We start from the raw sequence: 72,089 nt of genomic DNA on the forward strand, positions 1-72,089 counted from the left end.
AACTGAGAAACGAAGGGAGCTGTTGTGTTATGATGCTGAAAAAAATAACACTGGTCAACACACTTTTTCTGGCATAAGGTATTCCAACGGGTTTAAGGTAATTTTGGGGTGCTGATTCCAAATCTGGCATCAGTTTTTGTCTATCACATCAGGTTTTTGTGATATCAAATATTGCATTTTCAATAAAAACAGCAGAAGAAAAATATTAAATAAATGTGGATATCTACATAAAATTATATTATAAACACACTATCCTAAAAATACAGCACTATTTTAATACTAAAGCAGTCACTGACTCGCAACAACTTGCAATCATAAGTGACAGAGTTAATTTCGGGTAAAATCAATGAAAATGGGGGGGTATGCCGATAGCATAAAATGAGATATGTGATAGAGCAAATCTGAGATCAGATTTGGAATCGGCACCTTAAATGTAGTCTAAAACAGCTGCAAAAGTCCAGGCCAGAAAAAAATGTTTTTTTTGTTGACCAGTGTAATAATAGGTTTTTGCCTTGGCAAAAGGTGTGAAGATGTTCAGACGCCAAATAGATACCTTTTGCAGGGCATCAAGTCTGCATTAATCACACACACTTGTGGATAAAACATGCAAACAGACATGCTCTGATGATATATGCATTGTCTTTGAAACTATAAAAGACATACTCTTAGGTTTTTTTCGGTAAAGGCACGTAGGGATGAATAAATAATAAAATAGCTAGTATAAATAATTCTAGAAATAAAATAAATCTTAAAGTAAATATTATTATTTTATTTCTATTATCATATTTCTATTATCATAAGTATTTGTCTTGTTATTTTATTGTTTTTTACCTACGTGACTTTACCGAAAAAACCTAAGAGTATGAATCCTTGCAGTCACGAAAGCTTCAAATCTATAAAAGACATGTTTGTTTGCATAATTTCCCACGTGTGGTTAATCCATACTTTTGATGCATAGCAAAGCTTTCTGTTTGGTGTTTGAACATCTTAACACCTGCTGTTTGATTTCCAGAAAGGGTAGAGAACTTATTCTTGTTTTTCATAATTTTGGATAGTGTCAAAAAAGGTCCCATAGGTATGTGTTGTAATGGTTCGCACACGGCCTGGTGGTTGAAATGATGGTGCAAGTTTCTCTAATCTTCCAGCCACTCTCCACTCAGCAGTGTACAGGAAGTCCACTACTTACGATGGAGATGCGTTACGATGACCCCATCGTAAATTTCGATTTGAAGCTTTCGTGACTGCAGGGATTCATCTTCTTGGTTCTTTCGGTGAAGTCACGTAGAAGGGAAATAATAAAATAATATAAATATTAAACAATAAAAATTCTCACGACGGTTTCGACTGCAACACAAGCAATTATCATCAGGTGTGAAATCCACACCTTTTATTATTTCCCTTCTACGTGACTTTACCGAAAGAACCAAGAAGATGAATCCCTGCAGTCACGAAAGCTTTAAATCGAAATTTTATTATGTTTTATTTGTATTATTTTATTATGTTTTAGTTTTATTATTTTATTATTTCCCTTCTACGTGACTACCGAAAGAACTAAGAATATGAATCCCTGCAGTCACGAAAGCTTTAAATCAAAATAAAACAATATACTGTATGTATTTATTAATTACAATACTATATTGCACAGTCAAATGTAAAGTAAAAAAAACAAGGTAAATTCTTAGCCTACCGATATGAACTGCAATTTAATAGAAAGTTTTTTCAGGAAACAATCCTATCTGCTATTAAAACTTTTAACATTCATTGAACGTATTGTATCGTGGTAACCCTAAAATGAAATGGCTAAAGCTACGTATCATACATGCATTGAACGTATCGTTCGCTGCTGCGTTTGCCTGCCGCGCAAAATTCAAAATATGTTACAATTTTACACCATTGGAACCTCATTTGCCAGTAAAAAATGTGATAATTGTTTTTTTACCCTTCTATCTGGCAACAAAACTGACACCTTTTTTACAAGGAGTCATGTTTGCATAGACCACAATACCTGCAGTCATAATGCAAACAAAAAACATAACTGATAATGTGCGCCTTTTGGCGTCATCTGGTCCAACCCATGTGAGACTAGGCTCTAAGGAAAGCTGTCTCGGGTGTGGACCAATCAACTTCAAGAACAGTGCACATTATCAGAGTTATGTTTTTTGTTATGACTGCAGGTATTGTGGTCTATGCAAACATGACTCCTTGTAAAAAAGGTGTCAGTTTTGTTGCCAGATAGAAGGGTAAAAAAACAATTATCACGTTACAATTTTGTCGTATCGCCATCGTAAGATCGAAATACGTAAGTCGGACCATCGTAACTCGGGGACTATCTGTAAATGTGTGCACCACAGTTTAATGAGTTAATCGGCAGGGTCATGTGTGTGGTACACCCGCCTCTTCGAAGACCTCTGGCCAGCGTGAAAGAGTAGACCAAATACCCACGAGAGCTCCCTTCTAGTGAAGGATCTGAATTGTGTAAGCAAGCTAAAGTAAATTAAACTTTTTTTTATTTCACCAGGTAAGGCCAACTGAGCTACCTAGCTCTCTTTCAGAAGCGACCTGGCCACAAATTATAGCCCAACGAAGTGGTCTGTCATGTGGAAATTTGTAGCAACCAAATAATCTAAAGTGCATGTTTCTGAATGTGGAGGGAAAAACCCGGAGAAAAATCCACGCGATCACGGGGAGAGAGACTTGCAAGGTTGCACCTTTACGTTTGAACAGAAATGAGGACAAACGTATTTAGGCCACCGTGCAGTTTGTATGCTCACCTGCGCCCAATGGGTGCGCGCGTGACTGACTTTCCACGGAAACGTTGACCAGTTCCTGGCTTGCGCAACCGATAATAAAAATGCCAATCGGTTTATCGGTTGTCGTTATAAACGTGAAGTTTTTTTAATGACGTCACACCGTGCCCCCCCTTCAACCTGCCCTACCCATCAGACGCAGCAAAGCCTGTCGGTCGACACTGCTCTCAACAACAGCAGCAGCCGCCGCCGCCGCAGCAGAACCAACAGCAGCAGCAGCTGAACCAACAGCAGCAGCAGCAGCAGCAGGGCGTACTTGCAGCAGCCAGCCCTTCGCTTGCCGCGTGCGCAGCTCGATTCCAGCTGAGAGAAGTTCCCCCTCGATTCCGCCAACAGGAGCCCAAGAAGCTGCCCAAGTCTGGACAGGTAGGGGGGCACATCTAACGGCGGTGTCGCGAGACGGTGAGCCAGCGCCACTGAGGGGCCCGGGCTCAGGTTCAGGCCTTGGGGTCTGGGTATCTCATGGGTTCATAATGGCAGTGCCGTGAGTTTGTATGTTTTTATCCCCCCGTATCTACATGGGTTTCCTCCGAAAGCTTAAACAAAGCACGTGATGTAACTGATACTGACCAAACATCGAGATGCTGAAAAATATACCAAAAAATGACATAAGCAACATTGTGCGGTGAGGCTTTCCTCGGTTAAATGAGCTTAGTAGTAAAGTAAAAAAATTGTTACCGCTAATAACTTTGTGGCTTGCAGGCCGGGGCTACCATTGGTACGCACAGTGGGCCGACGTCAAACTCCCCGAAGGCTTCGACCCAAGACTCGTCTTCCAGCGCCACAGGAGGTGTGAACCCGTGGCGTCAAAACTGACTTGGCACACGCACACACGCGCACACACACGCACACACACGCACACACACGACGGCTAAGATCCCCCACGTAGCCTTTAAAAGAATTTGGACAAGCGCCGAGAGCGAGCGGCTGCGAAGGCCGGCACGGAACGCAAGGGGGGGGGGGGGGGCGGTGTGGTCAGGCACTCGCCTGCCCGTCTTTGTCTCCCCAGCGGTTACACACCCCGTGGCCAGGTGCTCGCTTTCAGTTGATCAAGGGGAATCCCAGGGACCGGTTCAGATATTCGTCAGCCCATGCAAACGCTGTCCTTAGCAACATTCCTACCCATAGCACCCAGAATGACGCCAACACAAACCATAAACATAACCATAACACTAACCCTCGTGAATATTCATGGTAACACGAGCCCGGTTATGAAGCCGAACACTTATCCCTCTGACTCTACCTTTCCGGTTGCTCCATGTGCTCTGAAGAAGGGCCAATGCCCAAAACGTTGCCTTAAATGTAACTTTTGTTTTTAACGCAGTGCCATGAACGAATGCGTTGAGCTTTTTGTGATCATGCACCGCTGCCAATGCAGCGTCACCAAGTTTATTTATCTCACATTGTCCCTGACACTGGTCTCATTACCAGCACTGGCCATGACCCTGACACAGATGCTGTCCCTGCCACACGCTACTACTAACACTAATATAAATACAAATACTACCTCTATCCCTGAGAATATTCCTAACACCGGCTGTGTAGCATTTTACCTAATACCAATCCTAATGCTCGCCTGTATAGTCGGTAGCCTCTCAAACACTTGCCACAACAAAAAGCCACAACGGTAATCCACCAACTATAAAACTCCTTTACACTATGAGACCTCCTTTACCAGTGGCAAAATATAGTAGTAGGTTTTTACCCTTTAAACTGGTACAAAACTGACACCTTTATACAAGGGATCATGTTTGCAATAACCGCAACACAAGCAGTCAAAATGCAAACAAAAAGAAACAACTCTGATAATGGTAATGATATGCACTGTCCTTGAAGTTGATTGGTCCTTTTGGCGTCATCTGGTCCAACACCAATGGAGACTAGGCTCTAAGGAAAGCTGTCTCGGGTGTGGACCAATCAACTTCAAGGACAGTGCATATCATTACCATTATCAGAGTTGTTTTCTTTTGTTTGCATTTTGACTGCTTGTGTTGCGGTTATTGCAAACATGATGCCTTGTATAAAGGTGTCAGTTTTGTACCAGTTTAAAGGGTTAAAACCTATTACTATATAAAACTCCTTCTGATGACCATAACCCCCCCCCGTTCCACTTTACTAGTCACGCCATTATTAACCTCGCCATTGAAACTCAAAAATAGAGCTGGGGAAGATTAAGTCAACAACGAAAATAAATATTTGATCGACCACTTTTTTTAGCGGCCGATAACAAGTTCACCTTGAGAAGTGGCGGCCACCCCCATCTCCTGCCTCCTGAAGGCGGGAAACCCCCTAAAGAGTTCCCGTCCCCTCACCGCCCGTCCAGCGGCACACTTACGATTAGTGGGGGTGAGGCTTTTGACCCCCCCCCCCCCCCAGAACTGTTTTTTGTGTAATCTGATTGGTCGAGTAACCCATGATTGTCATGGATAACTGGAAGCTGGATGTAAGCACACCTTGTAATAAACGATTCTGATATAAGCAACACATTACTTTGCACTGGTAGGGAATGCAAAGGGCAACTTCTGATACACACTACTATGAATCTAAACACGGCTGCACTTGCTACCAAGGGGTGTGCCTAGACACAGCTTCTGCTCAACTTAAATAATCCAATAGCCCAGCTCTAGACCAAAGCGCATCCCTCTCCCCCTCCCCTCCCATAACCCACAGCTCCTCCAGACTCTGCCATGAACTCGGGTCCAGCATTTGAGGACAATAGCAGCAGCAGCAGCACCACCAACAGCTGGCCCTGCCGTGCACCCGGCGCAAACAGCAGCAGCAGCAACAACAACAACAGCACTGGCGGCAGCAGCAGCAACGCCTCCATTCCGCCTTCACTGCCGGGCCCCAACGTACATTGGCACAATGGCTGGGGTGGAAAGACGGCAACTTCCATATCTGCTCGACATACCGGGAAACAGCAACAACAAGCACAAGCCAGCGGCGTGGATCCGCAGTCTGGTTCTGCGGAACCCGAAGGTGCCGGCGCTACTACCGCTGCAGCAGCAGCGGCGGCGGCGACAGGATGGGGTGATGCAGCAGACTCGGGCGTTCCTGATCGAGGCTGGGGTAATGATTGCAAGCACCGTAGCAGCAGCAGCAGTGGTAACAACCTAAGTTCAGCCGGCGCCGCTGCGGTCGGCGGTGGCGGCGGCAGCAGCAGCAATAAAATGTCAGGCGCAACCGGTGTTACGGTGGGCAATGGCAGTAGCAGCGATAATACAGCGGGTGCCACAGTAAAAAGCAGCAGTAGCAATAATGCGGCAGGCACAGCCAGTGCTACGAGTGGAGTTAGCAGCAATAACAGCAGCAGCAGCAGCAGCGTGTCGGCCGCAGCTGGCATGACAGTAAGCGGCAGTTGCAGCAGCAGCATCGTAGGGTTAGCGGGTGTGACCGTAGTGAGCAACGGTAACAGCAGTGGAGCTCGAAGCAGCAGCAGCGGCGCAAGCAGCACCGGCGGCACCGGCGGCACCGGCGGCACCGGCAGCAGGAACGGACCCCCCAATCCGTGCATCAAGACGCCGGCGGGAGAAGCGCCCGCCTCCCAAAACCGGCGCGAAATCGACCCCCGCGTGCTCTCCAACGCCGGCTGGGGCCAAACGCCGGTGAAGCAGAACACGCCGTGGCCTATCGCGTCGCCGCCAAGGCCCCAGCCTCCACCTCCGCCGCCGCCACCCACGCAGCAGCAGCAGCAGGCGGCTCGTAGGGAGGGAACCAATGTGAGGCAGTGGACGTCACCGTCATCGTGCGGCTGGGACGATGGCTTCACGGTGGGCTACTGGGAGGACATTGCTCCCGCTATCGCGGCCGCTGCCGCAGCCGCTGCTGCTAGTACTGGTACTGCATCGTCTTCATCGTCGTCCTCAACAAAGTCAAAGTTTGGACTGCAGCCCCATTCGAGCTGGGCTGAACAGCAACAACAACAGCAACAGCAGCAGCAGCAGCAGCAACAACAACAACAGCAACAGCAGCAGCAGCAGAAGAATCATGGAGCAGGGCAATGGCAGACCGGACGGGCCGCTGAGCAAACTTGGGATAGCGCTGGCGGTTGGAATGACTCCCGCTCGCAAAGGGGGTGGCGGCGGTGGCGGTGGCGGCGGCAGCGGCGGCGGTGGCGATAGTGGTGGCGCAAACAGAGGTTGGGGGGGCGCTTCGACTGAGCGCTGGGGAACGTGGGAAGAGCAGGCGGCATCTGCCAAAGCTGCGGCAATGGCACAAACACCGGCGATGCCGCCACCGCCGCCGGCAATGCCGTCTTCATCTTCAAGCGCGATGCAGAGAGGCTGGGATGATTCTAGGCCTCCCTCCGCCTACCAGCAGCACCAACAGCAGCATCAGCAGCAGCAGCAGCAACAGCAGCAGAGGATGGGGTTGGAGGGTGGGTGGGGAGGTGGCGGCCGGAACAGCGACACGATGGGGATGTGGGATGTAGACTGGGAGGAAGAGGGAAGGTATGGGCAGATTGGGAGCGGCGGCAGGAGGAGAGGGATGTCTGCATCGAGCGAGCAGCAGCAGGACCGCGGGCGTCCCATACAAGGAGGAGCAGCGCCCATGAGGAAATTGTCTCCTACTGGTGAGAGAGACGCTCTGTGTTGTGAATGATACTCGTATTGAAACCCGGACCCCTGGAGCCGAGTCTCGAGATCCTGAGACCCGGTCTCCTGGAGCCGAGTCTCAAGACCCTGAGACCCGGTCTCCTGGAGCCGAGTCTCAAGACCCTGAGACCCGGTCTCCTGGAGCCGAGTCTCGAGACCCTGAGACCCGGTCTCCTGGAGCCGAGTCTCGAGACCCTGAGACCCGGTCTCCTGGAGCCGAGTCTCGAGACCCTGAGACCCGGTCTCCTGGAGCCGAGTCTCGAGACTCTGAGACCCGGTCTCCTGGAGCCGAGTCTCGAGACCCTGAGACCCGGTCTCCTGGAGCCGAGTCTCAAGACGCTGAGACCCGGTCTCCTGGAGCCGAGTCTCAAGACGCTGAGACCCGGTCTCCTGGAGCCGAGTCTCAAGACCCTGAGACCCGGTCTCCTGCAGCCGAGTCTCAAGACCCTGAGACCCGGTCTCCTGGAGCCGAGTCTCAAGACGCTGAGACCCGGTCTCCTGGAGCCGAGTCTCAAGACGCTGAGACCCGGTCTCCTGGAGCCGAGTCTCAAGACGCTGAGACCCGGTCTCCTGGAGCCGAGTCTCAAGACCCTGAGACCCGGTCTCCTGGAGCCGAGTCTCAAGACCCTGAGACCCGGTCTCCTGGAGCCGAGTCTCAAGACCCTGAGACCCGGTCTCCTGGAGCCGAGTCTCAAGGCCCTGAGACCCGGTCTCCTGGAGCCGAGTCTCAAGGCCCTGAGACCCGGTCTCCTGGAGCCGAGTCTCAAGGCCCTGAGACCCGGTCTCCTGGAGCCGAGTCTCAAGGCCCTGAGACCCGGTCTCCTGGAGCCGAGTCTCAAGGCCCTGAGACCCGGTCTCCTAGAGCCGAGTCTCAAGGCCCTGAGACCCGGTCTCCTGGAGCCGAGTCTCAAGGCCCTGAGACCCGGTCTCCTGGAGCCGAGTCTCAAGGCCCTGAGACCCGGTCTCCTGGAGCCGAGTCTCGAGGCCCTGAGACCCGGTCTCCTGGAGCCGAGTCTCGAGGCCCTGAGACCCGGTCTCCTGGAGCCGAGTCTCGAGGCCCTGAGACCCGGTCCCCTGGAGCCGAGTCTCGAGGCCCTGAGACCCGGTCCCCTGGAGCCGAGTCTCGAGGCCCTGAGACCCGGTCTCCTGGAGCCGAGTCTCGAGGACCTGAGACCCGGTCTCCTGGAGCCGAGTCTCGAGGCCCTGAGACCCGGTCTCCTGGAGCCGAGTCTCGAGACCCTGAGACCCGGTCTCCTTGAGCCGAGTTTCGAGATCCTGAGACCCGGTCTCCTGGAGCCGAGTCCCAAGACACCTGGTCCTCAGTCTCTCTTCCCTTCTCTCTCTCAGGCTGGTACGATCGTTCGCGGCCTTCCGAAGGCTTCTCCCGCGGCGATGACGGCACATCGCTGTGGGGTCGAGGCGGAGAGGGAGCAGCCCCGGGGTGGGCGGCGTCGCATCCCCCGCCCGCCCCCGACCCCCCCGGGGTTCTTCCAACCAACGCCGGGCGACCTGTGTCCGGCTGGGCCAACACTCCGGCCGCTGAGCGCTTCTCCAGCAGAACTGGTGAGTTCGGCATCCGAATCGGAATCTTTATTTGCACCGAAGGAGGAATTCGATGAGCCTCCGATGCTCTTTTTCTCGCACAAGTCCCCGGTATGGGCAAGGGGGTCGGCAGGTTACCACGGCCAACAATACGCACACATCTTCTTGGTTATTTCGGTAAGTCACGTAGAATGGAAATAGTAAAATAATAAAAATAAAACATAATAAATTAATAAAAGCTAAAAAAATTTTACTATGTTTTTTTTCATTATTTTATTTCTTCCATTCTACGTGACTTTACCGAAAGAACCAAGAAGATGAATCCCTGCAGTCACGAAAGCTTTAAATCGAAATTTAATACGCACACAAATAAACGATAGCGGTACAAAGATAGAGAAAATGGTAAGCAAGTCGCTGAAAATGAATAATGCCAGACCACACCAAGATAACACAGCAGTAGTCCCTCAATAAGATGGCACCGTTAGCCGAACTATTGATACGCAGGCGAGGAGAAATTTAACAAATCACATTTGCAAATGTGACTGCTGTATGCAGCACTCGTCTTCTGCTTCGTGATATGTTTTGAAGGAATACTTACGATGTTAGGGGGGGGGACACAAGGTTTTTGCAAAACGTTACAGCAACGGCCTTGTTGTCACCTCTGTGAATCCATGTTCTAGAGATATTTAAAAGATAATTAGATGGAGGCCTTAGGTGTCGTGGATTTGACAGTGGGCTCCTTAAGGACGTACTCTCCGGCACAGCCAGCGTAGCCCCCCCTCCCCCCGCGGTCGCGGTGGTTTTCCATTGGCCACGAACCGCGATGCGTTGGCCTCGCAGTGTCTGAAGATGGCTCGGGGCCACGCAGTGCTTGGTGTAGGTCGTGTGGCGTCAAGTCGGGCACGTGCACGGTGAAGACACGCTGCCGTGCACGTCATCGCATGCGTCGATGGCGACTTGATCGTTCCGTGAGAGGTCAAGAGTTCAGTGTCCAACCCACTGTGTTCCCGACCCGGCTGTCGTGAACCTCTCCCCCCCCCCCCCCCATCCCAAGCCCACATGCTTGCCCGCGCGCTGTCACGGTTCGCACACTGGACTTGCAACCCGAAGGTCGCCGGTTAGTTTCATTCTCCCGTGGCGCAGCAGTTCGAACGACGGTGCAAGTTTCTTAAATCTACCGCCCCCCCCCCTCCCCGCCACCTCTGTCCACCAGAGGTCGCAACCGGGTACCCGATACCCGTACCCTACCCGATACCCGGCTACCCGTACCCGGCCGGGCACGGGTAGCCGTTTGTGACCCTGGTGCGGCCGAGTACGGGTAGGCCGTGAGTCACTGGTGAGTCACCGTTTGTCACTCATTTCCCAACGTCTTGTCTCTTCTCACAATACAAGTTCCTAGAATCAACCCACCCGCGCCTGCAACATGGCTTCATCCCAGAGGTCGCAATCGGGTACCCGATACCCGTACCCTACGCGTACCCGGCCGGGTACGGGTAGCCGGGTATCGGGTAGGGTACGGGTACCCATTTGCGACCCTGGTGCGGCCGGGTACGGGTAAGGAATCAAAACCTGTTTGCGACCTCTGCTGTCCACTCAGAATGTAAATGAATTCGCCACAGTTAGTTGATCGGCACGTTGCGTGCGGTGGTACCAAGTGGCGGAGCTCCCACATTTTCTCAAGACGTCTTGGCCAACGTGTGCAAGTGTAGAGTCGAGCTGCCTCTCGTACGCACGTATGTACGTTGAACTTCTTTCGCACCGTCCGTAGCCAAATGTGCTCATAATCGGAGGTGCGGGGGAAGGACAAAAAATTAAACTCAAAAAGTAGTGCTAAAGAAATTCGTTTTCAATCTAGGTGATGTAAAAGTGCGATAGCTCTCGTAGGCATGCCCCTCCGCCAGCAGTGTCGCGAGAAACCAGTTGCAGGGTTGCGCTTTTACCTCCGAGGGTCTCAGTGGGTTCGTGTTGTGTCGACCGTCGCTGCGTGCAGACAGGAGCAAAATGGACGGCTGGAGTGGGGGGCTACCCGCTGCAGATGGGTTCTCTCCCGACTGGACCACACTCGGGGGGCCCCCCGCTGACGACCTCGCTTCGGAAAGCCTGTGGAATGGGGGGCCCCTCTCGACGCATAGTCCTGGGGGACATCCGTGGAGGAAACCACTGCAGCAACAGCAGCATCAGCAACAGCAGCAACAGCAGCAGCAACAGCAGCAACAGCCCAAGGTGTGTGTGGTGGTGGAAGCACCTGGGTCTGTCCCGTGGTCTCCTGTCGGCGAGCGTTCGACACTTGACGTGGCCTCAAAGTGCACCTGGCCTCGGATAAACGCCGTGGTAACGTCACCGTCACTTAGTGACTAATGGCGGGTATATTGGTATTGGTGTAAGCGGCAGTGTGGGGGGGGGGGTCTGTGTGTTTATGGTTTGTGTGCGTTGCCCTCCAAACAATAACAGATGGAGGAGTTTATGCTCGCAGCAAGGAGCGGGGCACAGTGCATCCCAGTTGAGCCACAACACCCCCTGGTCTCTATCTCGTGACCTGCCAAGCAAGAGCCTTACACATTTCCTGTGAAATTTGAGGGCGTCTGTGAATATCGGTGCGAGCGCGTTGTAGGCGTTTGTGTGTGTGTGGTTGTAGTTGTATGTGTAAGGGGGTCTGTGGTTGTGTGTGTGGGGGTGTGCACGCCTGTTTGTGCATGTGGAGGCTTACGTGGTGTGTGCCCCCCGAGTGGCTTGTTTGTACATTGGTGTCTGCCTGAGAAGAGTTGTAGGGGTTGTGTATTTTCCCGTAAATATGAGCGGCGTGCTCATGCTTTAATTACACGCCTGTTTTGTTTAAGTCTACATATGCAGAAAGGGGGTTGCTGTGGTAACGCTTCGCTGGTGCTGATTGTGGTTGCGCCAATGAGAATGGTGATGATCCTAATGCTGTCGGTGGTGATGATGTCTACAGGGTTATGAGCTGATGTTGGCGCGTCTCCTGAAGCAGCTCACTGACCTAGGCTTGTCGGTGAGTGACTCCCATTTTACACGGCTCACCAGGTGTGGCTTCCAGTGATCCATTTCACACGTGAAACAACTGAAGACTAGCTTACGTATCCAGACCAGGTAGTGACGAGCAAATCCAATAGTCTTCTTGGTCCTTTCGGTAAAGTCACGTAGAAGGGAAATAATAAAATAATAAAAATAAAACATAATAAAATAATTATCACGACGTTTCGGCCACAACGCAAGCGTCGTGAGAAGAAACGTCGTGAGAATTATTTTATTATATTGTATTATTATTTTATTATTTCCCTTCTACGTGACATTTCCGAAAGAACCAAGAAGATGAATCCCTGCAGTCACGAAAGCTTGAAATCGAAAAAAAATCCAATGGTTCCAAGTGTAGCCGAAAGAGATGTTCTTGCTAACAGCACTATTCAGGCTGGCACGGCACACGAGGGGGCTGGGTGGCCAACACCATGCCTGGCCGCCTCCATCTCACCATTGCTGATGTTAACACACCGTACCTGTTACTCATTTAAGGCTGAGTTGATCTAGGGGGAGGCCCAGGGGCGATTCAAATATTTGCCACTGTTATTGGTCATGAGTGGGAATCGAACTCGCGTTCAACGCGCAGTGGTCTAACCTCTACACTACCGCCACCCACGAGAGACACGCGTGTGCGATAAGCAGAGGTCGCAAACGGGTTTTGATTCCTTACCCGTACCCGGCCGCACCAGGGTCGCAAACGGGTACGGGTACCCGTACCCGGCCGTACCCGTACACTACCCGTAGCCGGCCGGGTACGGGTAGGGTACGGGTATCGGGTACCCGATTGCGACCTCTGGGATGAAGCCACGTTGCAGGCGCGGGTGGGTTGATTCTAGGAACTTGAATTGTGAGAAGAGACAAGACGTTGGGAAATGAGTGACAAACGGTGACTCGCCAGTGACTCACGGCCTACCTTTACCCGCACCAGGGTCGCAAACGGGTACGGCTACCCGTACCCTGCCGGGTATCGGGTAGGGTACGGGTATCGGGCGACCTCTGGTGATAAGCCCTCGTTTAACGTGGTGGATGCATTCCTGTAAAGTTCCTCGTTGAACGAAAAACACATTTGGCAAAAACAATTTTCCCGTAAATTACGTGGTGATAAAGTTTGGCGAGCTACGATGTACAACTCGCACAGTCAGATGGCGGGATAAATAACTGTGGGTACTCCGCCGCGTGCTGTATCACTCCGCTCACCCGCGCAGCTCACGAAAGTAGTGCGTCATCGACCGCTCAAAAGGCGCGTTATAACGGTGCGCGGAAAGTGTTCCCTCACGGAAGATTGGCGTGTTGTCTTGTTTTCGCCCATGGCTAACAAAAAAAAGCGTTGGCCAAAACATCCCAATACTGAAAATTCACCTCGCTTAAATTACTCAATTGGAATTGCACATGGCGGAAACGGCAGTAGCAACCATGCCCCTCCCCCCGACTGTGTAAACTGGGCAGGACCCTCCTGAAAAAGAGGTCTTGAGACTCTGTGAGACTTTTCTTGGGCAAACAAGTGAAACAACTATAACAATAAGCCGATTTTTGTGGTGGTTTTTTTTGGTCTGTCGTCTCAGAGGGAACAAGCAGAAGAGATGCTTCTTTCAAACAACCTCAACTCGGACTTGGCACTGGGTGAGTTGTCAGCGTGAGAATGTTGTAGATCAGGGGCAATAATTTCTTATTTAATCTTGACATAACTTTCGTGACTGCAGGAATTCGTATTCTTTGAGTCTTTCGGTAAAGTCGCTTAGGTAGGTTCAAAGAAAATAACAAAAAACTTCGACGTTTCGATCGCAACACAAGCGTTTGATGATGTTCGGATCGGCTGTGTTGCGATCGAAACATCGTAGTAGTTTTTTTTCTTTGAACCCATCTACGTGACTTTACCGAAAGACCCAAAGAATGTCTTCTTAACTCATTTAATTTCGCCATTGGTGTTCGTGTTGAATATCCTTTGTTACAAAATTTGGATGCGATTCAGCTCGCCCGGTTGATGTGACACGAACGCTGAGAACAACGCCGCCTTTTGAGGACCCGGCTGATCGCCTGCCCTCAACTCGTATTTAAAGAGCGCAGCGTCGTTTGCAGCTGCTGACACTGCCGTCGCGAACCTTCATTGCCCTTGTGAGCCTACTCTTTTCACGCAAACTGCGGGCATCCCAGCAGCAGCAGTGGCCTTTGGCTGGCCATGGAACCAGGACGGGTCACGGCATCGCGCGCTTTCAGACCCGCTTCTGCGGCCGTCTGGAACCGCGCTGTTCCGATATTAGGAAGCTCCCGGCGCGTCGAGAATGGTCCTGAAGAAGCTCGCCGGCACGTGGAGCGAAACGTCGGACGTCGTGTCAAACGGCACACGGCGGCACAACCCAAAACGTTCGTCGAGGTGTTTGATAGCGCGACCGCAAAAACCCACGCAGAACTTAGCCACACGAGCCCCCCGAAAGGTGTATCTGGTTTGGCACGGGTCACCGGAAACGTGGCAATGTGTGTGATCCTGTCGTTGTTGTGGTGTCGTCGTCGTGGTGTTCTTAGGAGCCCTGCTGAAGGCTAATGTCGACAAAGCCAACCCGGACTATGGCGGCGGTTTGACCCGAAGCCCCAACGCTGGCCTGAGAGAGCCCTCGCTGGAACGCGCTCATCTCTACGAGCAGGTGAGCGTGCGGTCGACCATCGTAGCGGAGGTGAAGGACGCAAGGCGGCAGGTGCTCCGCTGGGTTCCCTTCCGCACCGAACCGAAACACTCGACGCGGCACGTTCGTTGGATGCTTGCGCGCGTGATGGTTTAATTTGTTTGGCCGCCAAATAATTACATGACCCAACCCCAAGTGCCGAATATGAAATCGTTACGTTGGCTGCAAACCTTAATTTTACCAAACCGTTGTCCAGTACTGTGAATGAGCCTTCTATTAACCCTTGCCCGTTCAGAGACGTCTGCAAGTTTCCGGAATGTGCAAGCGGTTGGTGTTCATTTTATTTAGACGGGCGTGGCGCCGTTACTTTTAAATACTATGTGCTGCCCGTGGATAATTTTCGCGACACGACCGCACTCTGTTAGCTATTCTTAGGTTTTTTCGGTAAAGTCACGTAGGTGAAAAATTGATAAAAGTAAAATAAAATAAAAATCACGACGTTTCGGAGGCAACACAAGCCTCCGTCTTCAGGTGGAACCGTCACAGCACGACAGCTGTATCAAGTGAGACAAATTCTAAGAAAACCGTATTTGTATATATACTGGTTGAGGGTGGGAGGAGCCAAGGTAGGCCCTGAATATTATGTTTGTGAGGTTCGGTGCGGCTGAAGCACGCTGCTAGGAATGAGCCTTTGTTGTGTAAACTAGGTGCAGATGATGTAAAGGTGCGTGTAAAAGGGACTGAGCCTTTTGTAATGTAGAGGTGATGCGGCTGAAATCGCTGCCAGGAAATGAGTCTTTGTTGTGTAGAATGGTTGACTGAGACTTTGTTATGTAGAGGTGGTGCGGTAAAGTCACCTACGAAAAAACCTAAGAATATGAATCCTTGCAGTCACGGAAGCTTCAAATCTAGAACTCCGTTAGCTGGCGCCAAAATCTGCCACACGCCCTCCCGCATGGCCTTGTGGGAGCCTCGGGCACGGCCTCCGACCTGAAGGCTTAACAATAAAGTGTAAACATTTAAAAAAACATTTTCGCCGATTCCGTTGGGATGTCGTACACGTACGTGCACATACATCATCAGAATAGGAAAGGGTTAAAGGTCACTCGAGTGTCTTGTGACACGGCCATGGTTGAACCCATCGAGTCCTAGATGCTCACTCAGCCTCCATTGTGCCTGGCGTTGGTTGTTCACTCTTTTCAGAATGGAGGACACAGGAGAGGGTACAACCACCCTTCGCCGGGACAAATGTTCTCCAATCCCGGAGCCAGTGCTCGCTCACAGATTCCAGCCCCATTTCTATCCAATCAGGTGAGGGCAGGAAGACTCGGATCCAGGAGACTGGGTTTCCAGAGTCTTGAGACTCGGCTCCAGGAGACCGGGTCTCGGGGTCTTGAGTCTCGGCTCCAGGAGACCGGGTCTCAGCGTCTTGAGTCTCGGCTCCAGGAGACCGGGTCTCAGGGTCTTGAGTCTCGGCTCCAGGAGACCGGGTCTCAGGGTCTTGAGTCTCGGCTCCAGGAGACCGGGTCTCAGGGTTTTGAGACTCGGCTCCAGGAGACCGGGTCTCAGGGTCTTGTAACTCGGCTCCAGGAGACCGGGTCTCAGCATCTTCAGACTCGGCTCCAGGAGACCGGGTCTCAGGGTTTTGAGACTCGGCTCCAGGAGACCGGGTCTCGGGGTCTTGAGACTCGGCTCCAGAAGACCGGGTCTCGGGGTCTTGAGACTCGGCTCCAGGAGACCGGGTCTCAGGGTTTTGAGACTCGGCTCCAGGAGACCTGGTCTCAGGGTCTTGAGTCTCGGCTCCAGGAGACCGGGTCTCAGGGTCTTGAGTCTCGGCTCCAGGAGACCGGGTCTCAGGGTCTTGAGACTCGGCTCCAGGAGACCGGGTCTCAGGGTCTTGAGTCTCAGCTCCAGGAGACCTGGTCTCAGGGTCTTGAGTCTCGGCTCCAGGAGACCGGGTCTCAGGGTCTTGAAACTCGGCTCCAGGAGACCGGGTCTCAGGGTTTTGAGACTCGGTGCCAGGAGACCGGGTCTCAGGGTCTTGAGACTCGGCTCCAGGAGACCGGGTCTCAGGGTCTTGAGACTCGGCTCGAGGAGGTTTATATAAATGCATGTCTCTCTTTTCATCTTGTATGCCTTGTCTTTATATCTGTTACTCTACATTGCTCTTAAATATTTTACCATTGTAAATGGTTAAGACGACACGTGTGTATGTTGAACTTCTTTTGGACCGTGCGTAGCCAACTGTGTTAATCGGACACGGTCTACCAGACATGGTTCGTCTGGTAGACAGTCCTCAACGCGTGGTGGAGTGACATTCACGTGCAAAGTGAGCGTAGAGCTAGACCTACAAGAGTGAACGGAAGGCGAGTGACCGCCGGTTTCGCGAGCGACCCCGGAGCCAGTCGGTGGATCATCAAATCACACACCACCTGCTGATTTACTCTGAATTCTCTGTCGAGCACAGTGAGGTAGCGACTGGGTGCCCTACCCTAGATACGACAGCAGGATTATGACAATGTCTATACATGCGGTAGAAACCCCTCTTAACGAACACGCCCGTTAACACCTCATTGCTTCACAACAGGCCTCCACGGAGCTTACCGACCAACGAGCTCGCAACCGCCAATTTCGGCCAATCGGCGAGCCCCAGAGTGGCCTGACCGGGCCTCGGCCAATCGGCGACGTCCGTTCGTGAGCGTTGGGTGGCACGTCGTTTACATCCGGTGTCTGTCGAGGCTTCGACGTGGAAACGTCTCTTTTCGAATTCTTGGTGTTACCGAATCTCCTTATACCTGCTTAACGACCAAACCACTTGACTACCGGTTTCGTGGAACCCAATTGCCGGCGTTAAGAGGGGTTCTACTGTGCATATCTATCTTCATACCCCCCCGTGTGTGTTTGTGTGCCCAGTTGTCCCCTGCCCAGCTGTTGCAATGTGCTGCCAGGGCCAATAATATTAGCCCAGCCCAGCTCATGCAGGGAAACCTGGGGCCTCAACAGTTCGCAGTGCTCAACCAGCTGGCTCAGGCTCAGATACAGCTGGTCAGTTCACGCGCGCACACGCCACTCGCAAAGCCTTGATTTTTCTCCCCTACGGAAGCTTTGCGCCAGCCTAGATGTCAATCGCCATCGGCCATGGTCAAAACGCCGCTGCTGGGTTAAGGCCTTCCCCCGCTGCCGCCGCCGCCGCCACGCACGGTGCTGTGATGCAGCAGCGATCTACCCGGCACCTGTGCTGCACCAGAGCTGATTGCATTGCTCCCATGGGTGGGGGGGGGGCGGGGTGTGGTGGCGATTCCATTCCTTGGCTGCCACGCTCCCTTGTTATTCTCTACCATCAGCCATCGCCTTCCCTTGCGGAGTGTCCCTCCCGGCACAAGCGCCCCGCTGACTTTCCCTAACCGTTTGAGTGGTGTCATTAACCTACTTGTGTTCTCCTATCGCTTCGATCGACGCGCGCCCTCTTTCTTTGCTTCAGCGTAATTCCAAGCACGCTGCTTTCTCTCTATGCTCCTCCTTTGCGCACTTTGAATGGTTTTGTTCGACGGTTTTTTTTCCCCGTCAACGATCACGGTTTTCGAGACGTTGAGCCGAGTTCTCGGTTATAGCTTGTTGATGAGCTCGGGCCGCTGGCTACAAATGGCCGTGCGCGCGTTTTACGAGCCACGTCGCATCACGTAGTGCGCACTGATGAAAGAAACGTTCCCTTTTCGGCACATGGGGATGTTACCTTTCATCAGGCACGGAGCACTCCGAGCTATGATTTGGCAATACAATATGGCCTTCTTGATTCTTTCGGTAAAGTCACGTAGAAGGGAAATAATAAAATAATAAAAATAAAACATAATAAAATACAATTCTCACGACGTTTCATCAGCCATTTCGGACGCTGCCTTTCCGACAGACCGGTTCTTCACCTGAGGACGGCTGCTTGCGGTGTGGCCGAAACGTCGTGAGAATTGTATTTTATTATGTTTTAACTTTATTTTTACCCTTCTACGTGACTTTACCGAAAGAACCAAGAAGATGAATCCCTGCAGTCACGAAAGAAGCTTTAAATCGAAATGCAACATGGCGTTTGGAGACGTTGATAATCCACCGTCCGACTATTTTTTACGCTCGTGATTCGTGCAGCTGCGAGCGGCATTTATCTGCCGGAGGGGCCTAGAAAGCAACTCAGGTATCGTCCCAGCCAACATGCCGTGTGTAGGCTGCGTCTCGCCATCCTTGGAGACTTGATTGTTCCGTGCTGCCCCCCTCCGCGCCCCCCCCCCCCCCACAGGCGCAGCAGAGACTGCTGCTGCAGCAGGGATCGCGCAATGCATCGGCGGCGCTGAGGCAGCAGCAGGAGGCGCAGGTACGATTGAACGTGAACCACGTTCTCTATAATAGACTTGTTAATGGGTTGGATCGCGTAAATATAAATGTGCCGCTAAACCCGCCACCACCCGACGCAGCCAATTAGGAAGGGGTTTGTCACGTAAACAAAACGTGCCAATTCGTTACTAGTATAGTGTAGTGTATAGTGTGTAGTGTATAATGTGTAGTGTATAGTGTGTAGTTTATAGTGTAGTGTACTAGTTCAGTACACGCCGGTTGTGTGTTGGAGAGTAAACCCACTACAACATTTACAATTCGAGGTAGCCGGTGACGTTTCACCGGTAATTACAAGCAGCCTCGTCAGGCGACGGCCAGAGTTGTGGAGCCATCCTCCCGTTTCGGTCTTAGGGGGATAAATGCGGTGTCGTCACTTGTGAACCAATCGTATTCTCTGGATTATAAGATGTTCCGAAAAGTGTGACGTCAACCCCACCGATTGAAAGCTTTCGTGACTGCAGGGATTCATCTTCTTGGTTCTTTCGGTAAAGTCACGTAGAAGGGAAGTAATAAAATAATAAAAATTAAACATAATTAAATAATTCTCACGACGTTTCGGCCACAACGCAAGCAGCCGTCCTCAGGTGAAGACCAGGTCTGTCGTTCAGACGCTGTCTCCCCGACAGACCTGGTCTTCACCTGAGGACGGCTGCTTGCATTGTGGCCGAAACGTCGTGAGAATTATTTTATTATGTTTTATTTTTATTATTTTATTACTTCCCTTCTACGTGACTTTACCGAAAGAACCAAGAAGAAGGTCAACCCCACCGTTTGGTGTCGTTTATAAAAACATTTCTCCGGGAATGCGACAACCCTGGGAAAAGTCGAAACGAGTGTGTGAAATATAATAAAGTTACAGTGGTACCTCGGTATACGTCGTTAACTCGTTCCAGAAGGGGTAGTAGGACTTATTCCGAAAATGACGTAGACACCAAACGCATTTTTCCCATAAGAAATAAAGGTAAAGGAAATAATCCGTTCCAGAGTATAAGAAATTTTATTTTATATGGCATCATTGGAATTTCCTTTGCCAGTAGCAAAATATGATAATTGTTTTTTTTATCCTTTTATTTGTCAGTTTTGTTGCCAGATAAAAGGGTAAAAAAAACAATTACATTTTGCTAATGGCAAATGAGGTTCCAATGGTGTAAATGCTTACCCCGAGCTCTCATACTCTGATGGCACATTGTCTTTGAGTAGTGCGCCTTTTGGCGTCATCTGGTCCAAAACCATGTGAGACTAAGCTCTAAGGAAAGCTGTCTCGGGTGTGGACCAATCAACTTAAAGGACAGTGCACATGTTCAGAGTTATGTTTTTTGTTTGCATTATGACTGCAGGTATTGTGGTCAATGCAAACATGACTCCTTGTAAAAAAGGTGTCAGTTTTGTTGCCAGATAAAAGGGTAAAAAAGCCAATTATTTTATATGGCATGTTATACATTAATGGGGTTGTATAAAATAATTTAGACACTACTTATTACTGAAATGCATCTTGAACGAATTAGCAAAAAAATCACGTTAAAATGACAAAAAACACGTCAAAATTCACGGAGTTCTAGCAAGGGTTGTGCACTGAATGAGATCTACAGGCAGAATGAGGAGCGGCGCTTTGTTTCAACGGGGTCTACGCGGGTACGCGGTGACTCATCCCGACCTATACAAGTCCTAGCAAGCGCGTCGTATCCCAAGCAAGACGTCGTATCCCAAGACATTTTTTTTTTCCGTCAAAACACAACGTAGACCAAATTCTTTGACGTATTCCAAAGCGGTCGTATACCCAGGTGTGACTGTACAAAATATAGAATGGAAGCTGGTGAACTTCAGTGTGTCTTACAATCTGGAGAAGATGGCTAATGGTTGGGAAGTGGCTGCGTGTAGTGGCATTGCAGCGTTAGTTTTTATATACGTGTGGCGTCGATGATGCAAATGGAAACTCACAGTCGCTGACGAACCACAGACAAGCAAGCCCAGGGGGGGTGGCCGGCGCTACCGACAATTGTCCAAGATCTGCGGTCCTCTATACACAGGGTGCTTCAAAAAATGTGTAACACTTATATGATACAGTGGTACCCCAGAGATCGAACTTAATTGGTTCCAGAAGGCCATTCGAATACCCGATTTGTTCGAACACCGAATTAATTTTCCCCATAAGAATGAATGTAAATGACATTAATTGGTTCCAGACACAAGAAATCTCTCATTATAAAGCATTTTTACACGAAGTTTACAGTAATTACATGCATAAAAGCATACAAAAAACAGGAAACAACAAATAAATGGAATAAATAAATAAATCTATGGAGTAAATGAACATTGAACTTCACTTTACCTGTAGTAAGGGGAGTTGTTGGCTTGAGTGGAAGGTGGTGAGCAGGTGGTGGTGTTTTTGTTTGGAAGGGAAGTCCCCTTCCATAGTAACGTCGGGTAAACTGCCCTTCTGGGGTTCTTTCTCTTTTGTGCCTCTTTTCTGCCACCGACTGTGAGTCACTTGAGCTCTTTCTGACTAAAAGCTTATCTAAAGAGGTTTGTTTCTGCCACCGTTTTAGGATGTTTCGAAAATGACACGTTGCATTATCATTAAAAAGATTGCCCAACTCGGTTGGCTACTGCCTTATCTGGGTGATATTTTTAACTGAGCCTCTCACGATAAAACCTTTGTCTGGGCAAGTGTCATGCACGCTGGCCATAGGTGTATCAGCCGTACAGGTTCTTTCAACTATGAGACCTCCTTTACCAGCGGCAAAATATAGTAATAGGTTTTTACCCTTTCAACTGGTACAAAAACTGACACCTTCATACAAGGGATCATGTTTGCAATAACCACAACACAAGCAGTCAAAATGCAAACAAAAAGAAACAACTCTGATGATGATAATGATATGCACTGTCCTTGAAGTTGATTGGTCCACACCCGAGACAGCTTTTCTTAGAGCCTAGTCTCCATTGGTGTTGGACCAGATGACGCCAAAAGGCGTACAACTCAAAAATAGCGCACTATCAGAGTATTGAGAGCTCGGGGTAAGCATTTACACTGAGACCTCCTTTACCAGTGGCAAAATATATTAATAGGTTTTTACCCTTTCAACTGGTACAAACATGATGCCTTGTATAAAGGTGTCAGTTTTGTACCAGTTGAAAGGGTAAAAACCTATTACTATACTAGGTTCTTTCAAGTTGTGATTGCCCGTTCGACCTCCGAATTTCGTTCGGTTTCCGGGGCAAAAAATGTTGGGAAATATCGTTCGAACACTGATTTTGTTCGAGTTCTGGTGCGTTCAATCTCCGAGGTTCGACTGTACTATCTTTTTTAATGGAAAAAGAACGGATAATGCACTGTAACATGATAACAAATAGCTTCGAAACGTCAGTCTCTCACTTGTTCGCCATCGTTGTCAACGCGTGCCTGGAATCTTCTCCAGGTGGTCTCCAGAGCACGGAGGCAGATTTCTCGTGGTATTGTTGCAAATTATCGGAAGTGTTAGTTTTTTTTTTAAGCACCCTGTATATTAAGATCTCTTTGGCCAATTAATGAGTGTTTACAAATGCGGGAAGGGGGGAACCGGGGAAAATTCCATTCGTTTGAGGGGACAACGCTATGCCACACGGAAGGGACAGATATTATTCGCGCTTTTGCTGTATCCTGCTTTCTCCTGGCGAGCCCGGGTAGTGGCACATCCTTGTGTGTATGTGTCTTTGTGTACGATCCAAGCAAGCCAGACTGCTGATGAGACCCCCCCCCCCCCCGATTAGTACATCCGATTAGAACGCTTGGCCATGTACCGTGTGAAAGATGTTCAACATACGTACGTACATACGAGACACTTGGTCAATACCGGTCAGAGATTTTCTCCTCTTGAAACAATACTGCGGAAATGTATGCACTCCGGTAAAGCAGCGCTGCCGATGGGTTGTGTAAGAATTGCTTTCAAATTCGGTTTTGGTCGATTTCTCAGGAATTCTAAATTCTGTTGTGTCGAAGTTGGGGGAGAGGGGTGGGTTTGTAGCAACTTCTTCCCTTCTTTGATGTCCATTCTGTCGTTTGTGCAGGTGGCTCGTACACTCAGCACGATTCTACAGCAGCAGCAGCAACAGCAGCAGCAGCAGCTGCACCAGAGAGGGGCGTCGTCTCACCGTGGAAACGCGCACGGACCCCCGCCGCCCCACGCGGACGTGCAGAGCAGGGAGCGGCTCGGTACCAACTCTTTCCTCCTGGGTACGGACGGAGAGCCTGCCTCGTATGTGGGGGGGTGGTGGTGGTGGTGGTGGCCACGACGATGAAGAAGGTGGTGGTAGTAGTCGTGAAGGGTGGTGGTGGTGATTGGTGATGATGTTGGTGGAGGTGGGGTGATAGTTGTAGTCGTGGTGGTGGTATTACTGATAGTGGTGGTAGTGATGGTTATGACCTTGTCGGCGGCATTGAATAGACGGCAGTGGTGTTCTTGAAGGCGGTGACTAATTATGGTAACATGTTCTTGGTTCTTTCGGTAAAGTCACGTAGAATGGAAACAATAAAAATAATAAAATAAAACATAATAAAATAATTCTGAATCATTCGGACGCTGTCTCCCCGACAAACCTGGTCTTCACCTGAGGACGGCTGCTTGCGTTGTGGCCGAAACGTCGTGAGAATCATTTTATTATGTTTTATTTTTATTATTTTATTATTTCCCTTCTACGTGACTTTACCGAAAGAACCAAGAAGATGAATCCCTGCAGTCACGAAAGCTTTAAATCGAAATTTATGGTAACATGATTTGTGACTATAATCGCGGTGGCGGCGATGGTTGTTGATGACGGCTATCGCGACGTCGACGATATTTTTCTGGTGGTGATTGTGCTGCTTTTTCGGTGAACCCAATGGTGACGGCAGGCAAGATAGGCGATGTTTTGTTTTTTTCTCACCTTCCGGATTCATGCAGTCGCCACCATGACGATAAACATTCCTCTACTTCCACCTTTTTTACAAGGAGTCCTCTTTAAGAAAAGCCGTCTCGGGTGTGGACCAATCAATTTCAAGGACAGTGCATATCATTATCAGAGTTGTGGTTTTTGTTTGCATTCCGACCGCAGGTATTGTGGTCAATGCAAACATGACTCCTTGTAAAAAAGGTGTCAGTTTTGTTGCCAGATAAAAGGGTAAAAAAACAATTATATTTTTTACTGGCAAATGAGGTTCCAATGGTGTAAATGCTTACCCCGAGCTCTCATACTCTGATGGTGCATTGTCTTTGAGTTGTGCGCCTTTTGGCGTCATCTGGTCCAACACCATGTGAGACTAGGCTCTAGGAAAATCTGTCTCGGGTGTGGACCAATCAACTTCAAGGACAGTGCATACATTATCAGAGTTGTGTTGTTTGTTTGCATTCTGACCGCAGGTATTGTGGTCGGAATGCAAACATGACTCCTTGTAAAAAAAGGTGTCGGTTTTGTTGCCAGATAAAAGGGTAAAAAACAATTATCGTTTCTCTACTCGTTGAAACGCCCCCCCCCCCCCCGGTGTGTGTATACTAACATCGGCGTTCTCCGTTTTCTGTCGCTTTTGCCTTCTCAGCGCCGGGAGCGGAGGCCGCCTCCTTGGACCCCGTGTCGGCGATCGGTTCTCGGTTCAGGGAGTGGTCGCTCAGTCCCGGGGGCAGTGTGACCTCCGACAAACACGGTGAGACACAGGGACCCCCCTCCCTCCCTCAGCCCCCTCCCCCTTCCCTTCCTCTATGGTCAACGTCAAATCGCGTTTGATTAAGCAATTCAACTTCGTTTTCTTGGTTCTTTCGGTAAAGTCACGTAGAATGGAAATAATAAAATAATAAAAATAAAACATAATAAAATAATTCTCACGACGTTTCGGCCACAACGCAAGCAGCCGTCCTCAGGTGGAGAGCAGGTCTGTCGAGTAGACATTCAGACTTTTATTATTTTATTACTTCCCTTCTACGTGACTTTACCGAAAGAACCAAGAAGATGAATCCCTGCAGTCACGAAAGAAGCTTTAAATCGAAATTCAACTTCGTTTCTTAGACGATCGCAAACAGGCTCACGGTCGGCACCTAGGGCGGTTGTCCAAACGGTGCAGTTGACTAATGAAGTGCAACTCGGCAATGCCGGTTGCCAGATCTCGGTACAAATCGATTCCTGCCAACCAAACGCAGACACCGGGCCGGCCGCACAGCTGAGATCACCATAGCGGGGTGGGGGGGGGAGTGTGTAGTGCACTCATTGGGTTGGTGAGTGAGTGACTTGCTGGCAAATTAAGGATTGAATAAATAAGTGAGTGAGTGAACGAGTGGTTGGTTCATACTCTTAGAATTTTTCGGTAAAGTCACGTAAGTAAAAAATAAAATTAATAGAATAATAGAAATAAAATAATAAATCACGACGTTTCGGAGGCAACACAAGTCTCCGTCATCAGGTGGGACCGTCACCGTTAAATTTACTGAGACAAGCCCTTAAATACAATTTGTTTTGCCTCACTTGATACAGTAAATCTAGCTGTGACGGTCCCACCTGATGACGGAGACTTGTGTTGCCTCCGAAACGTCGTGATTTACTATTTTATTTCTATTATTACTTCTATTAATTTTTATTATATTTTTTTACCTACGTGACTTTACCGAAAAAAAACCTAAGAGTATGAATCCTTGCAGTCACGAAAGCTTCAAATCTAGAAGGAGTGGTTGGTTTTCACCACATTTTCCGCAGACCAAATACAGACCTTGAATCTCAGCCTGGGGATGTGGGAACCACGCAGTTTACCGTCGCGGAGTTCAACGCAGTTCCACCAGATATCGATCCAAAAGTCAATCCCCGCCGCGCAAACACAGATGCCAATTCCTGTAGTTGTGAACCCCAGGGGGAACGGGTGGTGGCAGGCCAAGTTTTTTCAGGTTGTTTTACTGCACCGTTGTTGAGCATCGTCCGACGTTTCGCTCCACGTGCCTGTAGCGTCCTTTTCAGGAGTGTTGTGATGGCTGTTTGAAGAAGCCGAAATAAACTTTTCAGTTGCTCCGGAACTTTCCCTGCATGTGGAGCAAAACGTCGGACATCGTGCCAAGAGAATCAAAACATGTATACAGTAGAAACCCCTCTTCACGACCACCCCTCTTGAAGACTAATCGCCTCACGACCAGCCTTCATAGAGCCCAATGTGTCGTGTGTAGTAGTGTAGTGTGTAGTAGTGTATAGTAGTGTAGTGTATACTAGTGTAGTGTAGTGTGTAGTAGTGTAGTGTATAGTAGTGCAGTGTATAGTAGTGTATAGTAGTGCAGTGTATAGTAGTGCGTTGTAGTGTGTAGTGTATAGTAGTGTAGTGTATAGTAGTGTAGTGTACAGTAGTGTAGTAGTGTACTAGTGTAGTGTAGTGTATGGTAGTGTAGTGTATAGTCGTGTAGTGTATTGTAGTGTAGTGTATAGTAGTGTAGTGTGTAGTGTATGGTAGTGTAGTGTATGGTAGTGTAGTGTATAGTCGTGTAGTGTATAGTAGTGTAGTGTATAGTAGTGTAGAGTGTAGTGTATAGTAGTGTAGTGTATGGTAGTGTAGTGTATGGTAGTGTAGTGTATAGTCGTGTAGTGTATAGTAGTGTAGTGTATAGTAGTGTAGAGTGTAGTGTGTAGTGTATAGTAGTGTAGTGTATGGTAGTGTAGTGTATAGTAGTGTAGAGTGTAGTGTATAGTGTATAGTAGTGTAGTGTATGGTAGTGTAGTGCCTCCATAGAGCCCAATGTGTTCGCTTACCGACCATTCCCCTGTTAACGACGGGCTGTTGTAGGTACAGTAAATATTAATTAATGCACGGATGAACCGTTTTTCTTTTAATATCATGTGTTTATAATGTTGTTAGTATCTTTGTGTGTCAATATCCATTGTTTAAACATATAGTAAAAAATAAATTGGATCAAAAAGATAACTTTCGATGCTATCGTTACGAATTAAGCCTTTAACGTGCACATCTTATACTCGCCTAACGACCATATCACTTAGCAACCAGTTTCGTGGAACCAATTACCGTCGTTAAGAGAGGTTCTACTGTATCGGAGGAATCTGATGAGCTGTGAAGCTCTTTGTTTTACTGATGTCTGGTTAGGGCAGATCACAACGTCACAACATCATCTTGGTTCTTTCGGTAAAGTCACGTAGAATGGAAATAATAAAATAATAAAAATAAAACATAATAAAATAATTCTCACGACGTTTCGGCCACAACGGAAGCAGCCGTCCTCAGGTGAAGAACAGGTCTGTCGTGAGAATTATTTTATTATGTTTTATATTTATTATTTTATTATTTCCCTTCTACGTGACTTTACCGAAAGAACCAAGAAGATGAATCCCTGCAGTCCACGAAAGCTTTAAATCGACATTTAACGTTACAACAATTAACAATACAGAAATCTACGACAGTTGTGCAAAGTATAGGAAGGGTGTAAACAAATAACTTGAAAAAAATATATATTTACAAATCAAACTAAACTATGTTTTATCTTTTTTTATCTTACCAAGTAAAGCCCACTTTAAAGCTTTCGTGACTGCAGGGATTCATATTCTTGGTTCTTTCGGTGAAGTCACGTAGAAGGGAAATAATAAAATAGTACAAATATAAAACAATAAAATTCTCACGACGTTTCGATTGCAACACAAGCAATCATCATCGTCAGCTGTGAAAACCACAGCAAGAAAATTTGAAAACCGCCACTTTTTTCACATTTTCTTGCTGTGATTTTCTCAGCTGATGATGATCGCTTGTGTTGCAATCGAAACGTCGTGATAATTTTATTGTTTTATATTTTTACTAATTGATTATTTCCCTTCTACGTGACTTTACCGAAAGAACCAAGAAAATAAGTAAAGCCCACTTAGCTATATTAGCTTATTTCTCAGAAGCTACCTGGCCACAAATGATAGCTCAATAAAGCGACTCATTAACACGATGTGAAAAACATCATGGATCTGTACATCACAAACGTGAATTATATATATACAGTTAAAGAGGCTCTGCTATTATGATACTTTGTATTTTGCACTTGGTATGTTCAACTTCTTTCGCACCTTACGTAGCCAACCGTACTCATCGGAGGTGCAGAGGAAGGGGACCACTCAACACAAAATAACAGCTATAAAGAAATGCATTTTCAATTTAGTGCAGTGGTGTAGGATACGGTCGTGTAGCATGTAGTGTATGTGTGAACTTTGCCACTGTACGTAGCCAACCGTACTAATTTGAGGTGCGGGGAAAGGACAACCAACGAAACACAAAAAGCAGTTCTAAAGAAATTTACTTTTAATTTAGTTTAGCGGTATAGTGTAGTGGAGAGTGGTGAGGTGTGTAGTTTGTAGTGTATGTATCGTCAACTTTGGCACCTAACGTAGTGTAGTGTATCGTAGTTGTAGTATGCCGTGTATATATGTTGAACTTCTTTTGCACCATACGTGGCCAACCGTGCTAATCGGAGGTGCGGTGGAAGGACAACAAACTAAACAGCTCTGAAGTTTGCCTTTATCCTCAATCCTGCCCCGATTGTACTCTTGATGTCACGATGGATGTGGTGTCAGCCACACCATCACCTTGCTGCACCTGCTTATCATTATCAGCAAACAGCACTTGCCAGAACAGGCTATAAAGGCTACACGGGTGGTGGTGGGATCTTTGTCTTTGTACGTATATGTCGTTGTGTATGGGGTGTGTGTGTGTATCTTTGTGTACGTCGACTTGTCTTTGTATTTATTTTAGATGTCGGTGTGTATTTTCGCACTGGATTTGGGGGGATGATTGAGATCAGTTCTTGTGCAGAAGTGAGGTGAATTGTGGCATCGCAGGACCGTGAGTAACGGTAAAAGCGTAGGGCAACCTTCACCCAGCAGCGGATAGACCATATCTCTCGATTATTATGATGACGGTAACACTAACGCTCTCTCTCTCTCTCTCTCGGTCTCTCTAGGCTCCCAGTCTTTGGCCTCCTCAAACGCAGCCCAGCTTCTCTCAGACCCCTGGTCCCAGCCTCCCAATGCCACCACCATCACATCTACATCATCGGGAGCGTCATCGTCATCATCATCATCGTTATCGGCAGCCACAGTTGGGGCGGCCAGTGGGGCCTTGCACAGGGAGAAGCCTGGGGCCGCGCCTGTTCTCCTCTCTCCCTCGCCGCCACCACCCGGCGGAGGAAAAGTGTCCAACGGCACGGAAGGAATTGGTTGGCCTCCTGGTACGAGTTGACCTTTGGGTTCATTGACAGTTCGTTTGAGTGCAGTGTTGGTCTCTGGGCTCCGGTGTTAAGACTTGGACAAATTCATAACAAAGGTTTTTGGGTGAGATCGTGCGAGTATGAATGTGTCATCACCCAACACAGCCAGTAAGGATTGTCACGTAAACACAACGTGCCATCTTCTTGGTTCTTTCGGTAAAGTCACGTAGAAGGGAAATAAAGTAATAAGAATAAAATAGAATTTATTTTATTTATTTTATTATTTCCCTTCTACGTGACTTTACCGAAAGAACCAAGAAGATGAATCCCTGCAGTCACGAAAGCTTTAAATCGAAACACAACGTGCCAGTTGGTTACTGCTTCAGCCCACTGGTGTGTTGGAGAATGAATCCACAACATTTATAATTTGAGTAGTAGACGTTTTGGGCGATTTACCTGTGGATTGAAGCACCTTTGTTTACTTGCCAAACCTTACTGGCTGTGTCGGGTGGAGAGGAGGGTTACGACACATTTATACTTAAGCGATCTAACCCAACAACCTTTATTATGAATATCGGTCGCGTTAGCCTACTACGTGTTAAGCTGTTTGGGAACGAGGTTGGTCTATGGGTCCAGTGTTGCTTTAGGTAACCAGTGTTGGTCTGTGTGCCTTGGTCTGTGTCTATTATTTTATAGGACCAAAGTTATTTTATGTGGGTGCAGTGTTAAGACGATTGGGCCAGTGTTTGTCTATGAAACCAGTGTAAGTCTCGTGTTGTTCTATAGGATTAGTGTTGTCTAGGAAACAGACTAGTCTATGGGACCACTGTAATTTTATATGATCACTGATGGGCTATAGAACCGGTGTTATTCAATGGGTCCAGTGTTAGTCTATGCGGACCAACTATTAGTCTATGGGACGATTGCTGATCTATGATTTATTTGTGAGTGTGTGTATATGTATTTGTATGTACTGCGTACGTGTGTGTACGCGTGGTTAGAGTCGTGGTTAACACACTGCGCCGTGAACCCAGCGACCCGAGTTTGATTCTCGGCTAACATCCCCCTTAACAAACCACTACCGGCCAGCGTGGTGAAGTATGGTCTGATGACCCCAATAGCTGTCAGGACATTGGGAGGAGCATCTGGTGCGACGTTTAAGAGTTAGCGCTGGGGAGACATGGTACTGGCCACAACATCCCCCTCCACTGCAGGATCCCGGCCTTAACAGATGCTCGCTTATAACAGCACTTGCTCAACACCCGTGAAGGCTATAATGTAGATATTTGTTTACATGTGTACGTGTGTAAGTATTTGTATATATGTGTGTGCGTGTGTACTCTGGTTATGTTAGCCATAATTAGGCTTGGGGGAGTGGGCCTTGATGTACCAGTGAATGGACGGTGGCTGATGACGATCATGTTGTATATCTTGCCTGTGCTTTAAGAATTCCGTCCAGGGGAGCCTTGGAAGGGTATGCAGTATCTTGACTCGGACTCTGATGCTGACTCGGCTATTCAAAGTGAGTCCAGAACACACACACACTAATCCCCCTTTGTAGCGTTAACAGACCGTAGCGGCAAGCGCTGTTAGCTTGCGCACAAGCGTCAGCCGTTGCCTCGAGTGGCGATGTTCAAACTTGGCACAAGGTGCTCATTTGAGGCTAAGTCTACCGAAGGGAGGCCCAGGATTGGTTCAGATAAGTGTCCACTGGTGGTTGGCCGTGGGCAGGAATGGAACTAGGGTCGCTGGGATCTGTGCGCATTACGCTAACCACCACTACACTACCGCTCCCCATGATTCACACACGTACACACACACGGACACAGGGTGTTGACGCAGTGGCGGCACTGGCTTCCATTCTCGACTCGGGTGCCTTTTTGTTCGGAATGAAACGTCTTGAGACTCTGTGAGGCTTTCCCGGGTACACAAACCTCGTAATAATGACAACGATAGCATTTGAAGTTCGCCATTAAGTCGCAGTGACATCATCACAGTGCTGGTGCCAGGATGGGTGCACTTTGACGCCACGTGAATGTATGCATATCAAACTTCTCTCACAGCGTACGTAGCCGCCCGCGTAATTGGAGGTGCAGAAATTAGTTTTCAACGTAGATGATTTAAAAGTGCCCATCTCCAGTGGCTTCCTCATATCGGAAGGAAAGAGCGTTCCAGATGGCCGCAGAAGCGCATCTGAAAGCGCCGCGCGATGCGGTGACAGCCTTTGTTTCCATGATTGGTCAAAAGCCGCCACTGCTGCTGCTGCTGCTGCGATGAGCGGAATCCGCGTGATGAAGGTTTATGCCCCTCGACGAGATAAGCCGCGAGGTGTTTGTGCTTCACTTGTGGCAAGCGCTTTGTGTGTGACGAGCGCAATTGTCGTAGAATCTTCAGGATTTATACGGGAACTGCTTTGTGGAAATGAGCCTCATGGCGGTATCCAGGGGGGGGGTACCATAGTACCCCGGCTCTCGCGCGCGATGTCCGTGATGCAGTCATTGTTAGTCTGTCGATGGTCGGCGATGCGGCGATCGACTCGTCTCGACGAGCTGTACACGACGCACCACTACGGTGCGTACGAGCGTTCAGGGTTTCGGCGCAGTCTTCCTCGCTGAGTTTCGACATCGCAGAGTAGCACCGATTTCGGATTGATTGGTAACCCAGTCGCGGAGTTAAGTAACACCCCTGGAAAAAATAGCGTCCCAGAGATAAAATATTAATTGCCTAGGCCATTTTGTATTATTGTGTGCCCCAGGGTACCGTCATGATGATCAAATAACGTCGCGGACCGCGTCTCTCTGTGCCCCGTTCATCTCTCCTACAGATTCGGTGTCGCCGGCTTGGAGCTATCCCCTGAACTCCAACGGTTTCCAAAACGGGTTCGACTCCTGCTACGGAAGCGCATCCTGTGAGAACCCGTGTTAACGTATTTTAGTCTGTGACCAGCGTTAAACTGTGGGTTGAGTGTTATTGTATGGGTCCAGTGTTAATCTACGGGTTAAGTGTTGTTGTGTGGGTCCAGTGTTAATCTGTGGGTTGAGTGTTATTGTATGGGTCCAGTGTTAATCTGTGGGTTGAGTGTTTTTGTGTGGGTCCAGTGTTAATCTGTGGGTTGAGTGTTATTGTATGGGTCCAGTGTTAATCTATGGGTTGAGTGTTTTTGTGTGGGTCCAGTGTTAATCTGTGGGTTGAGTTATTGTATGGGTCCAGTGTTAATCTATGGGTTGAGTGTTTTTGTATGGGTCCAGTGTTAATCTATGGGTTGAGTGTTTTTGTGTGGGTCCAGTGTTAATCTGTGGGTTGAGTGTTATTGTATGGGTCCAGTGTTAATCTATGGGTTGAGTGTTTTTGTGTGGGTCCAGTGTTAATCTGTGGGTTGAGTGTTATTGTATGGGTCCAGTGTTAATCTATGGGTTGAGTGTTTTTGTGTGGGTCCAGTGTTAATCTGTGGGTTGAGTGTTATTGTATGGGTCCAGTGTTAATCTATGGGTTGAGTGTTTTTGTGTGGGTCCAGTGTTAATCTACGGGTCCAGTGTTAGTCTATGGGTTGAGTGTTATTGTATGGGTCCAGTGTTAATCTGTGGGTTGAGTGTTTTTGTGTGGGTCCAGTGTTAATCTACGGGTCCAGTGTTAGTCTATGGGTTGAGTGTTATTGTATGGGTCCAGTGTTAATCTGTGGGTTGAGTGTTTTTGTGTGGGTCCAGTGTTAATCTACGGGTCCAGTGTTAGTCTATGGGTTGAGTGTTATTGTATCGCTCCAGTGTTAATCTGTGGGTTGAGTGTTTTTGTGTGGGTCCAGTGTTAATCTACGGGTCCAGTGTTAGTCTATGGGTTGAGTGTTATTGTATCGCTCCAGTGTTAATCTGTGGGTTGAGTGTTTTTGTGTGGGTCCAGTGTTAATCTACGGGTCCAGTGTTAGTCTATGGGTTGAGTGTTATTGTATCGCTCCAGTGTTAATCTGTGGGTTGAGTGTTTTTGTGTGGGTCCAGTGTTAATCTACGGGTCCAGTGTTAGTCTATGAGTCCTGCTTTAGTCTATGGCAGGGGTCGGCAACCTACGGCTCCGGAGCCGCATGCGGCTCTTTACGGGCTGCTTCTTGACGATATGTACGTATGTACATAGATGCATTGCGGCTCTTGAAATACTGAATTTTGTACCGAATTGGAAAGAAATGGCTCTTCTTGTTATTTTGGTTGCCGACCCCTGGTCTATGGGGTCCAGCAGTTGCTCTATGGGCCAAGCATTAATTTTGTCGCTCGATCTTTAAACGACGGATCCAGCGTTTGTATGTTCAGCGTTCGTCTTATAGGATCCAGTGACAGTCCATGGTTTCTGTGCGTTCGTCTATTGGGGGGGGACGACCCCCATTGCTTAACTGATACCGATGCGTGTTGTGTGTTGCGCAGCCAAGTCCCCTGAAGACATTCGCCAGCCATGGTCCACTGCCGCCTCTCCAGCCCTCGACTTGTGGAAGCCCTCGTCGTCGCCATCCACCGCCAACCCATCCTCCTCCGCCTCCGGCGGGGGAGCAGGGGGCGCTGCCAAGGCCCCGGTTCAACCCCCGTACCGGCCCAGGCATCCTCCGGGAATGGGTGGGCTGGGTGGGCCCAAGCCCATCTCTCAGGACGCGTCCAAGTGGCCGCCCTCGTCGTCATCGTCGTCGTCTTCCCAGCAGTGGGAAGGTGAACGCGGCGGCTTTAATTAGTTGAGCGTCTTGATTTGCGACCGCGTTTGGGGACGCTGGCGCAATAAATGTAATTGTGTGTGTGCCTGTCTGTGTGTGTGTGTGTGTAAGTTTAACTGTGTGTGTGTCTGCCTGTATGTGTGTACGTTTAACTGTGTGTGTTGTTCTTGTGTGTGTGCCTGCCTGCCTGCGTGTGTGTAAGTTTAACTGTGTGTGTGTGTGTGCCTGCCTGTATGTGTATAGGTTTAACTGTGTGTGTTCTTGTGTGCCTGCCTGTATGTGTATAAGTTTAACCGTGTGTGTTATTCTTGTGTGTGTGCCTGCCTGCGTGTGTAAGTTTAACTGTGTGTGTGGCTGTCTGTGTGTGCCTGCATGTGTGTGTAAGTTTAACTCTGTGTGTGTGTGTGCCTGCATGTGTGTGTGTAAGTTTAAGTGTGTGTGTGCGCCTGCATGTGTGTGTGTAAGTTTAACTGTGTGTGCCTGCATGTGTGTGTGTAAGTTTAACTGTGTGTGTGTGCTTGCGTGTGTGTGTGTGTGCCTGCATGTGTGTGTGTGCCTGCCTGTATGTGTAAGTTTAACTGTGTGTGTGTGCTTGCGTGTGTGTGCCTGCATGTGTGTGTGTGCCTGCCTGTATGTGTAAGTTTAACTGTGTGTGTGTGCTTGCGTGTGTGTGCGTTTGCGTCTCTCTGTGCGTGCGTTTCTATCATTTGTCTGCAGCTCAAAGCTGGAGCAATGACTGTGGTACTTCAACTCGGCTGAGCACGTGGCTGATTTTGAGGAACCTCACACCACAGGTGCGGTTTCTTCTCTCTTCCAATTCCGGGAGTCTCTCTTGTTTAGAATATATTTTTGTACCTTTGTCTATGTGCCCTTGGGTGTGTGGATGTACGTACAGTGCCGTGGGCAGCGGTAGTAGAGCAGTTAGCGCACTGAGCTACACGGCCGACACCAGTAACGATTATCTGAACCGGTCCTAGGCCTCCCCTATGAGGCCCAGCCTCTCGAATGAGTACCTGGCGTGGGGTGTAGAAAACATCGCCACTGGGGAGACAAAGGCGGCTGGGGTGGTGCTGGCCACCCATGCCCCCTCGTGTGCCATGCCGGCCTTCATAGGCGCGACTGCTCCCCTAACAGCACTTTCCCCAGCAGTCTGTTGAGGCTACTCGGGGGACCTTTGTCTTTGTGTGCGTGCGTGTCACCGGGCTGCATGTAGGTGGCCGGCACCATCTGCCCTTGCCCCCCAACAGTCTGTTGAGGCTACTCGGGGGACCTTTGTGTGCGTTAGTGTCACCGGGCTGCGCGTAGGTGGCCAGCACCATCTGCCCTTGCCCCCCAACAGTCTGTTGAGGCTACTCGGGGGACCTTTGTCTTTGTGTGCGTTAGTGTCACCGGGCTGCGCGTAGGTGGCCAGCACCATCTGCCCTTGCCCCCCAACAGTCTGTTGAGGCTACTCGGGGGACCTTTGTCTTTGTGTGCGTTAGTGTCACCGGGCTGCGCGTAGGTGGCCAGCACCATCTGCCCTTGCCCCCCTACAGTCTGTTGAGGCTACTCGGGGGACCTTTGTCTATGTGCGTGTCACCGGGCTGCGTGTAGGTGGACGGCGCCACCCTGCGCACGCTGTGCATGCAGCACGGCCCTCTGGTCACCTTCCACCTGAGCCTGGCACACAGCAACGCCCTGGTGTGCTACGGCTCCGAGCTGGAGGCTCAGCGGGCGCAGAAGGCGCTGCACATGTGAGTCGGTCTCCCCCCCCCCACCACCCCAACAGCACCACCACCAGCAGCACCACCACCACCCCAACAGCAGCACCAACAGCAGCACCAGCAGCACCACCACCAGCAGCACCACCACCACCACCACCCCAACAGCAGCAGCACCACCACCAGCACCACCACCAGCAGCACCACCACCAGCAGCAGCAGCACCACCACCACCAGCACCACCACCAGCAGCACCAGCAGCACCACCACCAGCAGCAGCACCACCAGCAGCACCACCACCAGCACCACCAGCACCACCAGCAGCACCACCACCACCAGCACCACCACCAGCAGCACCACCACCAGCAGCACCACCACCAGCAGCACCACCAGCACCACCACCACCAGCACCACCACCACCAGCACCACCACCAGCAGCACCAGCACCACCACCAGCACCACCACCAGCAGCAGCACCACCACCAGCAGCAGCACCACCACCAGCACCACCACCAGCACCACCACCACCAGCAGCACCACCACCAGCACCACCACCACCAGCAGCACCACCACCAGCAGCACCACCACCAGCAGCACCACCACCACCAGCACCACCACCAGCAGCACCACCAGCAGCACCAGCACCACCACCACCAGCAGCACCACCACCACCAGCACCACCACCAGCAGCACCACCACCACCAGCACCACCACCACCACCAGCAGCACCACCACCAGCACCACCACCACCACCAGCAGCACCACCAGCAGCACCACCACCAGCAGCACCACCACCAGCACCACCACCAGCACCACCACCAGCAGCACCACCACCAGCACCAGCACCACCACCAGCAGCACCACCACCAGCACCAGCAGCAGCACCACCAGCAGCAGCACCACCACCAGCAGCACCACCACCAGCAGCACCACCACCAGCAGCAGCACCACCAGCACCACCAGCACCACCACCAGCAGCACCACCACCACCAGCAGCACCACCACCAGCAGCACACCACCAGCACCACCAGCACCACCACCAGCAGCACCACCACCAGCAGCACACCACCAGCACCACCAGCACCACCACCAGCAGCACCACCACCACCAGCACCACCACCACCAGCACCACCACCAGCAGCACCACCACCAGCACCACCACCAGCAGCACCACCAGCAGCACCACCAGCAGCAGCACCACCACCAGCACCAGCAGCACCACCACCAGCACCACCACCAGCACCACCACCAGCAGCACCACCACCAGCACCAGCAGCAGCAGCACCACCAGCAGCACCACCACCAGCAGCACCACCACCAGCAGCACCACCACCAGCAGCACCAGCACCACCACCAGCACCACCACCAGCACCACCACCAGCACCAGCAGCAGCAGCACCACCAGCAGCACCACCAGCAGCAGCACCACCAGCAGCAGCACCACCAGCAGCACCACCGGCACCACCACCAGCAGCAGCAGCCGTGGAACGCAGGTCGAGGGGTTTGACCCTGGACTCTGGCGATGCGTGCTGTGTATTTGGAGTTTGCGCGACCTTTCTTACCACCCACCCACCCGTGGTGGTCGCGTGGATTGTTCTCCGGGTTCCACCATCACCACCTGCCTGTGTACGGTGTCCGTTCTCCTGTCACGCGGTGCTAGTTGCGTTCCTCAAGAACACCGCGTCATGGAAACATCGCCTTATAATAGAGAGGGGTTAAACCCAGTCTACGATGACACGGGAGATGCGTACGCAGGCCGAACAAAGACTGAGGCGCGTGGGTAGCATCTAGAAGCGTCCAGCAGCAATCCCACTGCCCTGTGTGATGTTGATGCTCCGCCGAGGCAGCTTGTACAATCCCTTGTCCTCTTCGTGCGATGTAGTTCTGCTCACTCAATCGCATTCTATCAAAGGTCGCAATCGGGTACCCGATACCCGTACCCTACCCGATACCCGGCTACCCGTACCCGGCCGGGTACGGATACCCGTTTGCGACCCTGGTGCGGCCGGCTACGGGTACAGGTAGGCCGTGAGTCACTGGGGAGTAACTGTTTGTCACTCATTTCCCAACGTCTTGTCTCTTCTCACAATTCTAGTTCCTAGAATCAACCCACCCGCGCTTGCAACATGGCTTGATCACAGAGGTCGCAATCGGGTACCCGGCCGTACCCGTACCCGGCCGGGTATCGGGTAGGGTACGGGTACGGCTGGGTACGGGTACCCGTTTGCGACCGTGGTGCGGCCGGGTACGGGTAAGGAATCAAAACCCGTTTGCGACCTCTGCATTATATCCAATTCGCATCCGCTTTATATAAAAGTGTTCTCTGATACATTAATCGCGTTATATCCAAGTCTCGTTTGACAACAACATCCTTTTAGGAGAACAGACTTTGTATGTTGAACTTCTTAAGGCACCGCCTTAAGAAGGTGTGGGATTAGAATCGCGTTGGCATTGCACTGTGCTCGTATATACGTACTGTCTGATGTATGTATGTTGTATCGACATCATCAGCACTATTGGCATTATCAGTGTAAGCATCAGCACCATTATCAGCAGGACCATTAGCAGCAGCCTCAATCTCATCAGCCCCATTAGCAGCAGTATCAGTATAAGCATCATCAGCACCATTAGCATGAGTACCAACATTGGCAGCAGCATCGGCAGGATCGGCACTAACATCTCCCCATTCATCCCAGGTGCATCCTCAGCAACACCACCATCATCGCAGCATCGGCATCAGTAGGATCGGCACTAACATCTCCCCATTCATTCACTGTTGTACCCCCCCCCCCGCACCGCCTCCTCCCAGGTGCATCCTCAGCAACACCACCATCATCGCAGCATCGGCATCAGAAGGATCGGCACTAACATCTCCCCATTCATTCACTGTTGTACCCCCCCCCCGCACCGCCTCCTCCCAGGTGCATCCTCAGCAACACCACCATCATCGCAGCATCGGCATCAGTAGGATCGGCACTAACATCTCCCCATTCATTCACTGTTGTACCCCCCCCCGCACCGCCTCCTCCCAGGTGCATCCTCAGCAACACCACCATCATCGCAGGGTTTGCCGACGACGACGAGATCAGCCAGTTCTTCGCCCAGCCTGGCGTCATCACCTCCCAGCTGCCGCCGCCCACGTCTCTGCCGCCCTCTTCGTCGTCTTCGTCGTCTTGGGGGCCCAGCCCGCGCGGCGGGGGCGGCGGTGGGGGGGGCGGCTGGAGCAGCGACGCCGGCCTCTGGGGGTCCGGTCCGGGCGGCTCGATGTCGCTGTGGGGCGGGGGGGCCCCCCCCCCCCCAGAGGGACGCATCGAGGGGCGGGGTCGGCGGTGGTCTCTCCTCCAACGGGGTCTCTGCGTCGCTCAACGCCTTCCTGCCCGGTGACCTGCTGGGCACCGACGGCCTGTGATGAAAGAAGGTGGCCGGTGGTGGTGAATGTGGTGGTTGTGGTGATGGTGGTGGTGTCGGTGTTGGTGGTGAGTGTGGTTGTGGTAATGGTGTTGGTAATGAGTGTGGTGGTGGTAAAGATCTTGCACTTGAGGATGGTATAGTGTTGGCGGCTGTGATGATGGTGATGGTAATGACGGCAGTGATTGTGCAATGAATGTGCACTTGGGAGGTGGGAGTGGTGGTGTTGGGGTTGATCATATTGAGTGATGGGTTGCGGTGGTTATATTGGTGCGATGGCTGTGAAAATAGTAGTGGTGGTGATAGCAGTAGTGGTGGGTTTTTGTAGTTGTCGTGTTGAAGGCGTTTGTGATGGGAGTGGTGAGGGTGTTCATTGTGGTGGTGGTGGTGATAATTGGGTTAATGATTGTAATCGCAGTCATGGGTGATGATCGTAATGTGAAGTTGATTGTGTTAAAGAATGATGGAGGTGGGGCAGGTTTATGTGAGTGGTGAGGGATATCCTGATGATAATGATGATGCTATTAATAATGGTCATCACTACGCCGAATGAAAGCGGCAACATTTCTTAATTTGATACAGAGGATGGTTGATTGATACTGAAGGCGGCGGTGGTGGCGGTGTTAGTGAGGATGAAGACACAGATGCCTGGTGGTCCAGATGGTGAATCTGGCTGGAGCTCGAAACAAACACGTGCCATTTGTGTTTGACGCCGATGCAGTTGAATACGACGACGACGATGACGACGATGAAGATGCAGTTGAAGATTACGATGCAGTTGTGAAGACAAAAGGTGGCAAATGATGATGATGATGACGATGGCAATAATTTCGAAGTCAACATTTTTACGGGAGACTTCGCCAACAACTCTGACTTTGACTACGAGGAGGGTTGAAAGTCTACGGCAGCTTGGTATGCACGCAAACGACGGCACGGATGGTGACGACGTCAGCTTCTCCGCCTTCAACGCGGAGAAGTTGAAACGCCGAGGTCACCACCAAAACCGTAGCTGGAAATACGAAGGTTGAAGAACCACACGTGAAAAACTCGACGGTCAATCAATCCAAATTCTTGACGGTTTGTCAAGGCATGGTAGTGTGCGTGTCGCTGTATCTACAGCCTTGAGCCAGCGGTGGCGATTCCACATTCCTATGGCAAGTGGGCTGCGTGAGGGGGTGGGGAGGGGGAGTGAATCGTTCTTTCCTTCTTTAGCAGTCACTGCAGACCTGCTGTGAAGTGGCGGTCGGGTACTATTAGTTGACGAGCGGTCGTAGCCGTTAAGCCGGGGTCAACTCCCGAGCGCTCGCTTGTGCAACGTGTGGTGCTTTGCGTGCAACGGAATTCGCTTGTGGGCGGACGTGTGTCGGCAACCGGGTTTGCGAGGAGTTGCGCGTCCAGTTGCCGACGACCGCGGCGAGGATTTGCAGCGACGTCTTCCGTCGCCCTCCCGCGCTGCCGCGCTTTGCGTCGTCGTCGTCGTCCCCCCCCCCCCCCGGGGATTTCGGCCGTTAACGATCGCGGACGCGCAATCTCATTTCTTCGTCGCGCAAACCACAGCTCGCGCGTGTGCGGACCCTGCCTCAAGGCCTCAAGGCTGCTGGTCAGTGTAAAAGTTTACACGCACGCACGAGGACGTTGCACTTTACAATGTGTGGTGCCTTGGGGGGAGGGAGGGAGGGGGGGGTGGTTTGCGAAGTTTATGTGTAATAATGCGAAATAATATTTAACAATGTTGTCACACGTGACGACGTTGGAGGCACCGGGGGAAGTGATGGCGAGAGAAGGAGGTGGTGCTGCCGTGTCTCCCCCGGCCAGCGCGATGCTGTGGATTCGTAGTGGGGGGAGGGGGGGGTGGGGGGGAGTGGGGGGGGCAGAATCCCAACAGAGCAAATGATCAGCAACGTTTTTCAAAATTGGGACCCCACGTTGCTGGCCGCTCGCGGTCGACCCACGGCAGCCGATGCTGAATTGTACGCACGGGACGGTGTCTCAATTTGCCGAGTAGCGAAACAATTCTACTAGGCAGTTACAAAATATATACGGCGGGGGGAGGGGGGTGGGGGGGAAAGTAAGAAATTTTAGGAATGCGTAAAAAGATACACCGGTTATAAGGTTTAGTTTATAATGCTCAGGATAATGGCGTCGGTTGATGGCGCAAGTTTATTTACAGCTGATTCTAGACATGATCGTGTGGGGTAAAATGTGTGGGTACTACCACCACCACCTCGCAAGACGTCTGGAGTCGGCGAAATACGTCCTCTGTGGTGAGGCCAGCAGTGGCATGAGCGAGCAATTGCAGGGCTGCAGCTTTACCTTTCATATGCAAATTAAACGCTACCGTTTACATTTCGGCTGACGACGCGAACAAAGTGGCTCAAGCCACCTTGAATCGTGACAATTCTTCTAATTGCCGGTAGTGTGGGGTGGGTGGGGGGGGCACGTCGGGTTATGTGTTACATCATGGGTATATAAACAAAAATGCACACGTCTCTGTGTTGACGCGTTAGTGCCGTGTGACGAAGCGCGTAGAGTTTTGAGCGCGCGGCGTTTAAATGTTGAGGGGGGGGAGGAGGTGGGGCCCCATCGCGCTGATCCGTACCAACTAGCGGAGCCGTCCCTAGCTAGTGTAGATGGCGAATCGGGGGGGGGGGGGGGCGGCTACCCTGGCCCCCCGCGCTTTGGGGGAGGGGGGCTCTGCGCTTCGGTGCGGCGCCACGGACAGCCTTGCCGAGTAGCGCAACGGTCGGAGCACCGCACTCGTCGCGAGCTCCGATCCCCCCAACCCCCCCGACCGCTGGTCGACTCCGCCGATGGTTGAACGGTTGTCCCCATCGAGTGGCCGTCTCCTGCCACGATCGATGTGGATTTTCCGCCGTTGGTCGCCGCTTCAACCGAGCGGTCCCTACTTTTTTGCGGGAGAGCGAGAGAGTGCTACGCGGGGAGAGAAACTCGCCCCCCAACCACGCAGATGTTCAATCTTCACCGCTGTCGCCCGCTAACTTGAGTTTGATCCCGCTCTGCGGGAAGTCATCGCGAGCGATCGTCCTCCATGCAGAAACCGGTCCCGTCCCCCCCCCCCACCCCCCCACCACGGTAATGTGGAATTTCCACCGCTATCGCTGCTAAAACGAGTGGTACCACTTTGTGGGGAAGTCGACGCAAGCGATCAACCGGCATTCCCCCTTCACCGCCATGGGAATGCGGGAATTTCCACCGCTGCCTTGGGACCCACCAGCGGAGACGGAACGCCACCACGCATGGAACGGGGGGGGGGGAGACTTTGACCCTGGTGCTGTGTGTGTGTGTGACCCCTTGCGCGCGCTGGGTGCTTCCTGATTGGGGAGTCACGCCCCAGGAAGAGGGCAACGATGGGTGTGGGGGTCATGTCCGAACGCTCTACGCTGCGATGAGAACTCCTTAACAGACACGACGCCGACGAGATGTTCACCAGCAGACGTTCCCCGGGGGTCTGCTTTTGTTGATCAGATCTCGACGCATTTGAATATGGCGTTGAAAACTATCGTGCCGTTGTTTGGCGAGGAACAGGGGTGGAGGAGCGGTTTTGAGTTACTCAAGAAACTGTTACAACAACAACAACGCCGCCACCCACCGCCCGCTGCCTGCATCCCGAATCGCCGCGGGGACCCCGGCACGTTCTCGACCGACGTGACCAAGTTTCTTCCCGGCTGGCGAGAAAGGAAAACGTGCGGTCCGGTTGGAGTAAAAAGTTAAGCACGTAAATAAAAAACACAACACAAAAACGATAGGACCCGTTTGCTCTTCCCCGTCCCCCCGAGAGAGAAGCGGTTTTATTCAACACTTTGATCAACCGCCGAGGACTCGAATATGCAATCCAGTGCTGGGGGAGGGTGGCCGTGGCGATTGCGGGGGGGAGGGGGAAGCCCCCCCTCCGAATTTCTGTCGGCGGCCGACACCGCACGCGCGCGGCGGGGGAGGAAGTGGCTCGTTCAAGAAACGTCTCCCGGTGGGGTCGGTAGACGGAGGATAGTAAGATGACGGACGTCGGCTGGAAGATTTTTTGGGATATTAAGTCCAGTAATGTGCCTTCAACGAACTCTATAACGTTTTTAGTGGTGTGAACATATTTTCGACGGGTTTGTTTTAGGGTTTTTTTGTTGCGTTTTGATGCTGTGAATCTTCCCATGTGAAATTATTTTTAGGGGTTTGAACGCGAGCGGTGGGTGGGTGGTGGGGGGGGGGCGAGGGATAGGGGAGCCACGGGGCGGGGGTGGGTAACGACGAACGGAAAGCAACGCGGATGGTTTAACCTTCGGATGTATCTCCGAATTCCAAAAAGAAAGCAAGTTTTCCTTGCGCCGTAGGGAAATAGTTGGTTCAAATAATTTCTTTGCCTGAGAAATCCTTCACTGTGGCGGTGTTTGGGGGGTTGAGGCGGCGGTGGCGGCGGTGGTGGTGGTGGTGTATTGACGCTGTGTGGCTGTGGGTTTTCAAGGAGTTGGTATTTTTTTTTGACGCCCACCAATTTGCAGGAATCTTTCAAGGAGAGAAACGACACCGACTTTTGAGAAATATAGCGAACTTTCCATACTGTCCAAAGCAATGTTTTTTCTTACTCTAGTTTCAACACTGGTTACGATAATAAGTGACAATTTACAACAAAAAAACGCGTGTGGACCTAACGATTTAATTTAAACGAACGTTTTCTTTAAGTTGTGTTTAACCGTTTATTATTTTTTATTTTCCCTGGCGCAAAAAACAATGACACGAAACTTCGAGATAAAGAAACGTTCGACAAGGTGGAAATGCACTTTTAATTTTTTTTGTACGCAATTCTTCGGACGTGGGATTTTGACACTCCTATGCAAGGGAAAAAGCGTGGGCTCACTTATGACGATGATATAAAAAAAACGATAAAATCGAAAAACAAAGAGATTACGGAAACAGTCGTTTGGGATGGGTGGAGGGGGTGGGGGGACAAAAAACGATGCTTGAACTTTTTCAGAACCTCAGCATTGCACGCATTTCACTTCGGGACGAACGAGACCAACGCTTAGGGTGACGTATACACTGAATCTTTCGTTGTTGTGAAGATGAGCAGAGCTTTGCTTGGGCGTGAGGGGGGGGGGGACTTACAGGGGGGGATCGTTTGTGCGATGTTGACACTGCGTAAAAGTGCAATGTTCGTCTTTTCTTCCAATTGTTTTCCTTCCTGTCCACGGTGAGGTGTCTTGTCGAATCGCCGAAATGAACCTGACTTTTAATTCTGATCGCCCCAAATTGTCTCCCCCCTCCTCCCCAAGACCCCTTCTCGGTTCTGAAGTCGCGTCAAATCAGTGTTCTTAAATCACTCTTCTGAAGCCAGAAGTCCCATTTAACATGGCATGGGGGGGGGAGGGATGGTGGCAGGGAGGGTCTGCTCCTCTGCGCCTCTGTTAGTCGCGTCCACTGGCCACGCATCTTGCTCCACACTGCATCCTCCCATTGCCTTAGCAGGGCCACATCCAGTCAGAGTTTGTCTGTGGCCACCGATTTTTTGGCCAGGTTTTCTACCGCCATTTGGCCATGGATCTGCCTTGCTGCCGCGAGATAAATATCCACCCCAAGTATTATTTTTACCCTCCCGTTCTCTTCCCAAGCAATCGTTGAGGGGAGGGGGGGGGGGGCGGGTCGAGGGGTCTGTGATCGTTTCTTATTTTGCAGCCTTTTGACACCAGTGGTGGGAAATTCCACATTGCCGTGGCAGGCGCCAGTCCCCTGCAAAAGGGACTTGTCGAATATCGTCCTAAAGTGGTACTGCTCGGGATTTAGCAAATCGTCAGAGGTGATTCTTGGCGATCTGAGTTGACCCGCCAACGAGGATGTGGATGAGGAACTGTGATTACGAGTTGATTTATTTCGGCGATTTGAACAAACCCCCTACTAATCCCCCCCCCACCTCCCCGCGTTAGTTTGTAATTCATATTTTATTAACGGACGCAACCAAATGAAAAAGTATTTTAGCTATTTTAGTTTTACTTCGTCGTTAAATCATCGATTGTGTTTTTTTTCACCATGCGCCGGTTAAATGCGCCGCTCCATTGGAATGTTTCTTTTTAAGTCCGCACCGTAGTCGCCCATCCAATAGCAATCCGTTTGATGCGCGTGACCACCTTCCCACCCACCCACCCACCCCTCCTGGTATCACCGTCTCTCCCGCTGTGGCACTGCACGCGATAAGACCGCATTGCATCGTGGTCGATTCAAAACGCGACGACTCGTGCGCAGTGACACCACTAGAGGGTGCCAGCGTGTGCGGTGTTCCTGGAAACCACATGACCGACGAGACTTTAAAAAATCTTTTTTTTCCGCCTTATGAATAAAGCTTCACGCTCAGGTGGCCGGGGTGGCACGTTTTCGTCGCCGGGGACTAAACCAGGTTCTGCCTCGACCAAACGACGGCGCGGAAAAACCCATGACGTTGAATTCGGGTCCACGTTTAAATTCAGCCGAATCTCTCCGGCTCTTTGAGAAAAGAAAAATCTGTCGGTTTGACTGTTACGTGACGAACATTGCTCTTCGGCGTCGGAGCTGTGCCCCTCCCCCCCCCCCCCCACACTTTGTTAGGGATATCAGGAGTAGTTGTGTGATATCCGCTTCCTCGGACTGTTTTCTCGACACGAAGGGGGGGGGGGGGGGGGGTCGCGCTGCTCTGCGAGAGATTCGAGTGGGGAACTTGGTCTCGTGACGTGACCGCCGACGGCGACATTGGGATGCAAATTCAGGAGACAAAGTAATGAAAACGAAGTGTTACTCGTTGTGTGGGGCAATACTGGAAAGCCATCTGTGTCTGTGTGTGTGTAGATAGGAGATGATAACCTTTGGGTCGCGTCTAGAAGTGCATAGCTTCAACCTGTTGCATACATTTAATAATCGCCTGACGATTTTGTTTGTTTGTTATTATGACGATGGTGATTGGGATACTCGTCACCGTGGCAAACGGGGAGGGGTGGGGAGAGGAGTAGTTGTGTGGCAAACGTGTCGACGTGTTGCATTCCCCTCTCGAGTGGCTGAAATTTCTCCATAAACTCCGGTTTCCCCCCCCCCCCCCCCCCCGTGCTTAACGCCAGGCCAAAAATTAAAAAAGTTCCGAGCGTCGAATCTCTCGGGGTCGGCCGCGGTCCCCTGCCCCCTCGCACGCGCGCCGTGTGCGGGCCGTTGGTTCGATCCATTGCTGGACGGAGCGCCTCCATAGGTGCCGGGCGCGATTGCCGAGGACGCGTGGACGTCGCTTTGGCCGTAACTTTACCGCGGCAGGCCGTCAAAAAGAAACCCGCCGCCACCGCCCACACCTCCCCGCCGGCCACGCTCCTCCAATTTGCGTCTAAACTTTTGTCGGCGTGCAATTCGATGAGACCGCCCGAAAGCCCCTCTTCATGTCTCTGTCTCTTCCCCGCCGCTTTGTCCAATGTTTCCGCCGGAGCGGGGGTCACGGTTGTTGTCGACAGCCCCTTTTTTGCCGCACTGATACAGGGGATTTGACGTCCTACTGGGAGGAGGGGGGGAAAGGGAGGAGGACCGCAATGCGTGCCGTGGCCCCCCTAGACGTCGACGGAGCAACGTCCGCTCCGGTGAACGCGGTGCACGTGAGAGGGGCGGTGCGGGGGTGGGGGGAAGTGGCTTAACGAGGGCGCGACGCTTAACCCGGCGAAGCGTCGCCGAGTCTCGAGACTTCTTTGCAGGAGGAGGGTGCTGCTGCTACGTTGTTGAGACGTTGTTGGGACTTCTTGGCCCGTCGTATTTGGTGTTGGTTTCCGTGTTGGGGGGGGCGGGGGGGGGGAAACCGGATTGCTCGAAGGGGAATTGGAACACTCAAGAATGTCGCTCCGCAGATGGGTACGTCGTGAATCTCCTCGGTGGCGGCGTACTGCAACGTTTGCCCCCCTCCCCGAGTTGCTGAATACGTGCATGTCGTCTCTATGTTTACCGTTGATAGAAGGGGGGGTGGGCTGGACCGGGCGGTGTTGCCCGAGAGAAGGCTTCGCGATGGCTTTGTCGGCGGATGCTGAGCGGACGCCACTGGAAATCCTGGGTTTTTTTAGGTGCCTGGGTCTTTTGGCTTGGTTCGTCATGGCTCTCGTGTCGGACACTACGAGCCAGCACCCGTGAGGCTCCTGGCTTCGACTCGTGCATCTGAATGTATCTCTCTTTCTCTCACTCTCAAGGGTTTCACGATTGAGATGTTGAGGAAGCCTCGTATAAGCACACCCAAGGCCAGCTGTGCTTATATCCAAAGTAATTTACTTAAATCAGAAGTTGCTCTTTGCCTTCCCCCCCCCCACCACGACTGTGTTGCTTATATCAGGACTGGTTATTAGGTGTGCTTATCGAGGCTTTTGCTGGTTACATCAAATCATAGTGAACCCAGCATGTCAGCAGGTTTTGGCTCCCGTGTCTCCGACACAGCCAATTTTTGCACCCTCTGAGAGCGAGAGAGAGAGAAGCCCCAAACCCGGGGATGAGCTCAGGATCTCGGCGGTGCGGGGCTCGTCAACGACACGGCCATTACGAACCATCGAGAGAGAGAGAACGAACGAGCGATACACCCAGACGCAGAAGCTTGGAAACAGAACAAACGATGCTTCTGGCACAATGTCTGACATGGCCATTATGAACAATCATCACTTTCTCTGTCGAGAGAGAGAGACACCCAGACCTCTTTGGGTTTAAAACCAGGAAATCGCTGCTTTTTGCTCAGTGTTTTCGACACGGCCATTGTGAACCCTCAGAGAGAGAAGGGGGTGGGGGCAGACACCCAGGTCCAGGGTTTGAACCCATGACATCGCTGCTTCTCATTGCAGTGTCTCCCTAAATTATTGGTTTTTATAGCAACAAAAGTGTGGTTGCACAGGTCTCCATAGCAACGCTATGGGTATATAATAATACATGAGCATTGGTGCCATAATTGCCGGCGCTAGCTGTGATTCACGAGCTCCCTTTATTCGCATCTGGATACAGCCGCCCGCCGCTGTTGTATCGGAAGGCGTATTTTTGCTGACTTGACATGGGTACAATGTTTTCTACAGTCTTGTGTTTTATTATGCTGTCTGTGCGTAAGTGCGAGTGTAAAAGTGCGCGTATGCATATGCAGAAATTGCTCATGCGCTTGACCGTACTACGGAGTAATTGTCACACACTGCACTACAGTCCCAGGCGGCTAGGTTCGAATCCTGTCCCGTGCGGTCCCCTTCGCCGCCGCCGCCGTCGCCGCCGCCGATACCGGTCGTTGGCTCACCGGGAGAGACGGGCCTGGGTCCACCGCTCGGTCGACCCGGCCACGGACGAGTCTGGCGCGTGATCCTGCGGCGGCGGCGGCCGTGGCACCGGTGCGGCTTCGCGGAACGTCGGCACTAGGCGTGAGACGAAAGGCGGCCCGGTTTGCGTTTGCACCGTGCCCGCCCTTAATAGGTGCTCGCTAACATTACTTGCCTCCTCCACGTCCCTCCTGACAGGTTGAATGGGGGCGCGGGGAGGGAGGGAGGGGTAGGGGGTGGGGGGAAGTGTTATTGTAATGCTTTCGTTGTTGGTGCAAATCTCACTTGAACGAGCGTGAATTTAGCGGCGGCTCTCGGGGACGGCTCTTTTTTTTTTGTCGTCGTCGTCGGTTACAGCAGCGGGAACGTGTGAATGTGCGCGAGCGGAATCGGCGGCCGTCTTAACAAAGCCCAATACGTCGCCCAAAAACGGTGCTTGGACCAAAAAAAAAAAAAACACAAAAAAAATTCTGGAGGGGATTGAATAAGACGACGGACGGACGAAAACGGGAACCGTCGAGAAAACGGAAAAGGGGACGTGGGAAGAACAAATGCTATTTTAAAGGAAGACGGAACAAAAAAAGGTTTTAACGGTGGCGAAGACGGCTACGGATTAAGACGTGCAAGGGGGGAGGAGGAGATGGACGGGCCAAAAAAAAAAAAGAGTTTTGCGCGTTGAAACTGAAAATAGAAGAAGATTTAAGCAAACGCAAAATTAACAAACAAATATATGGACCTTTTTTGGCGGAGACACTTTTTTGCGCAAAAAATACTCATATCTACTGCAAGGAATATGCCACAACACTTTAACTTAGGGGAAGACGCAACCCGAAGCGACAGATTGGCGCCGGTTTATTAACAGCTGCCAAGACGATGACGTTAATTCGGAGCCGGGGAGCGGCCAAGCAAGGTCGCTGTTACACACGTGGGTAGCCGCTGTTGTTTTGAATCTCCCCCCCTCCCTTACTCTCACGTTGGCTTTGCGTGGCCGGCTCCCCCCCCCCCCCCCCCGACGTCTGCTGCACGTCAACCTGTTATAGTTTTCTCCTGCTCCTGTTAGCGCCGGGTGGGTGGGTGGGACTGCCGTGCGCAGTGAACCTGCGGCAGCCTCTCGCGTGTGGCTAGGGGTGGAGCCGGCTGTCACTTTGGGTTGCGTCTTTTATCGAGAGAGAGCAGGAGGAGGGAGAGAGAGATAGAGAGAGAGCACGGGAAGAGACACACATCGGCCAATTTTCAAAGGCGTCTCGTGACAAGCGGCCACCGAAATTGTCGCGTTTCTCCGTTTTGTCAACTGCTTTTATTTGTCGCCGTTGCTGGGACGCGATTGTGTGCTTTCGTTTACGTCACGTTTTTAAGCCATTTTTGTTACGGTTCCACGAGCAAAAAAGAGGAGAGAGAGAGGGGGGGGGGGGTGAGAAAAACCCCGCGCGCTTGTCAAGAATCGTGGGGGGGGGGGGGGTGAAAAGAAAAACCCCCAACGGTGTTGTTGTTTGGGAGCGGGGGTTCAGATTTTGGCGTGTTGGTAGCCCACGGCGGGAGAAGAGGAGAGGGTGGCTAAGATTCTTTCCGAAGATTGTTTTGGAGGAAACGAAACGACATTGGGGGGCGGTGGATGGGGGGGGGGGGTTGCGTACCCCCCTCCCCGCTGCCGTTTCTTTTCTACCCCCCCACCGAAGTGCGTGCCCCGTGGGTGGAGTGGGGTGGCGGGGGGGGCAGGGAAACTCCTTCCTGCTGCTGCTGCTGCTACGGCCCCACGAGACCACGAACACCCGCCGACGATCCGTTCCGGTCGGGTGTTTTTTTTTACAAAATATCGTGACGTATCATCACTACTCGATTATTTTATCTCCCCCCCCCCCCTCCCCAACATATAACGGTAATTAAAGTTAGCAATAATTGTTGAATATACTTTTTAAAGTCTCTTATTTATGCCTTAAATCTAGTGCTTTGAAACGTTTTCGTCGGGTATTTGACGGCGCGGCGATCCTCACTGCGTCTGCCGTTTCCAACGGCGCGTGGCGTTGCGGCCGTTGGCGGGGTCTGGAAGTTGAAACGATCATGGGGAAGACTTTCGCAAAAGGCTTCCGTTGACCGAACCGCAGCCGGATGTACGGCCAAACCGCAACGCGACGACGGCGCTAGAGGGTCCCAACTGCGGAGCTCGTCAAACGCGACCTGTCGCGTTGTGGAATTGTAATATCGCCTCGTGTAGTGGACAATTATTGCGGCAGCTCTACGACCTAACCCCCCCCCCCACCACCAAGGCACGAATCGGGTCCAAAGCGCGCGCGCCTGCTCTGAGCGGTATGATGATGATGTGATGTCGACGACGACGATTGTTTTGGTGATGGGATTAGTGCACCCTCTCCCCGACCGTGATTTGGACTCGTTACTATCCGACCTGAGAAGCAGCGGCAGCAGCAGCAGCAGCGGCAGCAGCAGCAGCAGCGGCAGCAGCATCCTTTGACCGCAGAGATGCCTGGTTAATGTGAACAGGTCCGAGAGGGCAGACACACAACCCCGTAAAACTAAATGCACAATATGTACGAGTTTAAAGGAAGGCGGCAGAGCTATGAAGCGTCGTTACTGAGAAAAGTGCACTTTCTTGTGTGAAGGGTCAATGATGTTCAAGCGTGCTGCCAACTTGAACTCCGGTGACGTCACTAAAGTGCGATTGAGTCACGTGATGGTTGGGTGAAAGATTTTATGGGGGGGGAGAAGAATGTCCAAATAAGTTTCAAAGCTTGAGCCTTGGCTCCATGAGAGAGACCAGGTTACAGGTTCCAGTTGAACTGGTGGGTTTCAGTAGCCTGAGGCATGAGTCTCATTGTCTTGAGACCTTGGCTCCAAGAGACTGCATCTCCAGGGTCTTGAGGCCCCGGGTTTAATTGTCTTGAGGCTTGGCCCCCGAAGTCTGGGTTTCAGGATCCCAGGATCTATTCTTGGCTCCTAACTACCGGGTCTCAGGGTTCTTGAGGCTCGGCTCCAGGAGACCGGGTCTCAGGGTTCCTGAGATTAGGCTCCAGGAGACCGGGTCTCAGCGTCTTGAGACTCGGTCCCCAGGAGACCGGGTCTTAGTGTCTTGAGACTCGGCTCCAGGAGACCGGGTCTCAGGGTTCTTGAGATTAGGCTCCAGGAGACCGGGTCTCAGCGTCTTGAGACTCGGTCCCCAGGAGACCGGGTCTCAGTGTCTTGAGACTCGGCTCCAGGAGACCGGGTCTCAGTGTCTTGAGACTCGGCTCCAGGAGACCGGGTCTCAGTGTCTTGAGACTCGGCTCCAGGAGACCGGGTCTCAGGGTCTTGAGACTCGGCTCCAGGAGACCGGGTCTCAGTGTCTTGAGATTCGGCTCCAGGAGACCGGGTCTCAGGGTCTTGAGATTCGGCTCCAGGAGACCGGGTCTCAGGATCTTGAGACTTGGATCCAGGAGACCGGGTCTCAGTGTCTTGAGACTCGACTCCAGGAGACCGGGTCTCAGGGTCTTTTGAGATTAGGCTCCAGGAGACCGGGTCTCAGGGCCTTGAGACTTGGATCCAGGAGACCGGGTCTCAGGGTCTTTTGAGATTAGGCTCCAGGAGACCGGGTCTCAGGGTTCTTGAGACTCGGCTCCAGGAGACCGGGTCTCAGGGCCTTGAGACTTGGATCCAGGAGACCGGGTCTCGGGGTTCTTGAGACTTGGATCCAGGAGACCGGGTTTCAGGATCTCGAGACTTGGATCCAGGAAACCGGGTCTCAGGGTTCTTGAGACTCGGCTCTAGAAGACCGGGTCTCAGGGTCTTGAGACTCGGCTCCAGGAGACCGGGTCTCGGGGGTCTTGAGACTCAGCTCTTCTGCTTAAGCACAGCGTTACAATCTCAATACCCTTTAAGTTAAGGTTGAGTTTATAGTTTTTAATTCCCCGGATTGGTGAATTAGGAGTGTGGAGACGTCCCTTCTGGCATTTTGTTTACGTTACAACATTGTGTTTGATTATCAGAACTTTAAAGAAACTGCCTCGTGTGTTTACTTAGACACTGTTGCAGGTATTATGCTCATTACGTTTGTTTGTTGTCGTTATTTGATGATGAAGTGACATTGATTTTTTTAAGTATTTGCTTTTGTGTGTGTTCTAGACTTTCCTTTTTGAGTGTTAAAGCCCCCAACCCATTCAGTGTTGACAATAAAATGACATGCAGGGTTTCTCAAGTAAGTTTATCCTCTTAGTCGGAGCCTTCCCTTGTTCAAACAAAGCTATTAGGGGCTGTGCTCATTCTCCATCGGTGGAAATTCCACATTCCCATGGCGGCGGCCAGTAGTTGCTCTGTAAAGCAGCCACTAGGGTTCTTAAGATTCTACTCCACGAGACAAAAGAGACGCCCTTTTGAGTCGCTCAGTGGCTTGGGGCTCGTTCCCACTCGCTTGGGCTGTCACACGCAAGGTTGACCAGGCCTCACGTGTTTTTTTAGCTACCAGTATGAAGTGGCGACAGTTGTTTGATAATCTGGCAAAGTTAAACCTCATTCCCCGGGGGTAGTGGGGGGTGGGGAAATCGTGAACTCCGTGACGTGTTGATTGTTGTGAGTCATTGTGCTCTGACCACTCCGATTCCCAGTCGGATTGCACTGCTAAAGTTGAACTACAAACGTCCATATTGAAAAACACTATATGCATAGAAAACGCAGCTCTCACGTCTTGCAAAAAAAAGGTGTATCACGAATGCTCGAAACGTTGTCATAGGTCCGAAAACAAAGCATTTCTGTGGTGATCTCGCCTGGTAAAAAAAAAAATCTACATTACAAAAATGACATTGGTCAATTTTAATCACGGTGTTAGGCTATGTCACCTGGGTGCGATGGATGTCGTCAGTCACAAGACGATCATCTTGAATGGGCTCCCCTCATTTGGCTAAGTTCAAGATGACGATTGTTAAACGGGAGGCTCGCTGTTTGTACCTGGCCTTGTGTCCGGCTTTTGTTATTTTTGTTATTTTGGAGTAAGTTTTTTTTTGGTTGAGCATTTTATTCCTTCGATAAATGTGTTTTTTTTTCTCTTCTTTTGAATACTTGAATAAGTTCAGGCCAAAAAAAAAAACTATCTATGTAATGTAGAAATTAAGTTAAGAGGTTTAAATAAATGTTGGGTAAAATGTTGTGAACGTGTCCACGTGTGAGTCTTGTTCAATTTTGATTTAAAGCTTTCGCGACTGCAGGGATTCATATTCTTGGTTCTTTCGGTAAAGTCACGTAGTAGGGAACTAATACAAATATAAAACAATAAAATTCTCACAACGTTTCGACTGCAACACAAGCAATCATAGTAATAGGTTTTTACCCTTTCAACTGGTACAACAACTGACACCTTTATACAAGGCATCATGTTTGCAATAACCACAACACAAGCAGTCAAAATGCAAACAAAAAGAAACAACTCTGATGATGATAATGTATGCACTGTCCTTGAAGTTGATTGGTCCACACCCGAGACAGCTTTTCTTAGAGCCCAGTCTCCATTGGTGTTGGACCAGATGACGCCGAAAGGCGACACAAGCAATCATCATCAGGTGTGAAATCCAAATCAAGAAAATTTTCTTCTACGTGACTTTACCGAAAGAACCAAGAATATGAGTCTTGTTCAGTTTGTGAGCGTGTTGGTGTGTGTGTGAGAGAGAGAGGGGGGGCCGCACGTGGCGTCGATACCGGCAAGTCTGGCACTGGAGAGGGCCCCCCGCCACGCAGGCGTTGAGGAATCGGCATGACCCTGGCACGCGTTTGAGAAGTGTCGTGCCAACACCGCGAAGACATCGAGCCTCAACGGGCAGCCGCGGTTCTCCGCACGCGAACCTCCAAGTGCAGCGACCATTGTGGACGAGAGTCGTGGGGGCTGCCGCTCCCAACGTGGGTCCCTTCACAAAAACTGCAGCCATTCGTAAAGGCGTAGGCCATTGCATGCCAACGTCACGGGACCACATTTTGGCAAATGTGAAAAGTAGACTGCAAATGACGCAGGAGAAGATCATTGCCCTCCCGCTGCCAGACCAATGCCCGCTCGCAGTCCCCCTTGTGCTGCACTGTGACAGCTGCCACTGGGGGTCCCCTTGGCTAGACCACAGCAAACATCGCCCCCCATTGGCACACTAATACACAGGGACAGCTGCCACGGGGTTTCCTAGGCTAGACCACAGGGACAGCTGCCACGGGGTTTCCTAGGCTAGACCACAGGGACAGCTGCCACGGGGTTTCCTAGGCTAGACCACAGGGGACAGCTGCCCACGATGTTTCCTAGGCTAGACCACAGAAACAGCTCCCACGGGGTTTCCTAGGCTAGACCACAGGGACAGCTGCCACGGGGTTTCCTAGGCTAGACCACAGGGACAGCTGCCCACGATGTTTCCTAGGCTAGACCACAGGAACAGCTGCCACGGGGTTTCCTAGGCTAGACCACAGGGACAGCTGCCACGGGGTTTCCTAGGCTAGGCCACGGGGTTTCCTATGCTAGACCACAGGGACAGCTGCCACGGGGTTTCCTAGGCTAGGTCACAGGGGCAGCTGCCACGGGGTTTCCTAGGCTAGACAGGGACAGCTGCCCACGGGGTTTCTTAGGCTAGACGACAGGGGCAGCTTCCACGGGGTTTCCTAGGCTAGACCACAGGGGCAGCTGCCACGGGGTTTCCTAGGCTAGACGGACAGCTGCCCACGGGGTTTCCTAGGCTAAACCACAGGGACAGCTGCCGCGGGGTTTCCTAGGCGAGACCACAGGGGCAGCTGCCACGGGGTTTCCTAGGCTAGTCCACGGACAGCTTCCACAGTAGTCAACCAGGCCATGCGTTAATTGTGTGTTAACCGACTCTCTGTTGTATTACATCACATTTCAATATTTTACTAGGTTATTTAATTTTCGTGTGCCTGTATACTCCTCTCTATGTGTGCCGTTGTGATGTCTGTCTGCTTGTATGTCGGTCTATAGTTTTCTAGTTAGATTTTTGTTGCTATTTCTTTTATGCCTGATGATGATTGCTTGTGTTGCAATCGAAACGTCGTAATGTGTTTTATTTTGATTTATTATTTTATTTTTAGACGTGACTTAACCGAAAAGAACCAAAGAATAGCTGCCACAGAGTTTCCTAGGCTAGCCCACAGGGGCAGCTGCCACGGGGTTTCCTAGGTGAGACCACAGGAGCAGCTGCCACGGGGTTTCATAGGCTAGACGACGGGCAGCTGCCACGGGGTTTACTAGGCTAGAGCACAGGGGCAGCTGCCACGGGGTTTCCTAGGCTAGACCACAGGGGTAGCTGCCATGGGGTTTCCTAGGCGAGACCACAGGGGCAGCTGCCACTGGGTTTCCTAGGCTAGCCCACAGGGACAGCTGCCGCGGGGTTTCCTAGGCTAGACGACAGGGGCAGCTGCCGCGGGATTTCCTAGGCTAGACCACAGGGGCAGCTGCCGCGGGGTTTCCTAGGCTAGACCACAGGGGCAGCTGCCGCGGGGTTTCCTAGGCTAGACCACAGGGGCAGCTGCCGCGGGGTTTCCTAGGCTAGAGCACAGGGGCAGCTGCCACGGGGTTTCCTAGGCTAGACCACAGGGGTAGCTGCCACTGGGTTTCCTAGGCTAGACGACAGGGGCAGCTGCCGCGGGGTTTCCTAGGCTAGACCACAGGGGCAGCTGTCACGGGGTTTCCTAGGTGAGACCACAGAGGCAGCTGCCGCGGGGTTTCCTAGGCTAGACCACAGGGGCAGCTGCCGCGGGGTTTCCTATGCTAGACCACAGGGGCAGCTGCCGCGGGGTTTCCTATGCTAGACCACAGGGGCAGCTGCCGCGGGGTTTCCTAGGCTAGACCACAGGGGCAGCTGCCACTGGGGGTTCCCCTTTGAAATGTTTTCTGACAATGGGATGTGATCCCAACGCTGCGGGGATGCGCCGGGCGATATAGGAGGGAGCTACAGCATATCAATTTATATGATGACTCTTCTTGGTTCTTTCGGTAAAGTCACGTAGAAGGAAAATAATACAATTTAAACATAAATAATTCTCACGACGTTTCCTCGACAGACCTGTTCTCCACCTGAAGACGGCTGCTTGCGTTGTGGCCGAAACGTCGTGAGAATTATTTTATGTTTTATTTTTATTATTTTCCTTCTAGGTGACTTTATCGAAAGAACCAAGAAGATGAATTCCTGCAGTCACGAAAGCTTTAAATCGAAATTTATATGATGACGTTTAGCTCTGCTGATTCATAGTCAGAGGCATTATGGGGACTCCTGTGGAACACTTAAATAAAAACTGAACATTTTATTTTGCTAACGCCCACTCGGCTATGGGGCCGTCCATAAATGACGTCACGCGATTTTGGACGATTTTTGATCCCTCCCTCGTCACACGGCGTCACAAAAAATCAGACCCCCCCCCCCTCAAATATGACGTCACAAAGCTCTGCCCCCCCCCCACAAAAACATTTCCATTATAAAAAAACACATGCTTCAAATCGCTTTAAATTATTGTCATTGTAGTGCATATTTAATGTGGCGATGCACTCTGATGTTGTAGGAGAAAACATTTATTAAAAAGTCTATTTAATTAAGTAGAACGTGTTTATATTTATTTAAAGTTACGCATTTTGATGTGACGTCACATTTCTCCCCCCCCCCCCCCTCGTCACACATCGTCACAAATGTCTGACCCCCCCCCCCAGGTGCGTGACGTCATTTATGGACGGCCCCTTTGTAGCTCCGTTTCAGAAGCGACGTGGATATCACAAATGATCGATAAACGAAGTGAGCTTCGGTGGAAATGTATCGCAGCCAGCCAAATACTCGAAACGCTGGTGATGTTGTTTTTCTAGATGTGTTTGGGGGGGAAAACCGGAGGAAGGACCCGGAGAAAAGTCCACGCAACCACGAGGAGAGAGACACGCAAACTCCGAATATACAGCAGCAGCAGGCGTCGTCAGGGTCGGGATCGAACCCACGACCTCCTGCGTACCAGGCGAGGTAGTTAACATCTCCTAGCCACCGTGATGATGATGATGAGAGAGAGACACGCAAACTCCACATACAGCAGCAGGCGTCAGGGTCGGGATCAAACCCTATGACCTCCTGTACACCAGGCGAGGTAGTCAACATCTCAGTCACCACGGCGCCTTTCGGTGGTGGGACAACAACAACCACCAACATCACCAAGAACAACAACATCACCAACACCACCAACATCACCAACAACATCAACAACACCAACACCACCAACAACACCAACACCACCAACAACAAAAACACCACCAACACCACCACCAACAACAACATCACCACCACCAACAACACCACCACCACTCGCTGGCCGTGCACTCCAGCACACCGAGTGGCCGAGTGGCTTCGAGATCAATCCTCGAGATCAATCCTCGGGGCAGCGACGCGCGTCTCTCGCCAAGTGCCGAATCCTGCACCCGGGGGATGATCACTCCTCGCACCGACACGAGTGGCGTGCGGGGTGGGGGGGAGGGGGAGGTGGTGGTGGGGGGGGAGTAGAGGTGGTGGGGAGGGGGTGGGGAGGTAAGTGGAGGTGGTGGTGGGGGGGGAGTAGAGGTGGTGGGGAGGGGGGTGGGGAGGGGGTGGGGAGGTAAGTGGAGGTGGTGGTGGGGGGGGGAGTAGAGGTGGTGGGGAGGGGGTGGGGAGGGGGTGGGGAGGTAAGTGGAGGTGGTGGTGGGGAGGTAAGTGGAGGTGGTGGGGGGGAGGTGGGGGCGAGGTGGGGGATGAGTGGAGGTGGTGGGGAGGGGGTAAGTGGAGGTGGTGGTGGTGGTGGGAGGGAGGTAAGTGGAGGTGGTGGGGGGGAGGTGGGGGGGAGGTAAGTGGAGGTGGTGGGGGGGAGGTGGGGGCGAAGTGGGGGATGAGTGGAGGTGGTGGGGAGGGGGTAAGTGGAGGTGGTAAGGGGGAGGTTGGGGGGGAGGGGGAGGTGGTGAGGTGGGGGCTGGGAGGTGGGCCCCGCGCTAAATGCTTTCAAGTTATCAATTCATCCTACGTGATGATTTTACCGAAAGAACCAAGAAGATGAATCCCTGCAGTCACGAAAGCTTTAAATCGAAATTTTATCAATTCCGGTTCAGTGATTCCGCACTTGCTCTATTACTATAGTACTATACTGCCTTCAACTTTTATGAACGACTGCGTGTTTAAGGTTAGCGATTTGTCGTATTATCTGGCTGTATAGCAAATGTAAAAATACAATTACTTCACTATGCAAGTCAAACATTTGCGTTTTAATATTTGTCTTTTTTATATTTCTGGCTCCTTTATAACCACACGAGCTTTCCTGCCCGGCTTCGCCCGGGATTCAGCACGCCCGGCCGCCTTTGTCTCCCCAGTAGCGATGTTCACACACCACACTGAGGCTGAGTCGACCTAGGGGAGGCCCATGACCGGTTAAAATAATCGTCACCGGTGGTGGCCGTGAGCGGGAATCGAACTCGGGTCGCCGGGTTCGTAGCGCGGCGCGCTACCCGCTACACTACGATGCGTTACGCTTCCACGTGCGCGGGTCACGTGACAGATGTGACGTCACAGCTCACTTGCCGTGCAAAAATGGATGCATTATTGAACCACAGCAATAATTTTATTTTCTATTAAAATTGTTTCTATTTTCTTGCTGTGGTTTTCACACCTGATGATTATTGCTTGTGGTGTTGCAATCGAAACGTCGTGAGAATTTTATTGTTTTATATTTATATTATTTTATTATTTCCCTTCTATGTGACTTTACCGAAATAACCAGTCACGAAAGCTTTAAATCAAAATTTAGACAGTGAGTTCATAGAAAGCGTGTGACAATAATAATCAAAAAGCCTCCCTCCTCCCCTCGCTTTGTGCGGGTTCGCTTTGTGCGGGTTCGCTTTGTGCGATGTCGACCATGAAATTGGCTCTCTGCGTTGGTCGAATGTCACGCTGCCAGGTGCGGATATGCGGTCAGAGGTGGGATAACCCTGTGTGTGTGTGTTGTGTGTGTTGTGTGTGTTGTGTGTGTGTTATGTGTGTGTTGTGTGTGTGGTGTGTTATGTGTGTGTGAGTGTGTTATGTGTGTGAGTGTTATGTGAGTGTTATGTGTGTGTGTTGTGTGTGTGTGCGTTTCTCGGCAGGTAGCTGTCCTACACACACACAGATATATACACACGGAGATGTACTCAGAAACAAAGGTACACAGATAAATACACATGTAGAGAGATATCATAAACAGGATTTCCTCTCGACACCCTCGATTAAGGCACAGCACACACACACACACAACGGTCGGGATCGAACCCACGACTTCCTGTATACCAGGCGAGGCAGTTAACATCTCCTAGCCACCGTGATGGTGATTAGAGAGACGCAAACTCCAAATATACAGCAGCAGCAGGCGTCAGGGTCGGGATCGAACCCACGACCTCCTGCACACCAGGCGAGGTAGTTAACATCTCATAGCCACCGTGATGGTGATTAGAGAGAGAGACACGCAAACTCCAACTATACAGCAGCAGGCAATCGGGAAAGAACCCACGACCTCCCGGATCTCGGCAGCTATGAACCCTTGAGGAAGATGCACAAAGACACAATCCCCGTATAGCCTCAGCAGACTGTTGGGGCAAGTGCAGTAAATGACTCGCACCTATGAAGGCTACCGGCAATGTGGCACACGAGGGGGTGGGTGGGTAACACCACGCACGGCCACCTTTGTCTCCCCCAGTAACCGATGTTTACTACACAACGCCCCAGGTACTCATTTTAGGCTGAGTCGACCTAGGGGAGGACGCCCATGGCCGGTTTAGATAATCTCGGGTCGCCGCGTTCGTAGCGCAGCGCTACCCGCTACTACACCACCACTCCCTACACACACACACAGACACACACACACAACACACACACACACAGACACGCACACACACAGACACATACACAGACACACACAGACAAACACACAACACACACACACAGACACACACAGACACACACACACAGACACACACACAGACACACACACAACACACATACAGACACACACACAGACACACACACAACACACACACAGACACACACAGACACACACACAGACACACACACAGACACACACACACAGACACAACACACACACACACAACACACACACAGACACACACACAACACAGACACACATACACACACACACAGACACACACAGACACACACACACAGACACACACACAGACACACACACAACACACCACTCACACACACACAACACACACAACACACACCACAAACACAACACACACACCAACACACAACACACCACTCACACACAACACACACCACTCACATAACACACACACAACAGACACACACAACACACCACACACAACACACACAACACGGGCCAGGCCACGTGGATGAGCAGGCGCTCTGCTCGAGGGCGCCCTTCTTGACCAGAGTGGTCGTGGCCGAGTGGGCTCAAGGAGCAACTTCATCCCATTGTGCACTGGCGTTCGTGTCCTGTGTGGGCTGAGTGTGACCGGGGGGTTACACTTGAGCACATCACTCTTAGCCTCGCATCACGCCGCTGTAAACCCTCCACCCCCCCCCCCCCCAACATGGTTAGACTCCCGTCCCAGGCTTAAGGGTCGCCACGGTGACCAGGAGATGTTAACTCCCTCGCCTGGTTTTCAGGGGGTCGTAGGTTCGATCCCGACCCCTGATGCCTGCTGTATATTTGGAGTTTGTGTGTCTCTCTCATCATCATCACGGTGGCTAGGAGATGTTAACTACCTCGCCTGGTATACAGGAGGACGTAGGTTCGATCCCGACCCTGATGCCTGCTGTATATTTCGAGTTTGTGTGTCTCTCTCATCATCATCACGGTGGCTAGGAGATGTTAACTACCTCGCCTGGTCTACAGGGGGTCGTAGGTTCGATCCAGACCCTGATGCCTGCTGTATATTTGGAGTTGTGTGTCTCTCTCATCATCATCACGGTGGCTAGGAGATGTTAACTACCTCGCCTGGTGTACAGGAGGTCGTGGGTTCGATCCCGACCCTGATGCCTGCTGTATATTTGGAGTTTGTGTCTCTCTCTCTCATCATCATCACGATAGCTAGGAGATGTTAACTACCTCGCCTGGTCTACAGGGGGTCGTAGGTTCGATCCAGACCCTGATGCCTGCTGTGTATTTGGAGTTTGCGTGTCTCTCTCTCTCTCTCATCATCATCACGATGGCTAGGAGATGTTAACTACCTCGCCTGTTACGCAGGAGGTCGTAGGTTCGATCCAGACCCTGACGCCTGCTGTATATTTGTAGTTTGCGTGTCTTTCTCTCTCATCATCATCACGGTGGCTAGGAGATGTTAACTACCTCGCCTGATATGCAGGAGGTCGTGGGTTCGATCCCGACCCTGATGCCTTTGTAGTTGGAGTTTGCGTGTCTCTCTCATCATTATCAGGGTGGCGAGGAGATGTTGACTACCTCGCCTGGTGTACAGGAGGACGTGGGTTCGATCCCGACGCCTGCTGTATATTTGTAGTTCGCGTGTGTCTCTCTCTCTCTTCCCGTAGTCGCGTGTATTTTTTTCTCCGGGTCCTCCGGTTTTCCCCCTCCACATTTGGAAACACGCGTTTAGACTCTTTAGGTTATTTTGCTGCGATAAAAGTCCAAATGATGGAGCCACTCTGTTGACCTATCATGTGTGGCCAGCTTGCTTTAACAAAAACAAGTTAACACCTCAGCGGGGCTTTGCCTGGTAGGATGTGGCTGGTTTCGTGTTGTGTTTGTTTGTGTTTGGGTGATTTGTTCACCTTTCTTGTACTTTGCACTGCTGTCGTGTTTGTGTTGTGTTCTTACCCCGTGCCCCGACTGGACATCTGTGGAAAAAAAGAGCTTTATCGCTCATCAGATTCCTCCCGCAGTCTAGCGATGAAGGCCGGCACTGGCACGCGAGGGGGTGAGTTGCCAGCACCACGCCCGGCCGCCTTTGTCTCCCCAGTGACATTGTTTGCACAGCGGACCAGGTATTAATTTGAGGCTGAGTCGACCTAGGGGAGGCCCAGGACCGGTTCAGATAATCGTCACCGGTGTTGGTGGCCGTGAGCGGGAATGGAAGCCGGGTCGCCGGGTTCGTAGCGCAGCGTAGCGCTAACCGCTGCACCACCGCTCCCCACCACCGCTCTGCCACAACAACAACAACATCAGCATCAGCAGCATCAGCGGCATCAGCGGCGGCGTGAACCGAACGACCGTGAACGACGAACGGTCGACAGAGGAGGAGTCGCGCACCGCACGGGGTGGGGCGGGGGGGGGCGCAGGGAAGGAAATCGACGACAAGAGGGGGAGTGCGAGTCCCAGTGATCGACAGCATCGAGGTCGTTCTAAGTCGCGTTGTATAAAAGAAGATAACTTATCGTTTATTGTGAAATGCCACGGGGGGGGGGGGGGGTTTGTCCGGCGACATTGCCGTCGGTGTCGCCGTTACACGCTGTGCCAGTGGAACGGTGATGACACGGATGGCTACGTACAAAATAGAAAAACACACACACACGCACACACACCTACAAATGATATGTTCAAGTAATTCACGGATGAGTTATCTGGTTCCGCACGCAGCAGCGGGCCGCGGAGTCTCCGCCATGGAGGGCGACGCTCCTGGCGTGACGGCCAAAGCACGATGTTGAATCCTTCGAGCCAAATGTGCGCAGCAGCAAGTTTCACGCGATGGGTTGCTGCTTGCTTGCTGCGCCTTTTTCTTTCTTTCTTCCGCGTGGCTGTTGGTGACCGGGCTGAGACCATCAACTCGCCGCACTTGACAATCCCGGGGGGGTTTAACCGCAGGCAGCAGCGGCAGCAGCGGCAGCAACAGCAGCGGCGGCGGCGATGAAACACGGACGCGAATCCCAGGATCTCCCCGTGGTGCCGGCTCAACGTCTCTGACCTCTCGACCCGCCCGGCCGACCTCCGGCTCGCCCCCGGCCTCTCAGAACCCACCACCGCATTCTCGTCGCCCCCCTTTCCCTCGACGCGTCCGCAAGATTTCCCCTCGCCGGCCGACGGCGCTCAGAGAAAAATATCGAAGTCCGCGTCCGAGTCCTGCGACTCTGTGTCCGCGTCCCCTCCGTCCTCCGGCGGAGGTTCCGGTTCGACTCGCTCCGACGGGGCCGCGCCCGCGGTCGCGGCGTCCCTCCGCTCCTCCCCCTCGGCCGGATCGCCGATTCCGTCGGGCGGCAGCCGGGCCAGCCCCTCGGATCCCGCGCGATCCGCCTCGGGGCTCGACGATCCCCGTTTCCCGGGAACCTCCACGAGAGTCGATCGGTGGAACGTCCCGGCGGCATCGGTGGGCGTGAGCGCGCGACACGACGACAGGTCCTGGTAGTGGTCCACGTCGCGGATCTGCTCGGGGCGGTTCTTGCCGTTCCTGTCGCTGTAGAAGACGCCCTCCTCGGCTACGCTCCACTGCACCTTGGGGGGGAGGGGAGTTCCCCCGACAGGGTTAAAGGGGTCGGCCGGCGAGTGCTTCGTCTGTCTCGCGAGACGCAGAAGCGGCGGTGGTGGGGGGGGGGGGCGGTTCGTGGTCGTGTTGTCTAAAGGTGACCCCCACCGGCTCAAGACGCTGTACAAATACACTAACCCGTAGACTCACATAGAGACCTATAGACTCACACAGAAACCTGTAGACTGACAGAGACCTATAAACCCACATGGAGACCCGTAGACTCACGCCCAAGCAGAGACCCGGAGACTCGCATCGAGACCTATAGACTCACGCACAAACCCGTAGACTGACAGAGACCTATAAACCCACACGGAGACCCACAGACTCGCGGCCACGCAGAGACCCGTAGACTCACATAGAGACCTATAGACCCGCACGGAAACCCATAGACTCACATAGAGACCTATAAACCCACACAGATAACTGTTGATTCATCACATAGAGACCTATAGACCCGCACAGAGACCCGTAGACTCACATAGATACCTATATACCCACACAGAGACCCGTAGACTCACATAAAGACCTATAAACCCACACAGAGACCTGTTGACTCACATAGAGACCTATAGATCCACACAGAGACCCGTAGACTCACATAAAGACCTATAGACCCACACAGAGACCCGTAGACTCACATAGAGACTTATAAACCCACACAGAGACCCGTAGACTCACATAAAGACCTGTAGACCCACACAGAGACCCGTAGACTCACATAGAGACCTATAGACCCACACAGAGACCCGTAGACTCACATAGAGACCTATAGACCCACACAGAGACCCGTAGACTGACAGAGACCTATAAACCCACATGGAGACCCGTAGACTCGCATAGAGACCTATAGGCCCGCACGGACACCCATAGACTCACATAGAGACCGGTAGACTCACGTAGAGACCTATAGAACCACACAGAGACCCGTAGACTCACATAAAGACCTATAGACCCACACAGAGACCCGTAGACTCACATAGAGACCTATAGACCCACACAGAGACCCGTAGACTCACATAGAGACCTATAGACCCACACAGAGACCCGTAGACTCACATAGAGACCTATAAACCCACACAGAGACCCGTAGACTCGCATAGAGACCTATAGGCCCGCACGGAGACCCATAGACTCACATAGAGACCCGTAGACTCACGTAGAGACCTATAGAACCACACAGAAACCCGTAAACTGACAGAGACCTATAAACCCACACGGAGACCCGTAGACTCGCGGCCACGCAGAGACCCGTAGACTCACATAGAGACCTATAGACCCGCACGGAGACCTGTAGACTCACATAGAGCCCTATAGACCCGCACGGAGACCCGTATACTCACGGCTACACAGAAACTCGTAGACTCACATAGAAACCTATAGACCCACATAGAAACCCGTGCAGAGACCCATACCCTCTAAGACTCACAGACCCCGATAGAAATCCATAGACTCGCATAGATACCCATAGACCCGTCGAGACCCACAGACTTACAGAGACCCACAAGCCTACCTCGAGATCCAGACTCACATAGATACCCACAGACCCACATAGAGACCTACAGACCCACAGAGATCCATAGACTCGCACAGATACCCATAGACCCATCGAGACCCACAGATAAAGTACCAATAAAATGCAACATAGTGTGGATTAACGATAACATCTAATGGGACCGCATCTCAAAACGCTGCACAGAAACAGCGCTATGACAGGATCATGGTTGGCCTCAAGTGAACGTATGGTTCTGGGCACCCCGGTTTCCTCCCACGCGTATAATAGATACTCGTCAGTAATTGCCTAAGAAAAGAACATCTTAATAATACATCTTACTGTCTGCGCGCCTCTTGCGTTTTGCGGATTGTGCGAATGACGCTGCAATGGGGGGGTCCCCCGATGTACGTCGTCATGATGCACGCTGTCTCGCGCTCACGTCGCAGACTTTTTTAAGGAACGCAACGTAACGTTTCCCCCGCAATATATCAGTTCAGCTGGAGACGAGTCGAAAACACTGTGCGTCGTGTGGGGTGCTTTAGCGGTTAGCGCGCTACGCTACGCTACACTACGAGCCCGGCAAGCCGACTTCGATTCCCGCTCATGGTCAATGCCAGTGACGTTTATCTTTTTCGATTTTAGTTTTTCACTCGGCTCAGCTGAACTCGGCTCTGGGGTGGGGGGGGGGTATAGAAGTACCGTACAACTCGCGCTGTCCAACTCGCGTACGTAGTTACGAGCGCTCATTTTCATCGACGCCGCAGACTATTCTCGCAAAATATCGTCGTAACCCTTAAACGCAACTCACCCGCTTCCTCAAGGTAAGATCATACAAATTATATTATAGGTGCAGATAACATTTTTCAAAAATTCTGTTTAAGATCCTGTGTATTTTTTACACTAATTTTTTTTTTCTGTTTGGGTTATTGCTTAAACATGTCACGAATACGTTTTATATTTAAAACAGGAAAACTTTTAAAGTGTACAGGGCTGCTTCGAAACGCTCATAAAAATGGTTTTGAATGAAATGTAAATGCTGTTTAAAGGTTCTTGAACTCAGAATTGGTTATAAATGTGTACATTGTGTTGTACACGTACAGTATCTGGTTTTCTGTACATGTAAAGTGCGTATCTTGGTTGCTCGGTATGAAACACAACATTTCCCCAAGTTGCAGTCCCTATCCCGACCTCATTCCATTGTTTCTTATGGGAGGCAATGCTGACGCCCTTACGGTCCCTAACCCCACCTCACCCCAATTAACATGTAGTAGTATTCTTATTGGGGAAAAATCCCCGTTATACATCGATTCGTTATAAGTCGCAACTTTCCGATCCCCAACCACAAAGTATATCGGGGACCCCTGTACTACTTACTAACCTCATTATTACAAGTGATAGCTAAATGACAAGCATATGGCAATCGCATGACTATCAGCCCTATGTTAAGCGCCATGGGGCCTACTTAAGGCCTATGATAATGGGGCCCACTTAAGGCCTATGATAATGGGGCCCACTTAAGGCCTATGATAATGGGGCCTACTTAAGGCCTATGATAATGGGGCCCACTTAAGGCCTATGATAATGGGGCCCACTTAAGGCCTATGATAATGGGGCCCACTTAAGGCCTATGATAATGGGGCCCACTTAAGGCCTATGATAATGGGGCCTACTTAAGGCCTATGATAATGGGGCCCACTTAAGGCCTATGATAATGGGGCCCACTTAAGGCCTATGATAATGGGGCCTACTTAAGGCCTATGATAATGGGGCCCACTTAAGGCCTATGATAATGGAGCCTACTTAAGGCCGATGATAATGGAGCCCACTTAAGGCCTATGATAATGGAGCCTACTTAAGACCTATGATAATGGAGCCCACTTAAGGCCTATGATAATGGGGCCTACTTAAGGCCTATGATAATGGGGCCTACTTAAGACCTATGATAATGGGGCTCACTTAAGACCTATGATAATGGGGCCCACTTAAGGCCTATGATAATGGGGCCTACTTAAGGCCTATGATAATGGAGCCTACTTAAGACCTATGATAATGGGGCCCACTTAAGGCCTATGATAATGGGGCCTACTTAAGACCTATGATAATGGGGCCCACTTAAGGCCTATGATAATGGAGCCTACTTAAGACCTATGATAATGGGGCCCACTTAAGGCCTATGATAATGGGGCCTACTTAAGGCCTATGATAATGAGGCCCACTTAAGGCCTATGATAATGGGGCCCACTTAAGGCCTATGATAATGGGGCCTACTTAAGGCCTATGCTAATGGGGCCTACTTAAGGCCTATGATAATGGGGCCTACTTAAGGCCTATGATAATGGGGCCCACTTAAGGCCTATGATAATGGGGCCCACTTAAGGCCTATGATAATGGGGCCCCATTAAGGCCTATGATAATGGGGCCTACTTAAGACCTATGATAATGGGGCCCACTTAAGGCCTATGATAATGAGGCCTACTTAAGGCCTATGATAATGGGGCCCACTTAAGGCCTATGATAATGGGGCCCACTTAAGGCCTATGATAATGGGGCCTACTTAAGGCCTATGATAATGGGGCCCACTTAAGGCCTATGATAATGGGGCCTACTTAAGGCCTATGATAATGAGGCCCACTTAAGGCCTATGATAATGAGGCCCACTTAAGGCCTATGATAATGGGGCCCACTTAAGGCCTATGATAATGGGGCCTACTTAAGGCCTATGATAATGGGGCCCACTTAAGGCCTATGATAATGGGGCCCACTTAAAGCTTATGACCATGGGACCTGAGCGAGCGCCTCACCTGCACTAATCTGTGTGTAGATGAGAGGCCCGTGAAGGGCCTACTTAAGGCTTCTGACCACGGGGCCTACTTAAGGCTTCTGACCACAGGGCCTGCTTGAGGTTTCTGACCACGGGGCCTACTTAAGGCTTCTGACCACGGGGCCTACTTGAGGCTTCTGACCACGGGGTCTACTTAAGGCTTCTGTCCACGGGGCCTACTTAAGGCTTCTGACCACGGGGCCTACTTAAGGCTTCTGATCACGGGGCCTACTTGAGGCTTCTGACCACGGGGCCTACTTAAGGCTTCTGACCACGGGGCCTACTTAAGGCTTCTGATTACGGGGCCTAGTTGAGGCTTCTGACCACGGGGCCTACTTAAGGCTTCTGACCACGGGGCCTAGTTGAGGCATCTGACTACGGGGCCTACTTAAGGCTTCTGACCACGGGGCCTACTTGAGGCTTATGATCACGGGGCCTGCTCTAGCGCCGCGCTAATCTGCAGTGCGGGCCACAGCGGCGGCGGTGGCAGCGGTGGCAGTGACGGCGGCGCTGTGTCGAGGCGTCCCGTCTGTACCGTAGGGAGAGCACCTTCTGGAAGCGCCGCGCGGCCGGCAGCAGCACCATGGCGGTGAGCGTCACCAGCCCCAGCGCCGCCCCGGCCGCGATGCCCACCGCGTTCTGCGTCGTCATCCGGACGTCGCAGCGAGCTCCCATGAACCAGTAATGGTCGCCGATCGGGCAGCTGCCGAGATAAGAGGGAGGAAGGAAGGAAGGGAGGGTTAGAGAGCGAGAGGAGGAGGAGAGAGAGAGCAGGAGAACGATGATGGGGAACGACCGGGAGATAGGGAGCCTACGCGCGCCAAGTGAACTTATTGTCAGCAAAAGTCCCGCGGGGCTGTGATTAACTTCCTCCTCTTCTTGGTTCTTTCGGTAAAGTCACGTAGAAGGGAAGTAATAAAATAATACAAATAAAATAATTCTCACGACGTTTCGGCCACAACGCAAGCAGCCATCTTCAGGTGAAGACCAGGTCTGTTTCCATTCTACGTGACTTTACCGAAAGAACCAAGAAGATGAATCCCTGCAGTCACGAAAGCTTTAAATCGAAATTTAACTTCCTCCTGTCTATCCCCAGAGAGAGGGGTGATAACCCAAGCGGCCATCTCCTCCCCCCCGACCTCCCTCACGAGAGGTTAGATCTAACCCCCACAAAAAAGAACTCCATTATGGATAATATCGGTCGCGAAAGACCTACGTGTTAAACAATCTTTTTGTTTTGCTTGTTAATAAAAAAAACTCGCAGTATTTAACTGGGGGGCAGCCACTAGGCTTGGAACCGCACGAACTTCTGCATAAAAGCACCTTGTGTATGGGCACCGTGGTGGCTAGGAGATGTTAACTACCTCGACCTGGTCTACAGGAGCTCGTGGGCTCGATCCCGACCCTGACGCCTGTTGCTGTATATTTGGAGTTTGCGTGTCTCTCTCTCATCATCATGATCACAGTGGCTAGGAGATGTTAACTACCTCGCCTGGTATACAGGAGGTCGTGGGTTCGATCCCGACCCTGACGCCTGCTGCTGTATATTTGGAGTTTGCGTCTCTCCCTCATCATCATCACGGTGGCTAGGAGATGTGAACTACCTCGCCTGGTCTACAGGAGGTCGTGGGTTCGATCCCGACCCTGACGCCTGCTGCTGTATATTTGGAGTGTGCGTGTTCTCCCCGTGGTCGCGTGTGGATTTTTCTCTCCGGGTCCTCCGTTTTTTTTCCCCTCCACATTTCGAATCGACGTCACGCGTTTAACGTATTTGTCTGCTGCTATAAATTTCCACACGACAACGACGACAAGACACTTCGGCAAAAGAGCTGCTACATCGCACCTCAGTGGGACCTCACCTGGCAAAATAACAAAAATAGGTTCGTATATGAGTGGCCAGAAGCGGCCTTTTGCTCTGCGGTGTCCTGTTTGGTGTTAGAACATCTTAACACAACTCCTGTTTTATTGCCAGAAAGGGTAAAATCTATCCTTATATTTTGATACTGGTGTAATAAAGGTCATGGAAGCGACTTCTGGAATCCGGTCTTTATTTGTCTTTCGTTCACAACACTCCTATCTTACTCCTTCACGCTGCTGACAGACAGCGTGAGAGGGAGAGAGAGACACGCGCGGCCACGTGGCAGCCTGGACCACGTGGCAGCCTGGACCCCGCTCTAGCGTGGCCTCACCCTCCGTTCGTTCCAGATCTGACCAAGTGTTGTCCGTCTCCACCCCTTTTAATACCCGGGTCACGTGGTACCTTTCCACCAATCCTGGCTAACCTCTATGGAATCTTCTAGACTCCATCGTAGGCTCCCGGGACCGCGTCCCTGACTCGTCCCCCCATTGGCTGTGGCTAAAGCCAGCAGAACCAATCCTCTACTTACAGCTGTCACCTTTCCATTACGTCAGGGCCACACCCCTAGACTTCTCCCCATTGGCTATGGGCCAGGACCGGTAGAGCCAATCATCGTAACGAGGTATGATCGATCAGCAAGCCGGATATATCCTCACATTACACTGGCAAGGGAGGTCCCATGATGTAGTTGCTCACCCCGAGCTCTCAATGTCCTGAGAGTGGCACTGTCCTTGTGTTGTTCGCCTTGTGGCGTCTAACACAGTTTGAGACTAGGCTCTAAAGAAAGCTGTCTCTGGTGTGGACCAATCAGTTTCAAAGACAATGCATCATCACGTACTAGCAGAGCGTGTTTGTTTTGTTTGCATGTTCACCACAAGTACGTGTGGTCAATGCAGTAACATGATTCCTTGCAAAAAGGTTTCAGTTTGGTGTTTGAACATCTTACCGCATGTATTATCACCAGAAAGGGTAAAACCAATTATCATATTTTGATACTGGCGAAGAAAGGTCCCGTGATGTTGGCATGTTCTGTTTACATGACAAACTTCCTCACTAATTGGCTGTGTCGGGTGGTGGCGGGTTTTAACGACACATTTATAGCTACGCGATCTTACCCAAAAAACCCTCTCTCATGGATATGATCGTTGAGTTTAGGAAGGTATTTTGTATCGTTGTGATTACCGTACGAATTTTAACATTTCTATCCTAGTTTTTTCGTGACGTATTCGCACGACGTGATTGCTCGCCAATGACCCTCACGTACGATATCATTGCACACGTTGATAAATCACCTCGCTCACGTGACCCACCCTGGGGACATGGCGACGTAACCCCCAGGGGTCAGCACAACTACCGTGACTGGAGGCCTTGCTCACAGCTGTCCAGCAGGAACCCGATGAGCTGTAAAGCTCTTCATCACAGATGTCCAGTAGTCATCTGGTGACCTTTGGCCTCATCGTGTCGAATAGGTTAAAGGTTAGAGGTCATCCGTAGCTTGTCGTCTTTACCCCGGGACCTCCACGTGGCCTCAAAGTGCACCTAGCCTGGCACGGACGCTGTGGTGACGGCACCGCCACTTGGTAGTGAATGGCGGTTGTCATTGTGTAATGGGTTCCGGAGACACTTGTAGAGGTAACTTCTTTATTACAACACAACACTCCAACAGTCCTGATACTCTGTTACAGCCTAGCGACACAGCCTAGGTACACAGCCTAGGTACACAGCCTAGGTACACAGCCTAGGTACACAGCCTAGCGACACAGCCTAGGTACACAGCCTAGGTACACAGCCTAGCGACACAGCCTAGCGACACAGCCTAGGTACACAGCCTAGCGACACAGCCTAGGTACACAGCCTAGGTACACAGCCTAGCGACACAGCCTAGCGACACAGCCTAGGTACACAGCCTAGGTACACAGCTTAGGTACACAGCCTAGCGACACAGCCTAGCGACACAGCCTAGGTACACAGCCTAGGTACACAGCCTAGCGACACAGCCTAGGTACACAGCCTAGCGACACAGCCTAGCGACACAGCCTAGGTACACAGCCTAGCGACACAGCCTAGGTACACAGCCTAGGTACACAGCTTAGGTACACAGCCTAGCGACACAGCCTAGGTACACAGCCTAGGTACACAGCCTAGGTACACAGCCTAGCGACACAGCCTAGCGACACAGCCTAGGTACACAGCCTAGGTACACAGCCTAGCGACACAGCCTAGGTACACAGCCTAGGTACACAGCCTAGGTACACAGCCTAG

At 51.3% G+C, this 72,089-nt stretch overlaps 1 protein-coding gene across 1 annotated transcript; it reads left to right on the forward strand.

Annotated features, from left to right (window-relative positions):
* The first annotated feature begins 6,794 nt into the window (after positions 1-6,794).
* On the forward strand, positions 6,795-39,382 carry LOC144736008 (trinucleotide repeat-containing gene 6C protein-like). Its single transcript, XM_078618639.1, has 18 exons — positions 6,795-7,380; positions 8,750-8,965; positions 10,935-11,167; positions 11,895-11,951; positions 13,540-13,597; positions 14,498-14,616; positions 15,799-15,906; positions 17,509-17,640; positions 18,881-18,955; positions 23,023-23,188; positions 24,527-24,631; positions 28,902-29,168; positions 30,595-30,669; positions 31,972-32,055; positions 33,554-33,829; positions 34,549-34,625; positions 35,425-35,564; positions 38,564-39,382. Exons 1-18 carry the CDS (start codon positions 6,795-6,797, stop codon positions 38,913-38,915), a joined length of 3,126 nt encoding a protein of 1,041 aa, XP_078474765.1. The 3' UTR covers positions 38,916-39,382.
* Positions 39,383-72,089: the final 32,707 nt, after the last annotated feature.

The sequence above is a fragment of the Lampetra planeri genome, chromosome 58, assembly GCF_965212315.1.
Source record: "Lampetra planeri chromosome 58, kcLamPlan1.2.h2, whole genome shotgun sequence".
Taxonomy (NCBI): Eukaryota; Metazoa; Chordata; class Hyperoartia; order Petromyzontiformes; family Petromyzontidae; genus Lampetra; species Lampetra planeri.

Bases quoted from the DNA above. Each gene is read 5' to 3' on its own strand.
- LOC144736008 (XM_078618639.1), top strand. From the start codon at position 6,795: ATGGAGCAGGGCAATGGCAGACCGGACGGGCCGCTGAGCAAACTTGGG. The intron at 11,168-11,894 runs GTGTGTGTGGTG...TGATGTCTACAG, and splicing joins AACAGCAGCAACAGCCCAAG to GGTTATGAGCTGATGTTGGC. The intron at 14,617-15,798 runs GTGAGCGTGCGG...CACTCTTTTCAG, and splicing joins GCGCTCATCTCTACGAGCAG to AATGGAGGACACAGGAGAGG.